This window comes from Phaseolus vulgaris, chromosome 4, assembly GCF_000499845.2.
Source record: "Phaseolus vulgaris cultivar G19833 chromosome 4, P. vulgaris v2.0, whole genome shotgun sequence".
In the NCBI taxonomy this organism is placed as follows: Eukaryota; Viridiplantae; Streptophyta; class Magnoliopsida; order Fabales; family Fabaceae; genus Phaseolus; species Phaseolus vulgaris.
Window position 1 is genome coordinate 32,378,702 of NC_023756.2, and position 72,089 is coordinate 32,450,790.

Genomic DNA, 72,089 nt, shown 5'->3' on the forward strand with positions numbered 1-72,089 from the left:
GAGGTGACACTTTACTTATGTTTTGGATTTTAGCTATTATATGGTGAGACCTAGGGAAGATTCCCACTGGACAAAAACTTAACCAAGTGGTTAAGTAAGTGTGAATGTTCACTTCCGAAGGAAAAGAGAAAAGTCACAAGATAGGGTGATTATGATGTGGTTTGCGAAAATGGAAGAACATGAAATGTAACACATTAAGATGATAATTATCGAATGGAAAAATGGAGGAAAAACAAGAACATTAACACAAAGAAAAATGAAGTAATGAAAAATGGAAGAAGAGATGAAGGAAAGAAAGCTTATGGTGATGGAAGAGATTGAATACGCCACTTGGAGTGTGGTTTCTCCAAGATAAGTGTGGAGGGTCGTCACTTGAAGAGCTCTCAACTCTCATAAGATAAGACCTAATTCTAAGATGATATAAAGCACAAGAACCAGTAGATGACTAAGGACAAATCAAGCATTTCTCAAAAAGAACAGTCATCTCAACATACAAAGTCAGGCCTCACCACACCTTGAGCGAGCATCAACAGAAGAAGAAACAGATATAAACCAGAATATCAAAAGTTCTTCCTGTTAGAATATATGGCCTTAAACGAGAGGGGGTTGAATTGTTTAAGAGGGGTTTTTTTGAAAACATTTTCATGTTTAATGAAATTCTTTGTGTAAATCCAGAACATGAATCAAGTTAGCCAAGAATTTAAGCAATTATACAGTAAAGCAACAGAAAAAAATCAGTTGTTTATATCAGCAAAGCTTAAAACAGAATTTAAATGAGTTTAGGGTAAGAGAGAAATACACAAACAGTTTATACTGGTTCACTCTTAAACCAAGAGCTACATCCAGTCCCCAGAATATCACTAGGTAGTCCACTAAGCAATCAAACCAGATTACAAAACACAAACCACCAAAGTAGTCACCTTGAACCCTTCAAGAAACACACTAAATTTGGCAAACCACACTAAGAGATCTTGAACACCTCAAGAGCACACAATACTCCTTGGCAACACAACACCATAAATACAGTAGGTTTAGAAAGGATTACACCTGATCACAGTACAATCTGAATTGAATACAATTGCAATCCTATTCCACTCTCCCTTGAAAACCCAAAGCTTGATGTGAATCTTGAAATCTTAGAATCAAAACTATCAAACTAAATTTCTCAAAAATGTTTCTTACTTTTTTGAAAACATAAACAAACCATTTATATTTTCCAAAAGATTGGTCAAAGCAATTAATGAAGGAGCGTATTCAGTTAGAAAACATTTAAAGCAGATTCACCATTCAAAACAGAATTCTGTTTAGGTTTTTCAAAGAAATAATCGGTTGAAACCACGAAACAACCGATTGTTTTGGCTTGATAGTTAAGTCAACCAAACCAAACCAAACCAGTTTTCAACCTTTTCAAAACTCCTAAGAGTAAAACAACCGGTTGATTCGACAAAACAACAGGTTGTTTTTCACTTAGTTGGAAAAACACTTGATTTCGAAAAGGTTTTAAATCACATCAGTTTTAAATTCAATACAGGAGTGGAACACACTTTATTCTACCCAGATCCCACCTAAGCACAGCAAAAACACCAGCCTCTCATCAAACACCTTGAATTTGGATTCTTCAAAGCACATAATCACACTTGATCAACACTTCCTTCTTGTCTTTGCATAAGAGAAACATGTTGTAAATAATTTAGGCTCATTTTAGGGGTCCAAATAGCAAAATAAGTTAGAGTAGGTTCATACAACATAATAGGGGGTATTTATCAAATTGGGCCATGACAAGTCCATTAGGGTTAGAATGTAGCCCTAGCTTCTAGAAGCTAGGACTAGGGGCGGCATTGACCATAAGTCAAACCCTAGGCCGCCCCCTCTCTTAATACAAGACAACCCATGCCCTTCTTGCCCACCAAGCCACCCATTCCTATAAATAAGGTGTCTTGCCTCATGTATTTGATGTTGATTTTGAGTAGTAAAGAAACTCTGCACAATTTGTGTGAGGCTTGTGTCCTCTTAGCATTAGGTTTTATCTTAAGTGAGTTGAGAGCTCTCAAATGGTGACCCTCTACACTCATCTTGGAGAAACCACAATCCAAGTGGCGTGTCCAACTCTCTTCCATTCATCCATAAGCTTCCTTTTCCTTCACTCTTTTCCATTATTCCATCACGCCCTTTTCCTCTCCATATTATGTTATTGTTTATGTATTTTTTCTTTGGTTATCTTCATTAATCTTTACTTCCATTTTCATTTAATTTCGACCCTTCATCATCAATCACCATATACTTGTGTTTTTCCTTTTGCCTTTAGAAGTGAACCTTCACACTAACTTAACCACTTGGTTAAGTTCGTGTCCAGTGGGAATCTTCCCTAGGTCTCACCATATAATTTCTAAAATCTCAATCATAAGTAAAGTGTCACCTCTAAAATGGAACAATCTAAAATCAACTCACATTATAAGAGGACACAAGCCTCACATAAGCCTCACACAATTTGTGCAGAGTTTCTTTTCTATTCAAATTCAACATGCCCCTTATTTATAGGAATGGGTGCCTTGGAAAACAAGAAGAGCAAGGGCATTGTTGTAAAAGTGTGAGGGGTAACCTTTAGGGTTTGACTAAGTCAAAACCGCACCCTAGGCTTGTTCTTTTAGAGGTCAAATTTCCTTCCTAAAGGGCTAGGCACAAGCTAAAATGATAACAACAACCCCTATTATGCTAAAGGCACATATTGTAGCCTATCTTGCTATTTTTATCCCTAAAGTGAGCCCAAATTATTTACAACATGTTTTATTTTTAAGAAGACCAGAAGAAAAAACATTTGGTGTTCTAGTCTATGTCCACTTCTTCTTCTGGTGAGGTCTTCTAGATCTTTGGTGGGGACTTGACTTGATTGTTGAGATGTCTGCTCAAAGTGTGAATGGTCTCTGGAAGGTCTTGGTCATTTCCTTGTTTACTTGGATCAACTTGTAAGAACAATCTTCAAATATTAATCGAAATTAGTTAACAAACTAAATCGCCTACAATAATTTAATAATTTAATTCAAATTATATAGAATTAAACTTTGACCTCATCGTAATTGATGAGAACATAAATATGGACAAAACAATCTTATTTATCACTTAACATCTTTGCCAAAAACACATGTTCACATTTATTCAAAATCGATATGTATGGTCTTCCTAATTTATAAATAACCATATATATAACATGTGATGCATCATAACTCACCAAACAAAGTATGACAGGAGCAGAAGACAAAACTTCAGTCGCTAATTACAAAATTAAAAAAATAAATAAAAAAGCTGACCTTGCCTTGTTAATTACGAAACAACTCTTGACTGTTTCAATCTTAATTTCTTATATTGTTGGAACCGATAAAAATGCAATGAGTGGCATAATTTTTTTTTCTTATTTGAAAACGATAAATAGTTTTTATTATTTAGTGATTGCTATAAATTGCTTATTATCATGGTCATAAATCAATTTATCTTTTCCAGAGAAAATCAAATTTTCATGTCTAATAAACTATTTAAATAAGAGTATGCTTACTCTTTTAAATTTAACAAAGAAGTCATAAACTTGTATTTATGTTAGAAAAACAAGTAAGAACTTTAATGTGTTTAATTTTTCTTCAAATTTGATGTAAATATATGTTAAATTATCTTTTATATGTTGGAGAAAAGAAAGAAAGACGAAAGACTTTAGAAAAAGACTTCAGAAATTGCATAATATCAATAAATGTAGAAGTTGTTCGGAAATTACATTACCACCTTATAGATATGAGACTTTGCAAGATAAAAACAACAAAAACTAGAAGATCCAAACTGTTAAACAATAAATGTGGATATTGTATAAAATGGCATGGTTCCTTATACGACTTTGTAGGAACAAAACAAAAAAATATATATATATCTTTAAAATCACGCCATTGGAATTAAACTTCATATTTCATACATATTGTATAAACAAAATATTATGCACCAATCAATATTTAATATTTCATACATAATATTTCATACATGTATACGTGGGGGAGTGGTTGATTTTTTTTAAATAAATTTTAAAATGACATTTGAAATGATTTTAAAAAATTAAGAATACAAAAACTATTTATTTTAATTAGTGATACCCATAAAATTTAAATTTATTTCTATTTCATGTTGATATTGGTTGTAATAATTTTAGATTTCTTTTTATCTTATTTTGTTAGCATGTTTTTTTTTTAATCAGGAACTCCATGCAACAGAAGCTTTTGGTTCTTGACCACCAGAGAGCATCTACTAGACTCACAAAATCATCTGTATGATGCAGAAAACAACCTGCAGACTACTAGAAACAGCAGCACAAAACCAACACATGCCTTAGGTCAATCGGAACCACTAGCAATCAGAAAATCACAAAAACAGTGGCTTCAAACTTGAATGAAGTGAAATAAGCACAACCCCACATCCAATTTCAGCATACCAAACAATAGAGTGTTGCCCATGACAGCATCTTCACATCGAACTGGAATTTTGCATCTCTTTTATTGCCACAGTACAACACCTTGTAAGTGTTGCTCCTTGATTGCATGACCTCTATTGCAGCCCCATGATACCCTGCCTAAGTCTACTAGAGACTCCGCTTATTGTTACCAGACTGGCGCATACTTCCCACCAGAGCAATACCAACCTCCCAACAGAATTGGCTTAAGGGTCATACAACTTTGGGTTAAAGTTGCAGATCATAATTCAGCACAAATTCATCATCTTGCACCATACACAACCTGTCCAAAGGCCCGCTCCTTTTATAGATCAACTCACCCGATTACGAGCTGCTGCAGTGACTTGCTTCATCTACACAAACCATCTTCTTTGTTCTTCATCCGCCCTACTCCATCAGGTTCATCACAGGACTGAGCCATCACAGTCCAGGTATCACAGATTACTAGAATTGTCACTGGATGAGTCTTGCTACTCTATCTACCAAGGATACTGCACCATTCTGTGAGTTTTCTACATGAAATTGGGAGTACTACATCTTCTAACTCGGTGAAGCGAAACTTCTATTGCATCACCCTCACACCAACTTTTTCCCTTCACCCTCCATAGCATTAGATCACTCCACGCCCACCCGCATCACCTCCCACCTTCCTCGCCATGGCAAAACGCCTTCCTAACCCACTCACTTGAAGCTTTTAATGCAGATCATTGGGTTCAGAATCCAATCCACAAGGGAATAATTGAAAGAGATTGATTTGTGCTTCATCCATAGCCAGGATTTAATTTGAGCCTTTTCGAACATCTCTTCCGCATCAACTATACCTTGCTTAAACACCACCACATTCCTTTGATCCCAGATACACCTAACAATTGTTGTCCAAACCCCTTTCCAGACCATATTTTGTTTATTACTAATCTGGGATAGGTGGAAGCTCTCAAAGTGGGATTTTATGTCCTTATGTTGGACAAACAGGATACCAAACCATCTGTAGCACATGATCCAGACACTCATGGCATGTTTACACTCCAGGAAGAGATGCTGGCAGGATTCTTCCTTGATCTGACATAAGGCACATAAAGAAGTGTTCATAGTCACCCCTCTCCTACCCAAGCACTCTCTAGTTGGTAAACTATCCGTCAAGACTCTCCATGTTGTAGACACCACACTTGGGAATGCTTTGGCCTTCCAAAGGTATTTAAACACATTAAGTTGTGGACCGCTTCCTTGTTCGGCCAAGCATTTATAGGTAGAGCTCACAGAGAAGCACCTTATTTCATCATTCCCCACACTTGGACATCCTTCTCTTCTTTACACAACTTGGTCGTGGCCAGGTAGATTATTAGTTCTTCTTCCAGCTTAGATTCCCATTTGAATCTTGCATGCCTTCATCTTAAGCACCATCGCCATACCGAATCACCCCAAATTCCAACCTCTTCTACTTTTTGCCTCTGATTCAAAGACAGTGAATACAATCTGGGGTATATAGATTTAAGGTTAGAATTCCCAATCCATACATCTTCCCAGAACTTTACTTTGTCTCCACAACCTATATTCCACCCAACTTCTTTAAGAAACCATCTGTCTCCTCCACCCTCCCCACAGACTTTGAGCAAGTCTCTCCACCACCACAATTGAAGTTTCACTGGTGAATGCGAGGCTTCTGAACTCAAGGCGTACTTTGATACTAGCATATCCTTCCATCTCCCTTGCTCTTCCACCATAAGACGCCATCTCCATTTAGCCAATAATGCAGAATTAAACATTCGGATATATCTCAACCCCAGACCACCCTCCTCTCTTGGTTTGCACAACACTTTCCAGCTAACCCACGAGATTGACTCTTTTTCCTTCCCCCAACCCCAAAGGAACCTCCTTTGTATTCTGGTGATGCTTTTGTAGACCGCAACCGGTGCTCTGAACAAGGACAGGTAGTAAAGCGGGGTAGAGGTAAGGACCGATTTAATTAAGCAAATTCTCCCTGCCATAGATAAAAATCTCCCTTTCCATACATTTAGCCTTACTTTTAGTTTGTTTAGCACAGGCTCCCAGAATTTTTTCTTCCTTGGGTTTCCTCCCACTTCAAGTCCCAGATAATTAAACGGCAAACCCATCTGCGTACAATTCAAAGTTTTTGTGTAACAAGCGAGATTATAACTCTGAACAGTGATACCTGTTAATTTTGACTTGTGAAAGTAAATCTTCAACCCTAAAGCCAACTCAAACCCCTTAAGGATGGACTTCAGGGTCATCACATTGGTGTAGGAGTCCTCAGAGAAGAACACAGTGTCGTCTGCAAATTGGAGAACGCACAATTCAACTTCCTTTCTACCAATCTTAAGCCCGGAGAGCAAGTTAGCCTTACAAGCTTGCCGTACTAAACGTCCCAAACCTTTTGCTACCACTACAAAGAGAAAAGGGGCTAGAGGATCACCCTGCCTCAGTCCTCTGGAAGGTTTAAATTCCTCCGTAGGACTCCCATTAACAAGAATTGAGACTGTGGCACTTTCCATACAACCTCTGATCCAACTAATGCACTTACTGTGAAACCCCATTCTATGGAGCATATCATAGAGGAAAGCCCAACTGACCGAATCATAAGCCTTCTCAAAATCCACCTTCAAACACAACCCGCTCCTCCCACCCCTCCTAAGATCCTCGACCACTTCATTGGCCATAAGCACGCTATCAAGAATCCCTTTGTCCTTTATAAACACCGATTGACTCTCATCAATAATAGAGGACAATACCTGCTTGATTCTTCCAGCTAGAACCTTAAAGATAATTTTGTACATAGCCTCCACTAATGATATAGGTCGATACTGCTCAAGCATTACAGGGTCCCTAACTTTAGGGACTAAGCCTATGAAAGAGGCATTACAGCCCTTGGGTATATAACCTATGACATGAAAATTAGCCATAACTGCCACAATCTCTACTTTTAATACCTCCCAACTATTCTTAATGAAGTTGAAATTGAAGACATCAGGTCCATGACTTTTTGAACCTTCATACTGCCACACCGCATCCCTTATTTCTTTCTCAGTGAACTCTGCTACCAAACTCAGATTGTCTTCCTAGGATAAAGATTTAAACTCTACCGCATCAAGTCTTACACCAAAGTCTCTGCTAGCTTTAAATCTATTTTCAAACAACTTTTTTGACTCAGCACGAACTGTGCACGGTTCCTCACACCATTGAGCCCTCACCTCCCCACCTCTACATCTTTGAGAACCGTGCACGGTTCTCAAAGATGAGTGATGGAATTTAGAACACGAATCACCATTCTTAAACCAGCTAGCTCTGGCTTTTTGGCATAAAAGGGATTCCAACTTTTTATCAGTTTCCTTCAGTCTACTCACCAGACCAATCCTTTGCAATCTCTCAGTTTCTGATAAGGCGCCACTGCAATTCCTACAAAATTGACTTCTTTGAGGTCTCCATATTACCAAACACGTCCCTATTCCAAACCTTCAAATCACCCTTTAACCGCTTCAGCTTCTCCTTAATCACTGTAAGAGCATTCCCCTGTGTTGAATACGAACTCCACTTGTCCTTCACCATACCATTGAAGCCCCTATCCATAATCCACGCATCAATGCTTCTGAAAGGTTTTGGACCCCAATCCTTGACCGTGGATTTCACCACCAGAGCACAATGGTTTGATACGTCCCTCCTCTGCACATACTGCTTGCACATAGGCCAGATTTGCATCCATTCCTCGGTAACTAGTACTCTGTCTAACCTACTCTTTGCCTTCCCATTTGAGCTAAACCACATAAAGTGCTTACCAACCAGAGGTATTTCAATCAAGAGATTGGTATCGATAAAGTTATTAAAACCTCTCATCTCACCTAACTGATTATCCCTCATGCTAACTCCTTTCCTTTCACAACTCTTTCTAATAGCATTGAAGTCGCCACAGAAGCACCAAACCATATCTTGAGATGCCTTTTTCATATCTTGAGATTGGTATCGATGAAGTTATTAAAACCTCTCATCTCACCTAACTGATTATCCCTCATGCTAACTCCTTTCCTTTCACAACTCTTTCTAATAGCATTGAAGTCGCCACAGAAGCACCAAACCATATCTTGAGATGCCTTTTTCATATCTGTCAGCTCCCCCAACAGAGAAATCTTGTCTCTTAGAGAACAGGCACCGTAGACATTTACCACCACGTACCTGCAATTTGATTTATTATGTTGTCCAAAAATAGCAATGAACCCCTTCCCCATGATATGTGTGTCATAACAGAATGCTTCTTTATGCCACAAAGAAAACAAACTTCCACTACCATTGTCTCCTCCGTAATGTAACCACTCCACATTGTTGTTACCCCATAATGCAAAACATCTTGCATCTGAAATGGTACTCAATTTTGTTTCTTGGATACAAACAAAATCTGCTCCCTCGCTAGAAATAATGTGATTCAAGTACCTAGCTTTAGTACTTCCCCCCAACCCTCTAACATTCAGGTTTACTATTAACATAGATGACCATCCTTTTTACCCTCCTCGTATTTCTTCATGAACTCTGAATCCCTCTCTTCCAAACTGTGATATTCTTTTACCACCTCCTCCTCGTCCCCTTGACATCTTAACCCGGCTTGCAATCCCATAATTTTGATGGTTCTACTGAAATACTAGGCTCACAGAAACGTAAGTTGCAATTGATAACGTCCCCATCTGATATAGGTTCTGAGCACATACCATCTCTTACGTGAGAGGACACCCCTGCATGCGAAAGCTTTGAGATAAGTCTCACGGACCGCCTCGTGTAGGAAGCGAAATCTCCCAATTCGAAGAGGCCTTTCGACTTCCGTCGTCGTGGTGGGGTGCTTGCTCTACTTCCCGCGATTGCTTCCTCTTCTCCTACTGCTTGAGGCATCGTCACATCCGGTGTAACTCCCTCTTGAGATTTGCCTTCCTCCCTACCTTGCTTACGAACAATCGCCGACGTCACCGGTATCGGACCTTTCACCGACGACGTCACCGGTACCGTACCTTGCACCAGTGTTGTGTTACCTACATCATTCACCTCGTCCTCCTCAATCGCTCCCTCCTCCTTGCCTCCGCTTATACGTCTGCACAATGCAGTTACGTCTAATTCCTCTCTTCGTTGCTCCGCTTGCGTAATCCTTAGCCCAGGATTACCCGCTTCAATTTGGGTTGGGAATGGTACCCGACCCGCATGGGAATGGGCCTCCAACTCCCTATCTTTGATCAGGCTCATGAGGGTTCTCGCAAAGTACTAGAGCATTCGATATCCATTACAGCTTTAGCCAGCTCAGCATGTGCAACAACACTATTATGTGAAAAAGTGCAAACTTGGCCTGGGTTAAAATATAGGTCAACACCTAGTGCCACCTTCTTTTGACCTACTCTTTCTCCTTTCATGAAAGGACTGAGAACTCTCCTTTGATATGTTTTGATTTTTGAAGTTGATTCCACAAATGGATTTTTTGTCTTATGTGAGCTTTGCACGCCATCCTCCACCGTCTCTCCACCCTCCTCCTCCCCTATTGGTCGAAAGGTCTCCCGGACCCCGATTTTTCCCCCTCCTTGCAGCTTTTTGTAGATAAAAGTGTCTCCTCTATGTACGTTTCCGTGGAGGACACGCTATCCGATGAATCAAAGTCGCAGTGATAAGCCATGTGTATGCCTCCATAGGTTACAGAGGCCTCTTCCTCAATGAGAATACTATACGTATGATTGTTAATCCGCATGCTCTTCACCGTCCTGATGTTACAACTCAAACTCGAGTGAACTTGCAACCTAGCATATTCCAAGTTCTCCCATAACAGTGTGGATGTGTCTACAGATACTAGCGTGATCGATTCTCCTACCACTTTTGCAAATCATTCCTTGTTCCAGTAAGATAATGGTAACCCATAGCATCACACTCATACTATTTTATGGTCTACCACACTAAAGACTGACCAAGGCTTGATACTTGTGAAGAAATTATCGAACCATTCTCTATTCGGCTTGATGATATCCCCAATATTCTCACCCTCTCGTGGGGTCATAAGAGCTAATTTGTCTCCCAAAAATCTCATTTTGATCTTGTGTAGACCTCCTTTTACAGATTCCTCCCCAGCTGATCGAAATCCATACCATCCTTGAACTGCCCAATAACACTTTTTTCCATCCAAGGCAGAACATGCATTTGTGTTTTTAATACTACCCCCCTTCCATTTGTCTTGTTGCTCTTCACCTTTGACAGCTTCTACAAAAGACTTTTTCCCTTCTCCACCCATATCTCCTTACGCTTCCCTTTGTCTCTCTGCCTTTCCATGTAAGGAAACCTCGAGGCCCTCCTTTCCTCCTTAACAATTTCCAGCTGATTCCTTCGGTACTTTGGGATGTTCACATGGAGTTTCATGTTTCCGATATAAATATTATCCAGCTCCTTCTCTAGGCGCTCGCGTTTCTCACCTCAAATAATCTCACAAACTCGAATCTTCTCCCCCATCTGTTAAGCCTACGTGATATGACAACTTCTTTCACCCTAGTCTGTCTTTGGAAGACCTTGACCACATCCACTTCACCATAACCGTGAGGAAAGTTCGAGAAGAAAAAGGTGGTGTAGTCATTTAGCCATAGTCACCCCTTCTACTACCCTTCTACTGGAGCGTTCTCTGTTTCCCACCATTGTGAACTTTCCCTTTGACTCTTATTTTGTTAGCATGTTATTCTCATTAAGTTCTTGTTAATAGTTATACATTAGTAAATAAGTTGTATCTCAGAACATACACACATTAACATATGCTCCTAGGAATATTATGTTCATCTAATTACTGAAGTAGAGCATCCGTTGGTAATGATCGAAGAATATATTCATCGATAATTAGTGTTACAAGATCTGTCGGTAAAATTTACAAATAATAATTTTATTAACAGATTTGTTATGGTCTTTTTTTTTCTAAATATGTACTTGTTAATGGATTTTTTCCTTTATCTGTTTGTCAGATGTTGGCCCAGATGCAATATTTTTTTTTACTATTTTATATATATATTTTAAAATCTCAAGTTTTCTAATAGTTTTAATTCTATGTTTTGTTGGTAATAGATACTAATTTTGTGTTTAAAGTAAATGTTGAAGGTGTTTTCAGAGAAACCATGGTAGGAAAATAAAAAAAATTGCAAACTATATTTAAATGTTGTTAGTTTGATTTCTTGTGCTTGTCTTTAGCTTTGTGGCTGGAAACTGCTTTTGTTTGTTTGATTCATCGGGTCATCTTCGACAATCGGATCTATGATTTTCCATTTGAACATTATATCACTGTCTTTAGTGGAGCAGCCACTCTTGACCTACTAAACCGTTCTACACAGCTACCCACAAATATAATTAGTAGCATTTAGAGTGCTAATAGGAAAAAAACAAAAATCACAAGTTGTCTTGTATATGGAATAAAGGATTAAAAACCAATAAATAACTCTAATGGGTTGTCGTGTATTACTAGAATGTGATACAAAATAACGTATTTTGGATTAACTGTTCCATATTAGTTCAGTATTATTAGAATTAAAAAAAAAATCTCTTTGAAGTATTCATAGAAAATATCTTATCACAGTTATGTATTAGAGTATATTTGTAATTAGATAGAAGGTTTTGCATTTATCTAGTTACGTGAAACCATTTTTTAAATTAGCAAGTATCAACAGTGTTAATTTAAAAATAATAGCGCAACTATATAAGGATTAAATTACAATATTTATTAAATTGTAAATTTTAAAAGTACTAAGAGAAAAATTAAACTATCAGTTTTAAATATATTTCAGAAAAATGTGGTACAGAATAATATTATATATTATCATTTAAAACCAATATATTGACTATGTTTTAATATTTATATATTTAGTAACTAAATCAAATTTCATATATTTAATCGTTAAATTGATTTGAATAAAATTAGTTCTTAAATTAATTTGTACATAATTTGTTGTTAAATTATATTTATATAATTTGTCGTTATTAATTTTTATATATTTATTCACTGATTTATATTTAGTCATTAAATTGATTTTTAAATATAACTAAATTCATTTTGAAATCAAAATTTAGATCCGTATCTCACTTTATGAAGATTTAATTATTTATCATTATTAAATTATAAATTAATATATAATTCAACTAGTGATTAATTTTATTATTTTAAAGATTAATAAATTAGTTTATAAAATTATACGTTTGTATTTTCTTTCTTTATTTATACTTTTTTTTAATAATATTTTTCTTTTATGTGGTGACAAATGATTGTTGATACTTGAGGTGTCAGTTTAACTAAGATGTTAAATTTCATAGTGATACGTAACATGAGAATTTTAATAAAAAAAATTAGTTTATAAAACTAAGTTTTTTTATAGTATTACATTTTAAACTAAATTCTTGTATTTACATTTTTAATAAAAAAAATTAAGTAACAATAATTTTAATGTGTTAATTGTACCCCAACTAAACACAACACAACAACACCGCCGCCCCCTCCCCTTATATTTCTATCTCTCCCAAGTTTTTTTCTCTTTCTTTTTTCTTTAATTTTTTCATATATCATTTATTTCAAAATCTAATCATACCATGCAGTAGCTGGAGAGACAGGGTACATTTCTACCCAATCAGATTTTCAAACAGAGTAAGTTCATTTTTATGCCAGATCCTTTATTTTTTGTTTTTTCTTAGGATTTAGTCATCGATCTTCATGGGGTTAGTTGAGAAAATTGATCATCTCAACTTATTCTACCATATAATGAATTTCAATTATGTTTGGATAACTTGATATAAGTCTCTAGATCCTGGTATAATATTACTACTTGATTTTGGAAACTGCCTTGAAGATAATTTTTTTAGGTAAGGAAAGCTTCCTTTAATTTTTAATTATACCCTCGGCTAGAAGATCTGGATGTGGAGGGGACGCCATCCCAAAATTCAAGTTATCTTGCAGGAATGTTGTTTATTTATATATCATTTAAACTTGTAGAAATATTAGATTTTGATTGTTTAGTACTTAGTTGTTGTTTTTTTTTATGTTAAATAAGGTTTTGAATGTTGTGGATTGTGTTATGAATGATACTGTATGATGAAAATTGTATGGAATTGAAGTCATACATTTGGGACAATGGGATAATGTATGGAGTGATGTTTGTTGTGTATTAAATATTGATGCCTATGTAGTAATAGAGATCTCCTAAATTCACTGGTGATCTAAGTCACATTGACTAATATATCAGGTGGTAAAAAGCTGATGGGAGAGTTCATGCACATCGTGACATATGAGATGCATGACTTCAGTTGTATTGAACTTACCTTATATTTTTTCTTGGATTCGCTGGTAATCTAAGTCTTGGGTATTAGATCAGGTGTTAGTCTCTGGTAGGACTTACTTAATACAAGTCTTTCGGAAGGCGTCAGTTGTTATTTTTTTTGTTGAATAATATCCTGGATGTGTAGATCCATGTGTGATCTATGTGATTGTTTTATGTTGGGATTTAAAGAAGATTGAATAATTGAGAAATTGATCCATGTAATTTGGTTTTCTCTTTTGATTGAATTGTGTATATTATAAAATTTATTTTCACTAGCTTACCCTTGATTTTCTTGTTGTGTTGTAAACTGCGATGACTGCACTATGTACATGAGCAGATGATCATACAGATGCAGGAGAGCCTGGAAGGCCTTAAGGTTTTGTTTTACTATGAATTGTATATATTTGTATTTCTATAAGTCCTAATCATGTATTAGAAATGTTTTGAAAAAATCTAACTTTGTATAGAAACATATAAAACTTGTATTGTAATAATTAGATGTATTTTTGGGGTTTTACATTTAATGGAATCAGAGCGGTTCATCCTTAGGATGACCTGAGGGTAGTGAGTTTATTGTGTTTCTCCTGCATATAGCATTTTGTTGAAGTATAACTTTAAGACTTAGTTAAATTTTCTAATAGGATTTTTAACAAAGTTATTTTTGAAATCTTATTTCAAATTGATTGTTGTGAATAAAGATGAAAATATTAAGAATGAAAAGAATCCTGTTAAAGTGGTGCCTAACATCAAATTACATACAAATTATAAATAATCATTCAAAACATGTCTTTTAAGTGTACTTCAAATTTGTAGAATTAAGATAGAAAATCTTTCCAATTTAGTAAAGAGTGTGCACCCTCAAACATTGAATTTTAGAGTAAAATGATTATCTATATTAAGTGTTGATTTTAGGTTTTGGAGTTGTGTTTTAGGTTAATAATTTTACACCAACATTTGTTTTTCTGTATTATTTTTTTCTATACACAGTAGGTAGTTGTTGTTATTATTAATGGACTCAAATTCTAAGTGAGTGTGAGACATCTATCTTTAGAGGACCTAAATATAATATTTGGGATGAATTGACTTTATGTTAATCACATTTAATTTAAATGTGATGAATAGGAATGCGACATCTTCAAAATTAGAATAATATGGAGTGAGTGGTTGCACAATGAGTATGGAAGGGGTCACAAATTAGGGTTAAGTTGTTTGATAATTTGGCTTCAAATAGAGATAAATAATACAACTTAGAAAAGTAGTATTTCGGCATAGTGGATATTTATACATAGCTTTCCAAAGCAAATGTCAAGGTTGTCTTCAAAGATAAAAGTGGATTTTTTTTGGTATGGTACTTAAGTAGGGTTGGCATTAATGACACCTTAACAAATGGCTGCACCAGAGTAATAAAGTTGTAAATAAATTATACTGGAGATTGAATGGAAAAAATAGATTATTGGGTCGAGTATGCTACCATAAGGTGGGTGTAGCTAGACAAACATGTTGAGGGATAATAGTATGATGGACCAAGTTGCATGAAGTATTAATGCTTTCCAAATAAACATGAGATTCATATGTTCAAAACTTTAAGTTAAAAATTAATATGTGTATAAGGCAACCTATAAATACAAATATAATTGATAACATTTTTGAAGAAAAATGGAGTAAGTGAGAGCTTTGATTGCGGATATGTAACTTTTAGTGCATGTCATTACAACTCAAAAAAATATAATGGATCCCAACCACATGAAAGGCAATATTTTAGTGGAATGTCTTAAGGTTGGCATGGAGATCAAAATTTATGTGAAGCAAATTGACTACTACGGGAGGTTTATATAAGGGTTTTCTGAGATAGTAATGTTGTCAATACAATTGAGCTGCAAAGAGTGAGCTTTTGGCTTGGATAGATTGATAGGAGAAGATTTTTTGGAATTATGGTGAAGGTTGATTAGTTACTAGTATTATCAATTCTCTGCATACAAAAACTTCTTGAGTATAAGGTATCACATTAGTTGCAATACATTTTTTATAACTAATGTGTTTAACGAAAGGTGAGAGGAAGGAAATTGGAGAAATTGAATTTGAAGATTATTCTAAGATTATTAAGTACTGATGAAACTAAAGAATTATCTATGGGAAACTAATGGTATTTTAAGATTTAGGAAAAAAATAGGTGTTCTAGAGGATGAGGAATGGAAACATATATAAGGTATAAGAATCATGAAAGCAATTTCAATTACATCTAAGTGTGACCCAAAGGTATTAATATTTCATGAAATTTATTTTATGACATCGTACAAAAGGAAGATATAGTCAAATTTGTAGTTGCTCGTTTATTTGTAAAAAAAAATCAAAGGTTTCACAAATAACAAATGGAAAGTATGTTAACATAGTTTCACATTTTCATAGTGGAAATGAAATAAGATTTTCATGAGTTTTATCACTTACTTGTCACGAGAAGTGAAGAAACATGACTCAGTGTGAGTAATAAAGGATGGATTAATAAGGACTACACACATTCCGTCTATGGATACAAATGATATACTTAATGTTATGCAGATAATTAGGTGAGCTAAGAGGTCTCAATTTAACAAAAGTGGTGAAAAGGTGACATTGGGTCTTTAACTAATGTTAAGAAAGTTTTTGCTTGGTTGAGTTATTCTTATCTTTGCATAAGGGTGAGGATGAATCATTTAGTTATGCTTTCCATATGCACATTCTACCTTTCCATTTTGATTCCATTATACATATCTCAAGGTTCTATAGATTTCATTGTTTGGTATTTGATCTTGTCTATATTAGTATAAGCTTGGATTAGAGCACATGAGTGTTATTAAAGATATTCGTATGAATAGGCTGTTATGAGGCATCTAACTTACAAAAAAATTCGTGGATCATTGCGTTAGGCACATTAACATCTCTTAGGAAATTTGACAATAATCTTTAAACATAAATATTGTGAAATACTCAAACAACATGTGATTGACCTAGATCGTCTGCTTAAGATGGAGGAAACAACTTTGGGGCCTAAATGCAATATACACCATGTTACATGACTTCATATAATAAGCAATTGCGAGCTAAGTTTTAAGAACTGTGATGATTGAAGAAATCTTTGAGCAAACAGAAATCTGATATAGATAAATGAAGAAAACCTTTAGCTTTTTGTGTTAAGTAAAAAAAGATATGTCGTTTCAGGTGAAACTAGGTAGAGTTTTAGATTCTTAAGTAAAGCAAGCCCTTTGTAAAAATATGGACGTGGTTGAAGTGTTGTGAGACTTTATATGCGGTGATTCCACTTGGGAAATTGAAAAGGTTATATGAGCATCACACCTTAATCTCTTTCTTGGTAAGCTTATTTTTTAGGACAATTTTATTTTTAGTTAGGGATAATGTAATCCCCCATAAACACAACACAACAATCCCGTCCCCCCCTTTATATTTCTTTCTCTCCCAACTTTTCTTCTCTCTCTTCTCTCTCTCTCTCTCTTCAATTTCTCTCTCATAACTCATCTATTTCAAAATTTGATCACACCATGCAATAGTTGGGGAGATAGGGTACATTTCTACCCGATCATATTTTCAAACAGAGTAAGTTCATTTTTTTTATAAAGATCCTTTATTTTATTTTTTTCTTTAGCATTTAGTCATCAATCTTCATGGGTCAGTTGAGAAAAGTGATCATCTCAACTTATTCTACCATATAAATTGTGTTGTTTGTTTATATATTGTTTAAACTTGAAGAAATATTATTGTGTTGTTGTCTGGAATGGTAGTGCCTCTCGACAATTGTTTTAGAATTTTTTAAAGAGTGGAAAGGTTATGATGGATCTAGAGTTGGAGGTTTGGTTGTTTTTGGATGGCCTTGAGGCAGCTAAGACAAGAAATTGTTGGAGGAAGAGTACTTATGTAGGTGTAAGCAGAACAGATCCTTTTTTGGTGGGACCAGCTGATTAATTGCAGTAAAATGGAGGAGTAGAGGCATTGGTGGTTTCTTAGTGCAGTTGCTGCAGATGTGAAACAGAACCGGGGAGTAGCATTTTTGTATGCCTTACGTGTGATTCTGGGTTTTCTTTGGATATCAGAGTGGAGGCAGAACGTAGCAGTTGCTGGTATGGTTTTTTCAACATACCTTGTTAGTGCATAGATTTTGTTTGTGTGGTTGTTTATGAAGGGCAGCTTTTCCAAGGAGGTTTATTCTTTTGGGGCCTACAACTAATTCCCATCTAGCTGCACCAATGGTCTTCTTTGGATGACAAGGTCAATGGATTTCTTGGTGGTTCCCAAGTTTGTACAGATTCCTACTACAAGAAGTTGAAGAAATGGTATGATCGACCTGCTTGTTCATGCTTCACTTCAATATCCTTGCTAAGGTGATGATGTCGCAGGAAGCAAATGCTACTGGTTTTGGTTTTTGAGAGCTACATCACTTTCTACTCCATTCCCCGCTGGTGTTGAAAGGAAGATTTTGGGTCACAAAGAATGCAAAATCTGTTGTGGGTGCAGTGGCTTCTTGTCTTTTAGAGACAATTGATCTTTAGTGTTCTTTGTCTTTTTTGATTCTCTGGGCTTGGCCCATAGTAGAATCTAGATGAGTTTGGTCTTTTCTATGTGGTTTAAGGGAGTTGTAATGTAAAGGTTGATTTTTCGGAGGGGTCTTAGGATAGTTTTATTATGTCCTAAGTCAAAAGTTGTTTTTTTTTATATGGGTTGGGATACCCTTGAAGTATCCCGCTAATTCATTTTTATTCTTTGCTGATTAAAAAAAATTAGATTTTGATGGTTTAGTATTTAAGTGTTGTTTTTTTTATGTTAAATAGGCTTTTGAATGTTCTGGATTCCGTTTTTGAATGATAACAAATAGGAACCATTGATTATTTTTAATCAAAATGCCCAAATTTAAAGATAATAAATTCCCTCGGTCACAATTTTCCTCTCTCACTTTCTATTTAAACTTCCTCACATTCATCTTCTTCATTAACACTCATAAATCTCCTTGCACTCATCTCCTTCATCCATATTTATCTCTTTCACCTACATTTCCTCCTTCATTCACACCCATCTCCTTTACCACACTTATCTCCTTCATTCACACTCATATTCACATTCATCTCCTTTTACACTTATCTCCATCCTCACTCATTCTTTATCAAGTACAATTTTTTTCTATTTTCTATTTTTTTATTTTATTTTTTAAAAGATAAAAGCGTCGAACAATAAACTTCTTTTAAATTATTGCTATTAGTGTCAGCCAGACCAAAATAAATTAAATTAATATTAAAAATATAAGATTTTTTAAAATTAATAGTCAATGTTAAATTTCTTTAATTAAAAAAATATTTAAAAATTAATGATTAATCGGCTTGGCCGACCTATTTAGAGTTGACTTTTAAAAGTCATGGCTAATGAATGAGTGTTTATGATTTAGAGTGTACAAATGTATGACACAAATTTGACTACTTAGCATTAATTTTTAGTGTTACTGTCAACTTTTGATTTTGATTGATGTTAAATATTTATTTTTTATAATGAATTTCTAATGACTTTGTAAGGAGTAGCTTATCACATTTGACTTTTAGAGGTAATTTTCCTTAAGTTTAGCTATGCATTCATATACTTTTAGTTCTCTTTTAGTTCTATTTTAGTTAAAAGCCAACAGAAAAGGAAAACAAAGTCTTATCCCTCTAAGTAATGACAATTAAGAGTATTTTTTTTTGTCTATTTAGTATGCTTTGTGATAACTCATATCTAGAAAACTGAATGGATGGAATAACTATCACCTAGTCTTAGAGTAGTTATCACCTAACCTAGGATTCAGTAGTCTTTTAAGACCTTCTATGGGTTTCAACAAAACAACCATACATATATCATTAGCAAAAATATGCACCAATTCATGGGTTATCCATCTTTCAAATCATTTACCTTTGTATCGAATCACTAGTCCAGAAAGGCAAAATGAATTCAGCTATTTTACATTTATAAGGGCGGCTATATAGCCGCATTTGATCAGCACGCATTCTTAAATCGGAGATTTACAAGTGTGGCTATTTGGCCACATTCGTAAATGTGATTTATAAATGCAACTATGGTAAATAGCCGCATTCTTATTTAATTATTTAAAAATAAATAAAACCCTAAGGCAGCAATAGCAGTGGCAGCAGCAACAATAGAGCAAATACGACATATCAATAACCCAAACAGCAGGCAATGAAGCAATGGTGACCTTCGTCAATACAAGAAAACAAATAGATAAGAGAAACGAAAAAATATATAAACCAATGGTGAAGAAGAAAGAGAACTCGAAACAAACTTACAATGACACAAAGAAGACAATGAAGGCTCGTAGAAAACGAGAGGAAGCACGAGAGCAGAAACAAAAGAGAAAATGAAGCGTCAGAGAACCCTTCGCCAATGCAAGAAAACAAATAAGTGAAAAGAAAAAAATTTATAAACCATTGGTGAAGAAGAAAGAGAGCGAATCAAAACGAACTTACAATGGTACGAGAACACAATGAAACTTGCAGAAGAAGAGAGGAATACCAGAGCAGAAACAAAGAGAAAACACGAAGCGCCAAAAAGAAAGAAAGTATGAAAGCGTAAGTGGCGCGCTTCAAAATTAGGCGCTTTGATTTACGAATGCGACTATTTATAATAGTCGCATTCGTAAATCATGCGCTTTGATTTAAGAATGCGGCTATTTAAATAGTCGCATTCGTAAATCATGCGCTTTAATTTAAGAATGCGGCTATTTAAATAGTCACATTCGTTAATCATGTGTTTTGATTTAAGAATGTGGCTATTACAAATAACCGCATTCATAAATGAAATTCATTTAAAAAATGTCACCGCATTTTGAATGATAGCGACTAACCCTAAAACTGCATTAAATAAATAGTTGTTGTTTATACATTTTGTGCTAGTGAATGTTGTAGTAGCTTCCTTGCTCATGAATACAAGTTCCTCCACTAGCACATTCTCATATCAATTGGCCTTTTCGAAAGCATGGAATTCGGCCTCATCCTTCAGTTAAACAACATATTTTCTACACATAGGTTATTACTTTGCCACCACACTTCAAATTTAAAGTGGGATTCTTGTAGTCCTGGCCACACCCTTCATATATATCCTTTAAGTCTTCCTCCAGTATGTCTTGGTAGGTACATTTACACCATGAATAACATAGTTCAATATACCTCTACTTAGACATATATCTTCCTTACCCAATTTATCCAAGAACATTCTGGTGTGGGGTTAGGGTTGGTAATGAGTATGAGTATGGACATAACTAATTGCTTTAGACTATTAGGCTTGAGAATATGAGACAATATTATATATAATTGTGCACTATGTAATAGTTGACAAAACTATAAATGCGGAGAGTGGCCCAAATAGGAGAACACATAGATATATATCAAATACTGAAAACAGATTTTAGTGACAAAGATAAAGGATTCAAAACATGTTTAGTGTTTAACAAATGTAGGAATATCAAGTTGAATTGAAACAATAATGGAACTTAAGAAAATATATGTTTACTATTTTTTAAGATCTGGTGCTGCAGCTGCATATTTGGTTTGTGTGAGGCAAGGTGGATAGAACCTATATCAGTTGAAGTAATATTTATCTTAATTTTCACCTCTGTAGCAGCGTGTGAATTGAGTCTGCAATATTAAGTTTTGGGGTTTTGTTATTCTATCATCTTTTTCCTTTAACGACCTTAATATACGTATAAAAAACACAATATATAATATAATATATCTATGCATTAAATTATCTTGTCTATATTCATAATAATATTGACTTATATAATATGTAGATAAAAAAAAATGACATATGTAATATTAACGGTTCACTTTTAGTGGCAGCCTCCTTTTGATGTTGTTGTTAGGTTGTACGTAGTAGTTATAATGTGTTAACTCTAAACTTCTAAATTTGACTCATATTTTCATTAAAAAAAATAAGTTATTATTGTTTCAAAAAATTATTCCACATATTTTTAGTGATATTGATATAATATTTATAAGATTTTTCACTAAAGTTGACAAAATAATCTCTTTTCTTTTTTTCTTGTTGTTGGTGAAAAATAAATTAAATTAATCTATAATACACTTAGGAACTATTTTCACGATAACTTTTGGCACATGTCACTTAAAAAAATCAAAATTCAAACACTTAAAGACTTACCCAAAAAACATTCACCAAATGCATTATGGAGATGGCACGTGACTTCTCCGTTTCTTCTTCATTCTCCATCCTCTCTCGTCTCTCACTTCATGTTCCACTCTGGTCTCTCTCCTCTCTCACTTCACGGTCTCTCTCCTCTCTCACTTCACGGTCTCTCTCTTCTAACCCTTCCGCTAGGGTTTCGTCGCCAAAATCTTGATTTTGTTTTTCTCTCTAAAGCTCACTCTCTATGTGTTTCTTCTCTGTTTTATACTTATTACTTTTGTGGGTTTTCGAAATTGTTTTCCTCAGTTGAATATATTTTGTATTACGATTTTAACTACACTTTACTCCTCCGATTTAGACCTCTTTTTCCAAAAATGTTATGTTTAGGTGGATCTCAGTTTTATAGTGTTTTTTAACCTTTTTCCATTTTCATGTTTATTTTTTCACTTTTGATATTTTTTGGGTTGTGACATTATTTTGTTGAGCTCAATATGGTTTACACATTGTTTTCCTTTTTTTTTCCTCGGCTTTCTAAAAATCTTGTGTTTAGGTTTTGGTTTGGTGGATCTTTGTTTTTTTTGGGTTTTTTTAACCATTTCCTTTTCTGACAAGATTTTATTTAGGTTATACTCCTTTAGGGTTTAGGCAGTACATTTGAATTTTGAAATCACGAAGATTTGTATTCATTCATTCTTTCACTATATATATATTTTTGTGGTTAGTTTTTTTTTTCTCTTGATATTGTGGTGCATTTTGGCATTTCATTTTGTTATATTGAATGTTTATGTGAGAATGTCTCACTTGCATAAACATGTAATACCATCAAATAAGTGAATCTTGAAAGAGAAAATTAGATGCTTATAGCAATGGTTGTTCGTTTGTGGTTTGAGGCCGATTTCAACAAACTGAAATTTCCATTTTACATGAAGTTGGTAATCCAAGATAATCCAAATTTAGTATTATTATTTTTTGTACACTATTTTAATATGTTTAATGCTTCATATTTTTGAAAGGAGATACAATTCATGTTTCTGTTAGGAGGACTCTTATTTATAAACTCCAGAACGACATTGTTGAGGAAAAGGTGTACTCTTTTCAATTTTTTAGTGTTGCCACTAATTCCGGTTGTTATATTTACAAAATTAGCTTTTAGTTTAGTACTAAGGTAACGTACTCTTTAGATAATGATTTGATTTCAACTTTAACACCTCACTACACTCCATTGTCTATGGTGTCTGTACCTGGGTTTGATACTAATTACTTAGTTGGTAAGATGAATGTATATGTTTTAAGCTCAATATAATTGTATCCACTTTTACTAAGTCATTCGTTTGTGCACATGTTATTGGACTTCTCACTAGTGCGGGCACTGAAAGAGAGCTTTAAAGAACAGGGAAAACAACAAAGTTGAATGTTATCTTCATTGAAGCTAATGGATAACATATTATTCTCCATGTTCACAAGTAAGTTTTTACATGGTAGGTATATATTTGACATGATTATAACTGCATGGTATATTTTTTTAAAGTGTAGATAAGGTTTGTTTCCAAAACTATTTGGACAACACAAAAATTGTGTACAACATGGAGTTCAAAAAAGAAAGAGAATTTAAACCAAGGTGATTTAAAAACATATTTATTTATTGAATACATTATTTTTATTATTATTATAGTTAATTTTTTTTATGTAATATGACCACATGTTTAAACTATGTTGGATGATTTAGTCTCTCTGTTCTCCTTCTCAAGGATTGAGTCAATTGTTCAATGAGGAAAACATAATATTATTCAAATAACCGCATTCGTAAATCAAGCGCTTTGATTTATTTACGAATGCGGTTATTTGAATAACCGCATTCGTAAATCAAGCGCTTTGATTTACGAATGCGGTTATTTGAATAACCGCATTCGTAAATCAAAATAATTTCAAAAATGCCACCGCGTTTTTTTCAAAAGCGGGTAGCGCAAAAGCCGCATTAAATAAAGCGTATCCTTTTCTTCTTTTTGCACTAGTGCTTTGTGCACTTCATTCCAATAAATACAATTCAAGGACTTAAAACATTGTAAAGAGGTATAATTAAAATAATAAATCAATTTAGTATATTTTGAGGTTATAATTATTTTTTTTTCTAGGAAACCACTTTTGTTGTTTTGGCAACCATAAAACATATTCTAGATGATGATGATTGGAAGCATATACATTATGCTTAAGCATTAAAGCAGTGTATATAGATTCCAAAATATTTTTTTCTGAGAAGTGTAACAAACATGTTATAAAGGTTCACCCAATGTGATCTTCTTTTCAATATTATATATTCATTATAGATAAATTTTGCAAATTGTAATATTAATTTTTCGTTTGTTTAATTTAAATTTTAGGTATAAATTAAAGGTTAGAGTTATTGATGATACAAATTCAACGACTTTTGTTCTTTTTTATGGAGATGCTACAACATTGATAAATAAAGATTTTGCTGAATTCATTGAATGTCATGACAAGGTCAAATTATAAGCATTTTGTTTACTATTGATGTATTCATATAATGTTTATGTATTCAATTATTAAACCATTCAATTGTTTATTTTTTAACCATTTAGAATTGCACTAGTACAAAATACTTCATTAATGACACCCTTTAAAGACGGTTTGGAGAAAACTGTCATAAAAAACGAAGCGGTGGCAATCTTGTAATTTTTTTGAATTTTTTTACACTTTTAACGACAGTTCGCCATAGAACCGTCGTTAAAAGTGGGAGCAGGCGATACAACGACGGTTCACTCCCAGAACTGTCGTTAAACCCACAGCCTTTAAAGACGGTTCTCTAAGAACCGTCGTTAAATCCTACACTAAATACATTCATTCTCCTATTCTGTCTCACACTCCCATTCCTTCTCACATTTTCCCGCTACTTTGCCAACAACCGCGCGACCGCCGTCTGCCGACCACCGACCGTCCAACTGTTGATTGTGTCTCACCGTCTGCGCCCCGCGGACTGCTGACCGTGCCCCGATCGACCGCACCACTATCGCGCGACCGCCCAACTGCGCCTACCGACCGCACCCTACCACCCGATCGCACGCAACCCTAAGACGGCCGACTCGCGCCACCACCCACCAGCCCGACCGACCCCTGCCGTGCGCGATCGACCAATCGCCCCTTGCCGTCTGCACGCGACGTTACCCTACCGCCCGACCGCGCGCAACCCTAAGACGGCCGACCCGCGCCACTGCCAACCGACCCCTGTCGTGTGCGACCGACTAACCGCACCCTACTTCCTGTCGCGCGCAACCCTAAGACGACCGATCGACCCCTGCCTCCACTTCTCGCGCCGACCCACGCCACCACCGACTGCACTTCCGTGACCACCGTCTTGCGACGCACACCTTGCCGCGACTGCTTGCCATGCCCTCCAGCTGCGACCGCCGATCCTTTTGAGGTTAGTATATTCTTATTTATTATCACCTATATTTTGAAAGTATTCGTTTTGAGTTAGATATTGATTCTTTATATTGAACGAACTTGTTCTGAGTCCGAAGGTGTCAGACCTTCGGCAATTTTGATTTAATTTTTAGTCATTATATATTGTTTTGAGATATTGAACGCATTGGTTCTGAGTCCGGAGGTATCCGACCTTCGACAATTTTTGATTTATTTTTTAATGGTTATATATTGTTTTGACATATTGAACGCACTGGTTCTGAGTCCGGAGGTGTCCGACCTTCGACAATTTTAATTTATTTTTTAATGATTACATATTGAAACTATTGGTTTTGAGTCCACAGTGGTTCTTAGTTTAACAGTTCTATGGATCAGAGTTGGATTAATACACCACGAATAAGTGATACTTACGAAAAAGGGGTGGAAGAATTCATACAATTTGCAGAACATAATGTCGTTAGTTGTAAGAATGGAGTAAGGATAAGGTGTCTTTGTATCAATTGTTTAAATGGAAGGATATTGAGTGTTTCCGAAATAAGAGAACATCTTTTGTGTGATGGATTTTTGAAAAGTTATACAACATGGACGTGGCATGGTGAATTGTTAGACTTGCCAAGTGTGCGCAGAGCTTCGAAGATGGTTCATTTCTCAATGGATGATAGATTAGAAGACATGATTCGTGATGTGGGAGCAGAATCTTTTGCTAATGCAGTTTTCGAAAATATGTCTAATGATGCAGAGACTCCTTTGTTTTAGGATTCTCTTGTTGAGCAATCAACACAAGGGACTTGTAATCCATGTGGTCGCAATGATATTCTTAATGTTGCTCTCGGACGACCTGAGCACCCTGGACGTGTTCGTGTAGCTGGATATGGGGTTGGGATTCGCTCATACTTTGGACCTTCATCACATAGCAAGGAACAATCGTCCAATCAATCGAGCCAAGAGTATTTACTACAATTACGTTAGCAGTTAAAGGCTGAGGTAACTCAAGAGCTTAAAGAAAGCTTCATGGAGGAGTTTAATGTGCGAATGGAAATGGAGTTTAAAAAGTGGTGGGAAGGTTTAGGACTCTCTCAGCAACCACCTACTATGGTAGAAGATGAACCAGCTCCGCCTACTATTAAGAAAGTCAACACTAAAGGGAGTTGTTCGGTGGTTGATCTATCAGGGGATGACTTTAGCTCAACTAGCCAATGCGAGTTATATATTGAGTGTAAATCTTTGACCCGATTCGTTGCCTTGGGTAAGTGTTATGAAGGGGTCACAATGTTACACAATGTGTCTCTTCCTTCTAATTTCATGAAGGTCACGGTGGAGAAGGTCCTTTATGGTGATCTTGCAGTTCCTGTGCCGACATTAGAGGTCACAATTGTAGAAGAGACATTACATACTTTCGTTGCCTGGCCTAGACATCTCGTCAAACCTATAGACTCTATGGTATATCTTTGCACTAATACTAATAGAATTATATATTAGATATATTACATTCTAACTAATTTAAGTATTTGTTTGTTTGTTGATGAGTAGCAAGAACCTAAGACAAAATTGCCTCTGTGAAAGAAGAAAATATTCTCCATTGATGATCTTGTGGCGGCATTGGTGGAAGTTGCTACAAAATTAGATACAACTATCTTAGAGGTTCCATGGGATGCAAAGTTTTTGGAAGGCATAGTAATCTACCGTTGTATGTTCACATCTCTGATTTGTTGGACCTTGCAGCCAGAGATCAAGAGATTAACGTAACAGTTATGCAATTATGGATGATGTAAGTTCAAATATTAAAATCTTTATACTTTTGATTTATTAAATATATTAGTACTAACTTATTGAAATTTAGGTATCTTTTTGGATTATGCTTTGATGAGGCGAAACACAATATATATGAGTTTTTAGACCCTAAAATCATTTAATCAATTGGAAACAAGAAGTCGGAAACACAAACATACATCACCACTGCCTTAAAGAATGGTGGAAAACACATTTATTTTGCTCCGTACATTCATGAGTAAATTCTTATTTATTAAATAAGTTTTAATAAATTATTGAAATAAGAGAAACTAATTAACTGATTTGTTATACAGGCGTCATTGACAACTATTGGTCATATCTGTTCAAGATCATACCGCTACATGGTTTTGCTCTTTGCATAAAAAACCTCCTACATATTTTAAAAACATTATAGATAGGTACGACAATTTCATTTAACATTTATTATTACTTATATAATATATAATGTTATATATTCTAACATGAAATCTTATTATTTTAGTGCTTACTCTGGATATAATATGTTATGTGGGAGGAGAACTTCAAACGCACAAAAACTCACTTTGATGTACCTTAAGGTATTTAAAGTATATTTGTTCACTCAATTTAATGTGTTTCACTCATTCATTTAATACATTTATTTTCACATGCAGTCCAACAGGCAACCTAGAAATTATAAGTGCGGTTATTATGTTATGCAGTGGATGTTGACTATTTTGCAAGCTGATATTAAGAAAGGTTGGGATCAGGTAATACCTCAATACAATAAACACTTTAAAATTTGAGATTTATTATTCATGCACTAATTCAAAAAATTTCAAATGTCACAATTGTTCAACGACCAACATCTGCTAGATTCAGAAGCATTGGAGTATGTGAGAACAACATGGTCAAAGTATTTTGTAACCATGTATAACACTCTAGGATAGATAAATCATTAGAATGACAAACTTTTTCATATATTAGCAAAACTTTTTTGTATAATGTTATAATTTGTTGTATGTAATTTTTATATTTAAATTATGATTTGAAATATTTTTATTTTCTGAAATTAAAAATTTTATGCAGGTTTGAGATTTATTAAAAAACAAATTTTTTTTCAAATAACTACATATAACGACGGTTCCACTTGGAACCATCTTTAAAAGACCTACTTACGACGACGGTGGGAACCATCTTTAAAAGTCCCTTAAATTTTTTTTAAAAAAAATTAGAAGTCACCTTTAACGACGGTTTCTACAGCCGTCGTTATAAGTCTTAGTTTTAACGACGGTTCCATTGTGAAAAACCCCACTTTTTAACGACGATTCTAGAACCGTCTTTAAATGTTGATTTTAACCGTTGTTAATCTACCTTTTTATACTAGTGGTGGTCTCTGGGTACCGAAAGATTTTGCTCAAATTATAAGCATTTTGTTTGTTATTGATGTATTCATATAATGTTTATGTATTCAATTATTAAACCATTCAATTGTTTATTTTTTAACCATTTAGAATCTGGGTACCGAAAGATTTTGTTGTGTTGCTTGATAAAGTGATTTTGTTTAAGATTAGTTGTCAAAATGACAAATCTTTCAGATTTGACAAAACTTTTCGAGTTAAGAAAGTTTGTGCAGATGATATTATAATACAAAAGTTCTCTAAAGGTGGTATGTATATTGCTTTGAACTCTGTTAAGTATATTGTGAAAGGAGTATGCAATATAAAAAATGGCAAGATCATGAGTATTCTGGTGCAGTTATGGAGGTATTATTAGAATCTTTTTATAATTTGTTTTGGATGTGTTGCTTAATTATTTAACTTTGTGTACTTACTTTTTTCAGGATTTTTTTAACAAATTTTCAAATGAATCAACTGATTTACAATCCCAGAACGTGGACTTAGGCACTGATAATGTGTTAACCAATGATGTTGCAGTGGTAGGGATTAAAAGAGATTTTTCTACACCTAGCCCTTCAGTAGATGATAATGTCCCTCAGTTTGACTATCAACTATATATTTTGGCATAATGGTAAGCTCTTAATTCAACACTTCTTACTTGACTTTTTTTTGTGTCTTTCTGAATACAATGTTCATCATTTTGGGATGTCGATGTAGCTTCATCCTTATAATATTCATCAATTATTTTAATCTATGGTATGGGTGGAAACAAATGAGGAATTTTTTATACCTAGTGTACATGATATTTTTTCCATGTTTCAATTGTGTGATCCTGCCTGTTGACCAGAACGCAAGAGCCTTGCCTCGTCAAAGGTATCTTCCTCTGGATCGGCTTTGCACCACGCTAGCTTCCGTCCTTCACACCTCGATTCACCTCAAGAACCTGCAAAAGACAGAGTGGCGCCGCTGCGGCTGATCGCGCTCCGACGCTCAAGTCAGTGACGAAACCACCAAAACTCTAAGAGAGAAAAGCTAGAAACTCTAGGAACCGTGCAAAAACTCTCTCAGCGTACTCAAGTATTCTCAAGCGTAAAGAAGTGTTCTAAACGCACGTACCTCAGAAGTTCGTTAGAATCCCTTATATACCTGTGCACTTTCTCTCTCTTGACAGTTACACCTCTGGACACGTGGCTCGCATCCAGCTGTACACGTGTCACCATCTGGAACGTCCTCTGCTTGAGCGTCACTTCTTACTCTTCAGGCTGTTTGACTAAGTTACCCATGCAAGGAGTAACTCGGCGTATAGCTGCCTTGGAGCGCGATCTCTTCTGTGTGGCGAGTACGGGTGATGGAGATCAAGCTCAAGAGAACATGGAGGCCAATCATCAAGCTCAAGAAGAGGTGGAGGCACAAATGGAGAACGCCCATGGAGGTCAAAATCCACCTCAAAGGATTACAAGAAGCATGTTCAAAGCTTTGGGAGCTAGAGGACATTTATTTTCTCTTTTTATAGTTTCTTTAGTTGAAGGTGCTTAGAGGGAAACTTTAGAAACCTCTTTTGTTATAGCATATTTTAGGCTTTAGTTAGGAGCTTTAGGGGGGTGTGTTAGTAGATAGGTGTAGAAGTAGAATAGGAGGTGCCAAAGTGAAGGAAGGAGTCACACCTTCCTCATGGCTTGAAATAGGCGCCGGTTTTAGCTAGCTTTGGGAGGGAAATTTGAATTGTTTTAGCTTGCATTTTCAGCACCTTAGGCTATAAATAGAGGTGCTCTCTTTGTAAAATTCAGATTGGAATTAATCTAAGAAAACTCTACTCAAATTTTGAGTGACCTTTGGAGAGCTTTTGGAGCCTTCTTCTCTAGTCTTATCTTGATGGATCATTGGAGTCCTCAAGTGGCGGCATCACTCTCATCTAGGAGCATTCCACACTTCTAGTGGCGAGATCATCCAACATTCTTCCATCTTCATGAGCACTCTCTTCTCCTTCCTTTCTTCTCTTTCAATTACTCTTGTTGTCTTGTGTTCTTGAGCATTTTTGGTTCGGCTGTTCTTAATTTTCCAGCACCTATGTTTTGTTCTTTGTCTTTTAATTTCATTTTGTTCGGTTGAAATGTGTTCTTATGCAATTCTGTTCGGTACTCCTTAATTCTTCCTCTTTGTTGATTCAATTTGACAATATTTGGTTCATCCAAATGAGTTTGGGATTTGGTACTAGTTATTGGTGAGTTCTTGTCTTAGAACCATGATCCAACTCTAAGAAAAGTGCCTCTATATTTTCCAGCTCAAGGTGATTCCTAAAAATGTCAAGAATCTTGTTCTATGTGGCTATTGGAATCACATCAACGGGTGTCACCATGCACACCTTCTTTGTGGTCTCGCCGACCGCCATCATGATCTGCTTCACTTGCTTCATCGTGTATGTTCTGGTAAGCTGTTCCCTTGCCTCAACCTCTGGCTAGGGAATGATCACCTGACAACTTCGTCCTTCGTACTCGTGCCCCTTGAAAGCCTTGAACAAGCTTTCCTGATCTTTCTCTGATCACTTGGTCGCTTAAGCTCGCATACGGCGACTACAACACAAGCCTGGTGACCGCCGGTTTAGAGATGCTAGAGATCGGAGCACGCCAACTTAACGACTGGCGACTACACGAACTCCCCGATGTGCTTCCCTTCTGCCAGCCAAGTGTTCCGCTTAACACGCCTATTTTATCTCTTGCTGCCACATCATCACTCCCGACTACCTGGTCGGTACATTGTGTATAACTAATTATTTTTCACAAATAGGACATGCATAATGGCTATTGACATTGAAACCATTGAAGTTACCATATATTGAAAAGTCATCTATGGTGAAAAATAACATCATATACAAACTAAAATTATCTTCACAATATGTATCAAACACATTCACTAATGTTTGCCAAAACATATTCAGATTATCAATTAAGGGACTAAGATATATGACTATGTTATTTCCCAGTTGTCGTGGGCTTGAAATCATAATACATAATGTTACATATTTTCTCTTCATGCATAACCAAGGAGGCAAATTGTAAATGACCAAAAAATATTGAACTATGTTCACTACTTAAGTGTCCATAAGGATCATTCCATTTGTAGCAAGTTCAATTCTAAACTTCCTTGACTTTGTTCCAAATTTTAGAATTATTTTATCAATCATCTTCCATTGTGGAGAATTAGCTAAATATTGAAGTAACTAGTTATGTTTCCCACCGTTTGTATCTGATCTCAGGTTTCTTACATCTTTTCTAAATAGTCTTATAAACCTAGGTTTTATTGCCAAGTAACATAATACTTTAATTAGCAGGGGTTCCTCTATTCTTCCTCAACATTACTTCCATTCGACTTCTTTTTTAGTCATGAAAACCCACATATTGAATACACCTTCAATGTTGCAAACAATTTTTTATATTGTACACAATTATTAGGACATACATGTAGCTTCTTGTACTACAATATCTTCTTAACTTCAGAGCTACAAATGAGTAACATGTTTCCTATTGGAAACACCTCCTTCAATAACTCAAAAAATTATTGAAACTTTTATTTTTTCCATAAATTTCTTTCTTTTAAACTGAATAATCTTATAATTCCTAAAAATTTCATAGATGTAGAGCATATTGGACAATATGGTTACTCCAAATAAAAATATACACATTAACTCTATAATGAGTATTATAAGTTCTTTTCCAACTTAACATGTCATTTCCTCGAAACGATCGTCCATATTTTCATCAACACTTTCTACTTACACCGCAGTGAGCATGTCTAATATTTTTCAATGTCATGTTCGTATTGTGTAACTCTTGATAATACCAAAGATAAATAGATGACCAAACATCTCTCTAATTTACTTATGCATGCATAATAATATGTTCCCTTAATATGTTTTCCATATTGGCAATCAATTTGCAAGAACTTGTCATCTTCATTTTCATACTATTGACTAATGTGATGTAATATAATTCTCATTTATGTAATCAAAGGTGAAACTCTACCCGTCCAGAAAAAAAATTTTCATAATTTATTAATATGTATAAATTAAGTCTATTAGCTTAATTTGATAAAACTTAAAGAATATTTTACATTGATCTCCAAAATATATGAAATGAAAGTGATGATAAACAATGCACTACAATTAAGTATGCAGATAGAGAACAGCACTAAATGTTTGAGCCAAAATTCTACCAAATTTATAATTAAACTCAATTTTATGTAAACTATAATTTTTTTTCTTTCGAACTATTAAAAATAACAATTTAATATTTGATACAAATGATTAAATATTAATCATTTGTGCTAAATTTCAAAGAAGATCCAAGGTCTCAATATGTATATGTGAATACAAAACCAAATATAAATACAATTACTAAAACTGTATAATTATGTAATCCTTATAATGTTAAATAATTTGAAACATTTTCTTCTATTTAGTCCCTATATTTTAAAAAATTCCAAATATTTACTATTAAGGTTTATTAAAATTTTAAACAATTTATTAAACTTTTATCTTATAAGTTAACAATACAAATAAATAAAGAATTATTTTCCTATAATTTCTCCACTGCTTAGTTTTTATAAATTTCTTACAATATAGTCTCTAAATTCTTATAAAATTAAATGACTAAAAATTAGTCACTTCTAATTAATAATATCTAGTTAGTCTCCATATTTTTAAACTATTTCAAACTTGTACTAATAAAGTATAAATTAAAATTTTAAATAACTTATAATACTTGTTTACATGGAAAAAATTAATTTAAATATCATAAATTAAATTTACAAAAATAAATAAATAAAAAAATTTCTTTCAATTTTAATATTTTCCAATATTTCAATATTAAAATTGAACAATCAATCGAGTTTCATCCATTCTTTATGTTTAGAATCTTCAAAATTAACTAAAAATTCAATTTGAATAACAAAATGAAGATATAGAATACCAACCTTAATCTACTTCATGAAGTCATTAGTGAAACATATGATATCTCATTTCCTTAATGAATTTTTTTCTTAATGCTACAATTCTTGATGCCATAATATCATCTCACTACACACCCATAAAGTTTAACATACCCGCGAGGGGCAACACACTTCTAAAAGGTGACATCCATTGATAGCAACATATTACACAAATATAAAAAAAAGTATATAACACCACACACACACATCACACCAATTATTCATCTTATCATTATCATCAATTCATATATCAACATGCATATTAAATAACATATATACTAACATATGTAATTAAAAATTTATTAAATATCACTCATCTTCATCATCACAACTAAGTGTCACTCAAGCAAACTTGATTCCAACAACTAAGGAAGATTTCTTCACTTGAGCAGTCTCCTACTACATGAATAAGATATCTCTAAAAAGTATAATTGGTTATGTCCTTTTCTCTCTCGAATTCCCTTTCCCCATTTAAGCGCTCATCGCTAGAGCTTTGCTCTCTCACATTATTGATGCCACTCAATTTCATCTTCCAAAACCATTAAGTACAACATTTCACCTCGATTGGTCGATTAGACTACTACTTAAGGAGTGACACATTGTTGCATGGTTTGGTATGTTCCATAAGTCATGTGCATGCTTATGATCATGCTTAATTGTCCTCTATGTCACTTGACAGACATACAATTTGCATGAGCATGGTTGCTCTACAAGAGAGAGTTGACTCAACCTCTCTCTTGATCAAGTTCTAAGCTCTCACTTGAGCCACATTTCTAGTAATTGAGCAATCACTACTAAAACACTGTATACGGTAGTGATTATTTTCGTATAAACTGGTGTTTATAAACGCCACAATATACGTGTGTGGCGGTTTCCCAAAATGCCATAGAACTGGCCATCACAAAATTTAATGCAACGGTCTTACACTACCCATCGCAACACCTGCCACTTTAACACTTTGTTTAAAGTGGGGGTTTTTTATATGTAAGTAGTGTTAGTCATAGTTGTCGCAATTTAATTCATTGAAAATGATTTCAACGTCATTATATAGGGTATAATGTGACATTTTTAACTGCCAGTATTATAATAAAATTGTTAAAATAATACGCCGATTTCAACTGACATAATTTTAATTCTAAATAAATGGAATTTAGCCACCATTTTTTATAATCTGGTTTGCATAATTAAACTAAACATAATATATTTTCATAATAAAAAATAAAATACTAATAAAATGAAATACTATATAAAGTTATAAGCATTCATTCATTGCATTGAAAATTAAAACACACATAATTATTCAAAAGTTGATACATAATTAAAAATTACAATACAAATAATTGTTCAAAAGTTGATACATAATTTAAAATTAAAACACACATAATTGTTCAAAAGTTGATACATAATTTAAAATTAAAACACACATAATTGTTCAAAAGTTGATACATAATTTAAAATTAAAACACACATAATTGTTCAAATGTTGATACATAATTTAAAATTAAAACACACATTGTTCATCCATAATTAGTTTTGCTTCTAATACTTGATCTTATTAATTGATTAGGTGATGGAGCACCACATCCAATATCTGATGCCTAAAATAAATAATTTAATGTTAGTGATTTTTCTAGTACAACTTTTATAACTTAAAAAATAAAAATAAAAAGATGTTCCTTTGGGATCAGGAACAAAACAAAAGTAGCGGAACAAACCCAACTTCCAAAACCCATCATCCCAAATGTACTAAAATTAACTTTTTAATAAAATTTTATATTTCATTTTACAAACAAAGTGGCTCAACAACAAACCCTTGGGAAGCCATGAAAATGGGAAAACTATAAATGCAGGCTTCATGAGAGGGAGGCAACACTAGGGAAAACATGTCGGGTAAAGAAAAACTCACATGAAATAGTTGAGTGCTTTCCTTACTCTTGAACCCCCTTCTCCATATAGTTCATTCCATTGTAAAATCTTAGTCATGTTTACTAATTCAGAAGAAACATTTGCACAAACCTGTTGATGAGCATATTTGAAGTCTTCCATGTTTAATGATCTGATGTCCCCACTACTACATAATGTTGGAACTAGTTGACCTTCTACTAGAGCAGCAACACATTCTTTTTTTTTTTTCCTTTTCTAATATCTCTTTAACAGGTCGATGTGTTGGATAACAAATAAATTCTTAAGATCACTTCTGGAATATCCATCTGTCATAGTAGCAACTACATCCAAATCAACATCAGGAGACAATTCCTCTTGGGCCAATATGACTTTCAATACTTTTGCTCTATTGGGAGCGTCTGGCAAATTTACCATCAATCTTCTTGGCATTCTCCTTATAACAGCTTCAACTAGGTCAAAAGGTTTGTTAGTAGCTGCCAGCACAAGAACTCTCTCTAATATTAACTAGAAGAGCTAATAAACAAAGGGAGATCACTGAATCAACATACATATGCGTAATCACAGTCAAAATTTGATGGTAGAGATACGAGCTTGATAACCAAAAAAGAGGCAAATGGAATTGAACTTCTTTCCCTTGTATGTGCCTTCTTTCTGTCAAAGGGAACAAGAAAACATTTTAAATGTCAAAGCAGCAGTGGATAATTTACCTTCAAGTCACTAAAAGTAATTAAAGCCAACTCTAGAATGCTTTTCAGACCATCAACAAAATGAAACTAATCAAGATAGTAATCATATAAAGTATGGCTCAAGATTATAGCAGTGAGTCTTGGCAGTTGCGATTGTGATAATGCCTACAAAGAACCCCAAACACATTTTGAAAGAAAACTCCCTTAAGAACCAAACAGCAGCATAAGCTCCCAAACAAACAATAAAACCAGCAACACAAAATAGGTGACAACAAGAAGGCAATCCTAGTGAGAAGAACAATAGTAAAAACTACCAAGAGATGAATCAAACAAGAAACTCACAAATTGAAAGTGGTCACCATGGGAGACTGACAAACTCAATGGGACTGGAGGCAAACACTTGAGAAGGACAATGCATGAAGCTCAGACTGTTGACAAGGACAACCACAATAAAAAATGTGTACACTTGTAAAGACTATAATGATCTTTGACATGTGAAACTTGCAGGGATGGTTCATGGGCACGATAAGTCAAATCAGACCATGATTTGGTGGTTATGATGAGAGTTGATTGTGGATGTAAAGGCTGCAAATAACAGGGATAATGACTAAAAGAAAAGGAGTGTTCAAAAAGTGTTGGATTTGCATTGATCAGAAAGATGGCCAATATAGTCCTTGTAAAGATTAGGTAACCCTGTCCTAAACATAAATTATAAGAAATATAATGTGCAATTAAGTACTCACTTGAACATTATTAGTCTCAGCTAACAATCTTTTTTATTTCTTTGGTAAAAACTAGCATAGCATCATACTTTTGGAAAAAATAAACTTTGAAACTAAAAGAAAAATTGTACATAATAATTGCAGAAAGTTCACTTTAATTTGTACAATTAGAACCAAACCAACCTTAGAAGTCATGCTTCCAAAGAGTTCAAATTTTGCCTTCCAAGTGAAAGATGGAAACTAAGATGCCAATCCATAGCCCATATCCAAATCCTCCACTCCACCAGCCCTTGAATGCAAAAGATGGAGGGAAATAATATTAGTGTAAGTTTAAAAAAATTAAACACACTTGTCAAAATATTAATACAACAAAACTAAAAGACAACTTCGACACTACACAATTGTAACATAAAATTAAATAATAAATATGATAGCCTAAAGAACATTAACAATGTGGAGATCAGATGATCAACTCATTAGCATGAATGGGAAATTTAAGAAAGTAAAGGTTTTTTAACACAAAATTTAAGTCTTTATAAAACTACAAAATATGTTCTACTTAAAGCAAACATACCAACCTGTTTCCCATCTTGTCGAAAGGGAGTCACTTCTCTAAATACGCAGTGGTTCCTAATGAAATCAAGAGTCAATTTGCAAATAGCCAACTATAAACCGTGTCAACCTTCAAAAGAAATATGAAAATGGAAAAATAATTCAAAATTTACTATGTTAAACTTGAGAATTAGTACTGAATAGTAAATTGAAATGCCAGGGATAAAAAAGAATAAGTAAGCATCATCATTATCTCAGAATAACTAACAAACAAGCAAATTGAGAAATGTGATACATAACATCCATTGATACTTCATCCAAAGGTCTAATAGTATTTTCAGAAAATACGCATGAAAAATGGTAATATCATTTTAACTTTTCATATGTAAATGATATAAACTTGTGATTTACATTAGATCTACTTGAGACCAGAGAAAAGTAGAGAGGAAAAATATTCTGAGATTATTATTGACTTGACACAAATACAGAGTGATACATGTACAAATAAATAGATACAAGGAACAAGAAAAAGAGGTAAGGTCATAAATCTACTAGAAATCAATGATATTTCCTATGATACAACAAACTAGTTTTTAAGATCTCCATTAAGAGTCACAGGTACACCAACCACCTGCAGAATCCAACTAATCAATAAATTGGAAATAATGAGTGTATTGGAAAAAGTGAATAAATGAGTGTATTATACATGAATTGCAACTCACAATTCACATGGTTCAAATAATAGCAACAACACAAACAGATCAGAACTGAGCATTAAATCACAAACTGACTATTCTTTTGGCAAGAATAAAGGCAAAGTAAATTTAACACAACCGCAAATTAAATTTAAAGGACATCTCTATTCTCCACAGCAAAGACATACATAATATTTGTTCACAATCACTTAAACGATAAAACATTGCTAGAGTGTTATCACAGTCAAGAAAAACATTTCACAAGCAATTGTGAATTCAAGTACAAGATTAACACTCATATTTTACACAAATCCTTAGAAACAACCAATTTATTGATACTAATCTTCATACTAAATATACGAATTCCATATGTACTTTGCAATTATTACCATGCATATGTACGATGTATATGAACACTCAACATGATTATTAATCCAACAATAACACAAATATTTGAATGATTAGATGTTAAGTCTCCTTACTTAAAGTGTGCCTACTTTGCAACTTTTCTTTTATATACTATCATAAACCCAACTGATTTACTACTACGCTCCAAGTATCATGCCTTACACAAAATAACATCTCTCCTTTATAAAGTGTCTAAGAGCATAAAAAAAAGAGATATGATCCTTGGTGAAGAATAAATACTTACTCAAATCAATGTTCTGATGGACTCAGTTTGATCTTTTCTACCTTCTCATATATGTAATCTGACAATACAGAAGAGTTATAATTATTCTCAAAACTAAAAGAGAGTTCAAAGAACTAGAATTTTAATGACATAATTTATAACGAAAAAAACCAATCTAAAACGAATTTTTAACGAATTTATACACACACACACACATATATATATATATATATATATATATATATATTCATGTCATCTCTCGAATTTAACCAATCTAAAACTTTAAGGAACACGTTTGCTTTGAATAATTAAGAGACTAACATCTACATGCAATTAACTTATGCTTATCTCTCCAATCCAATGATAACATACTACACAAAATATAAATCAGCATAACGGCATAAACTATATAAGGGATCAACATAAAAAAATCAACGGAAAAGAATTGATGTACGGAAAAGCTAAAAAATCTTAGCAATAGGATGTCACATAAATCGATCCACATCTTAGCATCCACTAAAAAAATCCAATCGCTTCTAAAAATAATCATGATTGGAAAAAAGATATGGAGTGTATTTCATTTTATTTTTGTTTATTAATTTTTAAAAACTTAATTGTCAAAAATATATTATTTAGAGAGTAAAAGAATGGAATGCAAAGGAAAAAACTAGCAATAGAAGATTACAAATGGTAAACCAAAAATAAATCAGAGAAATCATTTGTTTTTGTTTTGCATCTAAAAAACATTTTTATAAATCTAAACCTTTTAAACACTTTTAAAATTATTTATAAAAGTATTTTTTGTTTATTTGGTTTTTAAAAAGGAAACACAGGAATTGTAATTGTTATTTCAGGTCTTAAACTAAGTAAAGAAGTTACTATTTAATCAATGAAAAATATAAGGATAGGAGTAATAAATTAGGGTGTGTGAAAGTATTATGTAACGTACATAAAATTTGTATGGAGATAAAAAAACAAGCCAAAAGCAAAAACAACTATATAATGAATGGCTACAATAATATTACCTCTCAATCTTTTGCTGCCTTCAGTTACTTTTTAATACAAACATTTGTCTGATAAATCGTTCATGAACCAGAACTTCTGAATAATATTAAGCCAAATATTATCCAAAAACTTATAATGAATCCAAATGTCATACTGATATAAAATTCACGATTGAAAAAGGAATAATCATCCTCGTAAATTTCATCTTTTGACTCTTTTGATGGTACTTCATAAATACACAATTTATCAAGTGGTGGTCCACAGAGATTGAGATTATCTTCATAGCTCGAAGCACTGAAACTCTGTAATTGTGTGTCTTCGGTAATTTTACCAATTAGATGGTTATGTGATAAATCCAGTACACTGAGTCGATCAATTTGAGTAAGACTTGCTGGAATTGAACCAACTAGTTGGTTTCTTGAAATATCCAAAAATTCAAGTGATGTAAGTTTTCCAATATTTGAAGGAATTTTTCCTGTCAAATTGTTTCTGGATAAATTCAATGAAACCAATTCAAATAAAATCTCAAATTCTTCTGGAATTTCTTCTGAAAAGTAATTGCTTGAGAGGTCAATACTTTTTAAAAGTAGTAATCCATTATTCTTAAAGATTTGTTGTGAACCTTTCCACATCAAGAATGCATTCAAATTATACCATTGATAACCATAGAAATGTATGGTCTCAACTATATACGAATGACCTTTTCTTGAAGATGTCTTCTCAGCCATTAAAGTAAATTTTTTTATGCATTTAGGAATTCTTCCAGACAAATTGTTTAGCGAGAGATCCAATAGTTGAATGTTTCTTAGGCAACAAATTTGCAATGGTAAGCTTCCATGGAAATGATTCTTTCTTAAACTTAGATATTGCAAGTTTCCTAATTTGCTCCCAACCCAAAGAGGGATAGATCCTGATAAATTGTTTTCTGCCATATCTATCATCACCAAATTTGTGCAATTCATTAAGAAGAAAGGGATGTCATCTGTTAAGTTATTGTTTCTCAAAATCAATGCTTGAAGTTCAATAAGGAATTCCATTGAACTAGGAATCTTTCCTGACAACTGATTCTGACTCAAATCCATATAAGCTAATGATTTGAAATGACTCCAACAATCTGGAATTTGTCCATACAACTTATTATTTGAAAGGTCTAACTGGTATAATATTTCAACTGGATTACCCACACACAGAAATGAAAGAGAACCTGAAAACCTATTCTTGGATAAATCAAGCAATATGGATCTTCTCAAAAATGGAGGAATAGGGCCTTCAAATTGATTTGATCCAAGAATTAGGGAAAAATAAGGATTCTTTGTTGGAAAATACGGAGTTATACCATATAGACTATTGCATGAAATATTTATCGAAACCCATTTTTGCAATGCTAATTTAGTCCAAAACCACTTCGGAACCATATCTAATATTTCAGCATTTGAAATGTCCAAATCCGTAAACTCATTTTGTGTTTGCAACCAGTTGGGGAATCTTTGACCAAGAATGCATGATCGCAATCTTACTTCCTTTAACTGAAAAGGTGGGACCCAATTTTGAGTAAATGTCAAGGCTAATAAAGAGTTGTCAGATAAGTCTAATGAATATAAATTTGACATATTAGCAAAATGGTATTCAGTTAGCACACCTTTTAAGGAGTTTGATTGCATATATAATTCTTTCAATTGATGTGGAAATTGAATTTCATTAGAAAGCTCTCCATTTAACTTGTTTCCAGCAAGATTTAAACGTTTTAAAGATGAGAAAATTGAGAGATCAAGTAATGTACCATTGATTTGATTCATCCCTAGATTTAAGGTTTCCAATGAATTTCTAGCACACCCAAATAAGTGATGGACTATCAATGGAAACTCTTCACTCAAGCTATTGTTAGAGATGTCCAACAATCGTAAAGAGCATGCGTTGCCAAATGATTTGGGAATTCCACCTTCTAAAGTGTTGGATCTAATTGAGAGAGACTCCAACTGCGATGGTAATTTATTACTTTCTGATATCTTTCCACTTAATTGATTCTCTGAAAGATCTAATATTTTCAAGGATGAAAATCTTGAAAGATTAGGGAACGTTCCATTGATACTATTTCCTCTCTACTTCAAATTTTGTAGCAAGTTCTTAACACATCCAGACAAGTGTTGAATTATCATTGAAAACTCTCCACTCAACCTATTATAAGACATGTCCAATAAGCGTAAAGTGCATGCATTTCCAAGTAATTTTGGAATTCCACCTTCTAAAAAGTTGAATTTGATTGACAATGACTCCAACCGAGATGGTAATATGCCTTCAGGAATCTTCCCACTTAAATGATTACCGGTAAGATCTAATCTTTTCAAAGATGTGAATATGGAGAAATCTGTTAAAGTACCACTGATTTGGCTATAATGCAGATCCAATTCTTGTAGTGAATATCTAACACAAGCACTAGACAAATTATGAAGAATTGATGGAAGATCTTTGTTGAAACTGTTTAGAGCCATGTTTAAAGATTGTAACGTACATATATTCATGAAGGATTTCAAATCATCACCCTTGAATACATTATTGGAGAGGTAAAGATGCTGGAGTGAATTCATTACCAAACCAAAGTGATTTGATATGGAACCCTCCAAGAGGTTACTATAAAGTTCAAGCTCAACAAGATTGGGAGTGAAGTTTGAGACCCACTGGAATATCATTGGTGACATGAAGGTGTTTTGCGAAAGATCAAGGACTGAGAGGGAAGTAGAAAAATTGAATTCAGATGGTCTCGATGAAAGTAAAAAATGATCAGAAAGGCTACAATTTCGTAAACTTAGTTCCCTTAATTTTGGTAGCTTAGCAATCATTTGCAGCCAAGTATGAGAGCGATAAAGATTTGATATGGATGACAAGTAAAGATGGGTTAAAGAAATAAGATTAGATAACCACTGACCTCCATCATCAATTTTCAGACTGCCACCATTACCGATATAGAGCTCCTGTAAGTTTGAAAGGTTTCCAAGCTGACTTGGTATATTCCCTTCCAAATCATTGCCGCTGAGAGCAAGATGCTGCAACTGGGTGAGATTTCCAAGTTGAATTGGTATATTCCCTTCCAAAGCATTGTCACTGAGATCAAGATGTTGCAACTGGAAGAGATTTCCAAGTTGGCGAGGGATTGAACCCTCCAAAAAATTATCAGCAAGATTTAAGTATTTCAAGTGAGAAAGAGACCCAAACTGGGTTAAAATTTTCCCGTCAAAACCACATGATGAAAGATCAAGGTATCTCAAGTTGCTAAGAGAGCCAAGAAACTCTGGAATATTGCTGTTTGGAAAAGAATTGAAACTGAGGTTCAAATACTCTAATTTTCGCAACTCCATCAACGACTTGTGGATCTCTCCGCTGATAAAACGTTCTGAGATAAATTCAATGTAAAAGTTGAAAGTAATTTCATAATGAAGCTCTCCGTGCAGATCGAGCATTATAATATGGTTGGTGAGGTTGCTGCAGCGAATTCCCTGCCATTGGCAACAGTTGGGAGTGGTCCAAGAAGAGAGCATGCCATAGCGATCAACAATGGAAGCCTTGAATCGGAGAAGTGCTTCCCTCTCTCTTTCTATGCATCTTACTTCCTCTACACCATAAACAACCTGCGTCACCAAACACACCATCAAAATCATGAATTTCAAATCAACTGGATTCGTCATCATCACAAAGGTAAGGTAATGAATCAAACACACTCAATATTGGAAATATTTTGGTACTGTGAGTTTTAACTCTGTCAATAACCATATATATATAACATTCCATGCATCCATAAATCACCAAACAAAGTATGACAGAAGAACAGAAGACAACTTCAATCTCTAATTAAAAAATTTAAAAAAGCCGACTTTGCATTGTTAATTGCGAAACAACTCATGACTGCTTCAATCTTAATTTCATATGATTTGAACCAATAAGAGTATGCTTAATCTTTTAAATTTAACAAATAAGTCATAGACTTATATTTATGTTAGAAAAAAAACGTAAGAACTTTAATATGTTTAATTTTTCTTCAAATTTGCTGTAAAATATATATTAAATTATATGTTGGAGAAAAGAAAGAAAAACGAAAGACTTAGAGAAAATACTTCAGTAATTGCATGCATTCCAATAACAATAAATGTAGAAGTTGTGCAGAAGTTACATGACCACCTTCTAGATATGACTTTGCAAGATAAAATGTGGATATGGTATAAAGTAGCATGGTTCCTTATACGACTTTGTAGGAACAAAATAAAAAAAATACAACTTGAAAATCATATCATTGCAATGAAAGTCTAAACTTCATATTTCATGCATATTGTATAAACAAAAAATTATGCACCAATTAATATTTCATACGTGGAGTGGAGTGGTTGATTTTTGTAGAAATTATTTTTAAAAGTATTTAAAAATTAAGAATATAAATAATATTTATATTAATTAATGATACGTATAAAATTTAAATTCATTTGTATTTCATGTCGATATTGGTGGTAATAATTTTAGATTTCTTTTTATCTTATTTTGTTAGGCATGTTATTCTCATTCAGTTTTTGTTAATAATATACATTAGTATATAAGTTGTATGTCGGAACATACAGGGATGTTATGTTCGGTGATAATTAATGAAGCATAATATCCGTTATTGATTATCGAAGAATATATTCATAGGTAGGTAATTATTGATACTGTTACAAGATTCGCCGATAAAATTTAATGACAATAGTTCAACTGATAGATTTATTGTCACCATTTTCTGTCAAAATATGTATTTGTTGATGGATTTTTGGCTTTACCTTCTAATTTAAATCGTTGGTAATACATTTTTTTTAAGGAAATAATTGGAGGACATATATTTTGGAATAAAATCTATTATTAGTGGAGGTAGGTCTTACTATCATAATTCATTTTTTTTAAATGGGTGAATACAAAGTTAAGAGCTTATGAACTTGCAATAAAAAAAATAGTGTATTTCGTTGGTCAAAAATCGATAGAAATGAACCAAAACTAACGAAAAATGTTGGATTTGCATCGATCAACAATCGAACAAAAATAAAACATAAGCAAAGTACATTTTGTATCATTCAACACGAGCGACACAATTTGCGTGGGCCAAGTCAATGTCAGACAGACACGAAAATTCTCGATCAGAAAAAAAAAAAAAAAAACATTCACATCACATTCGCAACAGAAAAATCATCCAAATAAAAAAAACCATTGAGATAATTTTAACCATCCAAATCATTCAAATATTAAGATAATTTATAGTCAAACTGAATATTTATACATAAAATAGAACTTAGAATTAAAATAAACCATAAAATAAAATTGTAAATTAGAAATTAACTAAAAGTACTAACTTAAAACATACGATAATACAATTATATAAAAAGAGTACAAATGAAAATATAAAATGCATACTTGATAATACGAATAGCAGTGATGTGATCCATAAAAATCTGTAAAAAAATACAAACAATGTGAATGACTAAAATATTTAGTATATAATAAAAATGTGAAATAATTAAACTTACAGTTTGGGAGGCACTTCAAGGAAGGGGTTGATCATCATGCTCTGGAGCATACTGGTGGTGGAATTGACTTGTGTAGTGAAAGCATTGTCTCATTGCAACACTAAGACAAGGTGTTCTATTAATTGCTTCATTTCGTCCTCCATGTGTGCATACTTTTGACCCCACATACTGAGTTTTGCACGAAGCTGTTGATTTTTCAGTCACTGATCAGATTGAGAAATGTTGAAAGCAAAGAAGGGTTGAGTGAGGGAAGAGACTCCTTGGCGGAAGTTACCAGTCAAGTCTGTGGTACCATACACTCGACCTCTACTCTTTCCTCCAGTAACTTCCTTCCAAGTTTGAAGTTTTGTTGTTGGATCAACTTGATGGACATAAGTGCTAGAGTCCTGAGAGCTATTTACTTGAAGGGTCCTCAAGCGCTCATGATAGTTTTCCTACACATGACATTAGGATATGGAAACGTTACGAAATTAAAATAAAAATTTAAAAAAACTTAGAACAATAACTTACATAAGTTTCACGAGCACAATTATCAACCCAATCTCCCTTCTTGTTTGTGTGGGTGGCCATAAATAGTTCATCAAGTTCAAGGGGACAACCATTTTGACGTTCCTAATAATGTTGTAGAATTAGAAATAATATATGTTGCAAATGTAAACTGAATTCCATGTAAGACAGTGACAAATACTTACCACGGTCACTGTAATATCTGAATGTGATTTTCGACCTATGGAGTGCAATGCTCCACCACGAGCTGAAGCCCTACTCACTTTATTCTTAGTTGATTTATCTTTGAACTTTTGGGTATGATGAGGACCTAGGAGAGAGTGTGCCTACTGACCAAGCCCAGCCTCCTAGGAGCATACCTCAAGACACAGGGCTAGGTCAGGATTCCCCAGTCACTGCCTCAGCACCTAGCTTGCCCTAGAGGATTACGAGGAGTAGAGCACAAGACTTGGGTGTTGAGCATCATTTGGTGTCATTATTTTTAATTTCAGTAGAATAGGGTGTCCTTTAGCAAAAAAGGGGAATGTCGTTATCATTTTAGCTTGTTTTTTACCTAGTTTCTAGAAGAAGTGGCCTAAGGTAGTCAAACCCTAAAGGCAGCCCCCCTCACCCATTTACCATCATACCCTTGCTTCTTGTTTTCCAAGGCACCATCTCCTATAAATAGGGTGTCTTCCTCCTTGTATTTTCATGTTGAAACTTATAGAAGAAAAGAAACTATGTACAATTTGTGAGAAGATTTGTGAGCTCTTAACTTAGGTCTTATCTTGTGAGAGTGAGGCTCTTCAAGTGGCGGCCCTCCACACTTATCTTGGGGAATCCACACTCCAAGTGGCGTGTTCTCCTTTTCGCCATCTCCATAAGCTTTCTCTACTCCACCTCTTCGTCCATTTTCCATTATCCCTTTTATCTTTGTGTGCTTATGTTCTTATTTGCTTCCATTGTCAATTCAGAATTTCATATCATTCCATGTTATATTCTTTATGTTCCTTTCCATGTTCATTTAATGTTCACCTTTCATCACCAATCACCTTATAATTGTCATTTTTCTCTTTGCCCTTGTGAAGTGAACATTCACACTTACTTAACCACTTGGTTAAGTTCGTGTCCAGTGGGAATCTTCTTAGGGTTCTCACAATATTATTGCTAAAATCTCAATCCTAAGTAAAGTGTCATTATCTAAAATGAACAACTCTAAAATCAACTCACATCAGAATTTCCCAATAGTTCAGAACCTAAACCCACCCAACTCGTCTAAGTAAGTCGGACAACCTTTGCCCTGACCTTGGTCAACATGTCACAAAGTCATTTTTTGACTTTAGACTTGTAGACCTCTTTAATAGCCATTCATCATGAGGTGCCCAAGTGACTCTACTCTGTTAAAAAGAAGAAAAAAATTTGTTTCAGTTTTCCCATTTTGGTTGATTTGTATGAAATTGTAATTAAAAATAAAATTACCTTAGAGTCAATCTACCATTTTAGTTTTTCCTTCTTTGTCATGGCATCATAATGATAATATGGAACTCTAAATTGAGATCGATTGCAATGTTCAATGGCATCACTAGCATAATGTTTTGGTGTTCAACTACAATACAAACAAATCAAATTACAGATATTTGTAATATGAAGATAAAAATAAATATAAATTTAGGATGACTTACCCTTTACCAAGAAGTCGGATGATGACCCTACCAGTAGGGTCACGCTGGACATCCTTAGGTCGGAGGTCGTGCTCTGAAGTAGTAGCGGTGTCATGGTTAACATGGTTAGCAAGGCCTTGCAAATAGGCAACAGTGGTCATGTGGACAGAAGGAGAATATGTAGTTTGGACAATGGGATAAGGAATGGCCTGCACAAAAGTACCAGGGGTGGGCTGCCCAAATGTAGAAAGGGTGGCCTGGTCAAATGGAGCACGAGTGGGCTGGAGTGGAAAACTCCAAGTTTGGTGAAGTGGTGCAGAGACACTGTGATGGTAAGTCGGAACAGATAATGACGACCCTGGTGGTAGTGGAATACTAGGAGGGTGTGAAGATGATGAAATATGTGTGTGATGAGGTGATATAGTGGAGTGTGGATAAGCATACCGAAATTATCCATGGCTGGAGGAGGAGGGAGTGGAGGAAGACGAGCTAGAAGACGATGTCAAGGAGTGGGGTGAAAGATGTGCACTACCAGCATCAGACGCTGGTAAAATGCCAGAATAAGGGATGATTCTTAGGTCTATAGTTATCTAACCATGCATCGATGTAGAAACTCCAAGTCTCGGTTGGCCACACCTAACAATGGAACCATCCCCTCCTTTAGTCCTAACCATTTTTCTTGAACAAATATTCGTTGATAATATTAGTATAACTATCTAATGATGATATGTTTGTTTATAGTTTATTGAAAGTAATATATGTTAATCATAATTGTTATCAAACTCTAAATTGTCATTGTCTATGTGATTTTCCGAATAATCTTCATTTAAGAGGTCAAGATCTTCATCATCATCATGAATATGTGTTTCAATATCATCATTATCATCATCAAGTACTTCGACATTAGATGTTTCAGCTAAACATTCTAAATGTTCAATTTTTCTAACTAGTAAGACATTAGATGTCTCATCAGCTTGATACGACAATTCATCGTTGATGTTGTCAACTTGCACATGTCCTCGAGATTTTGTTTTAATTGGAGCACACCATCCAAGAAGATTTTTACATATTTTTGGGTAACTAACATAATAAAGTTGTTTGGCCTTCTATCGAAGAATGAATGGATCTTAGGGTTCATATCTTCCACTTAACTTGGAATAAAGGATTGAAAACCAATAAATAACTATAATGGGTTGTCGTGTATTATTAGAATGATACTATAATGGAGAAGGAGCAAATTTCATCACTGTCTTTGGGAAGATTATACCAGGATGCCCAAGATTATCTTTTCTGGAAGGAAGATCCAAAAGGAATGTTCTCGGTAAAATCAGCATACTCCCTTCTAGTTCAGCATCAAACTCATGAAGCTACGGATAATGCTTTTGGCCTCTTATGGCAGTCGAAGGCCACGCCAAAAATACTTGTTACTGCTTGGAGAATCCTTCTTGACAGACTACCTACCAATGATAACCTTATAAGGAGAGGGATACAGGTGATTTCGCCATTATGTGCTCTGTGTGGTTTGTCAGGCGAATCATCTCAACATGTCTTCCTTGAGTGTGCACAGGCACAACGAGTATGGTCCCGTTGCTATCGTTGGATCGGCATTTTAGGGGCCAATAACAAGGACATAAGGAGTCACTTCGTAAACTTCTCTTTAGTCTACCTATCCAGTACACAAAACCAGGTATGGAGAGGATTATGGGCGGCAATTGTAGAAGCATTTGGGAACAGCGTAGTCAGGTAGTCTTTAGAGGAGGGATCCCCGATGCGGACGAAGTTTTTCAAAATGCTCCGCTATGGTCTTGGTTGTGGTTAAAACACAAGACAAATGGATTCACATATGCGTTCTCAGATTGGCTCCTGAATCCCAATCACTGTCTCTCCGCAGTTATCTGACAGGTTTAAGCTGCTATACAGCTTGTGGTGTCTGTGGTATTTGTGTTTCTGGTGCTATATATAGGCGGGTTTGGTCTGCTGTTGAATGTAATAATGAGCTTACTTTGTATGGCTCCAGTTGATCTTAGGAAGGAGCACCAGTAATCGAATGTGTGAGAGGATGGCAGTGTATGTGGTTCGAAACATAGTAGGTCAAGTTGTGGTGGCGCTGACGCTGGAGTCCCTAACACAAGAATTAGAAAGAGGATTAGTCAGGCTGAGGTGGTTCAATCTATGTAAAACTGTGAAGAATCTTAAGTCTGAAGTTGGAGAAGCTCTCAGTGGGCGGCATGAATGTTGTCTCGGTCTGCTGCAGTTGGTTAGGTGTGCTAGACCTAAGAGAATTTGAGAACTTTTATTGCCTTTTTCAGGCAAGGGTGGGTAATGGGGTGGTGCTGTCAGATCACTTTTTCTTAGGTGAAGGGAGCTGGAATGTTGTTATATCCAAACTGAATTCAGCACCTTGTTGTTTACCTCACCTGGAGCTGCTGTTGAATCATAACCGAACCATTGTGGTGGTCCACTGCCACTGAAACCATGCCTAAGTAAAAAGTAGGTAAAGGGCTTTGTGTGCAGTTGGGGGTGGGGAGAACGTTGATGCAGATGCAGGGGTGTTATCCAAGTCAAATCTTAACTACATGCTTAATGAAGGACAAGTGAAGGGTGATGGGTCTGTTGTGGATCAGAGTGTAACCTGCTCTGCAAGGAAAACGAGAGAAGATTGGAGTGAAGACTGGAGGTACAATTATAAAGGTGTTATTGCCATAAAGGAGAAAGGAAGGAAGAAGAGGATGTTGGAGTAAGATAGGTAGCAGAAGGAGCCCAAACTTGTCTAGTAGTTGATGGGTGCTAAGGTGAAGATGTGGCTGCTGTTAAAAGGCTGGGGCAGCTTTTGGTTCGACAAATAAAGGGCCAATACAATAGACTTTATGGCATCGCTGCTGATTTTTGGATGAAGCTGCTGCACCTTTTGTATGTGTTTGTGTCTTTTTGGTTTCTGCTCTTCCTTTAAGTATTTTTTTTTCTTTTTTCTGCTTTTGAGAATAGTGTCTTGTATACGGATTGGAATACCCTGAAGTATCCCGTTAATTTAATTTATTTATTGTTGATAAAAAAAAATATCCAAAATAACTCATTTTGCATTAACCGTTCCATATTCGTTCCATATTAGTTCAGTATTATTAGAATTAAAAAAATATATATCTCTTTGAAGTTATTCATAGAAAATATCTTATCACAGTTATGTATTAGAGTATATTTGTAATTAGATAGAAGGTTTTGCAGTTTGAAGCTTTTGCAGTTATCTAGTTACGTGAAACCAATTTTTGAAATTAGCATGTCTCAACAATGTTAATTTAAAAATAATAGCGCAACTATATGAGGATTAAATTACAATATTTATTAAATTTTAAATTTTAAAAGTACTAAGAGAAAAATTAAACTATCAATTTTAAATATATTTCAGAAAAATGTGGTACAGTATAATATTATTATTATTATTTAAAATCAATATATTGACTATCTTTTAATATTTATATATTAGTAACTAAATCAGTTTGTATATTTTAATTCGTTAAATTAATTTCACTAAAATTGGTTGTTAAATTAATTTGTATATAATTAGTTATTAAATTAATTTTTATATAATTAGCCGTTAAATTAACTTTTATATATTTATTCACTGAATTAATTTATATTTAATCACTAAATTGATTTTTAACTGTAACTAAATTAATTTTTAAATCAAAATTTAGATTTAATCTAACTTTATTAAAATTTTAACTATTTCTTCTTATTATTATTATATTCTAACTTAGTCTCTAATTAAATTAATAATTAATTTTATTATTTTAAAGATTAATAAATTAGTATAAAAGTAATTTTTCTTATACTGTTACATTTTAAAATAAATTCTTGTAATTTGTGTGTAATTTTATGTTACGAAAACATTGAATTTTGGAGTAAAATGATTCTCTGTATTAATTGTTGATTTTAGATTTTGGAGTTATGTTTTAGGTTAATAGTTTTACACCAACATTTGTTTTGGTGTAGTATTTTTTTTATACACATGATAGGTAGTTGTTGTTATTATTAATAGACTCAAATTCTTAGTGAGTGAGACATCTTTCATTGGAGGACTTAAATATAATCTTAGGATGAATTGTCTTTATATCAATCACATTTAATTTGATTGTGATGAATAGGAATGCGACATCTTCTAATTGGAATAATATGGAGTGAGTAGTTGCACAACGAGTATGGAACGAGTCATGAATTAGGGTTAACTTGTTTGATAATTTGGGTTCAAATATAGATAAATAATACAACTTAGACAAGTAGTATTTTGACAGAGTGGAGATTTATACACATTTTTTCAGAGTAAACGTCAAGGTTGTCTTCAAAGATAAAAGTGGATTTTTTTTTTTGTATGGTACTTAAATATCATAAAATGGCTGCACTAGAGAAATAAAGTTGAAAATAAATTATATTGGAGTATGCTATCATGAGAAATATCAATATTATTGGTAAAGAATAAGGATGAAGAACATAAGTTAGGTGTAGCTACACAAGCATGTTGGGAGATAATAGTATGATGGATCAAGTTGCATGAAATATTAATTCTTTCCAAATAAACAAGAGATTCATATATCCAAAACTTTAAGTAAAAAGTGAAGATGTGTATAAGGCAACCCATAGATCCAAATATAACTGATAAGAGTGAGTAATGATGTAATGTAGAGTGATAAACTTCCCATACATATTCATCTTTTCATGAATATGAGATTTCTTATCCTTTTAAACAAATTTATTATAGTTTACATCTATGATATATGTATCTATCTTGTACCTTAAACAAATCTATTGTAGTTCCCAATTAAAAAATACAAGTTTTTTTAAATGAAATCACGATGTATGTATTATCATGTATGACTTATGGTGTTTATACGTATGCGTTAAATGAAATTACGATATATTAATTACAACGTAGGAGTTACAATGTTTATATGTATGCGTTAAATGAAATTACAATGTATGAATTACAATGTTTATACGTATGTGTTAACTAAATTTTCGATGTATGAATTATTTTATTATATTTAGTTCAAACATTATCGTATCCTATTCATCTAGGATTTACAAATACAAAATTCTTACACTGACACGATAATTAATTTCAATGTATGAATTATTGTATTACATTTAGCTCGAACATTATTGTATCCTATTCGTCTAGGATTTACAAATACAAACTTCTTAAACTAACATGATAATTAATTATATGAATTTGTATGTTTTAAATATTTACTAAGTTTAAACAATAAAGTTCACATGTGACATATACAGTGCATTGGAAACTGATATCTAAATGCTTCATGTATTGAATCATCTGTATGGTATAAGTATACTATTAAGTGTTGATAATTTCATCATCAACATGCAAAACAATGGACCGAGATTGGATGTATAAATGTTTGATTATTCAAGAAGATTGAGAAACCCTTCATAGATGGCATTCATAATTTTGTTTCTAAGCCAATGAATCAAGTTTCATACATACCAGATGAAAGGGTAAGGTGTCCGCGTGTGAAATGTTGTTGTGAGAAAATTCTCAAACCTTCTCATGTCAGGAGTCATCTGCTTCAACATGGCTTTCAACCCAACTACAGGGTATGGGTTTATCATAGAGAAGCAAGGACAAATGAGGTTAACTTAAACATTGCATCCACCAGTCATGATAACATTAGGCGTGATGATGACTGTGGGTCATTAGCCGAAATGGTGAACAATGCATACATGCAAGAAACTGATATAATAACTTATTATGTCAATGTTATCGAGGATGTAGAGAACAACCTAACGCTCAAGCACAAAAGTTTAATGATATGTTAGCATCTGCTCATAAACCCATTTATGATGGAACAACTCAATCTATATTGTCAATAGCCATAAGGCTTTTGGGCACTAGGTCTTCTCAAGTACTTGCCTCCAAAGGGTCAGAAAAAAACATACAAAAGAGTGTCGATAAAAATAATGTTTTAATTGCCTATCATACCATGATTACAATGGATTCAACAAGCCAAATGTGATGGCATTTAGAAAATAGAACTAATTATGATGTATTGTGATATCCATCTTATGGGAAAGCTTGGAAACACTTTAATAGTGTATATCCCGAATTCGCAGCTGAACCCCATAATGTAATATTGTGATTATGTTATGGTGGATTCACTCCTTATATCCAAGCTTCAGCATCCCCATATTCTTGTTGGTCGGTATATGTCACTCCTTATAACCTACCCCCTGAAATGTGTATGACGAAGTCGTACATGTTTCTAAGTTGTCTCATACCTGGTCCTACTAACCTAACAAAAAAAATAGATGTATACTTGCAACCACTTATTGATGACCTCAAACAACTGTGGAGTGAGGGTGTTTTCACTTATGACATATCAACAAAAGAAAATTTCATCATGCGAGCTTGTTTCATGTGGACAATTAATGATTTTCCAGCATATGCGATGTTGTCTGGGTGGGGGACTAAAGGAAAATTTGCTTGTCTTTATTGTATGGAGGATACAAAATCATTCACCCTAAAGCATGGAGGTAAAAGTTATTGGTTTGATTGTGATCGACAATTTTTGCCAACCAATCATCCTTTCAGGAGGAGTTAGAGAAGATTCCTTAAAAACGTAGTTGAAATGGATGACCCACCTTATGTCTTAAACGAAAATGAATTATAGGAGATTCTTCGTGACTTCCCAAAAGTGACAGATTTTTCATTTGAATCTTTGTGTAGGTATGGCAAATATCATAATTGGACCAAAAGGGCAATATTTTTGGATCTACCATATTGAAAGGACAATTTGTTAAGGCGCAACATTGATGTTATGCACATAAAATTAATGTCTTCAACATTGTAATGGACGTTAAGAACAAAGCGAAGGACAATCAAAAGGTGAGAATGGATGTTGCTAAATTGTGTGTCCGTGGAGACTTAAAGTTGGTTCAATTACAAAATGGAAAGTTAGCAAGGCTAAAGACAACTACACTTTCTCAAAGAAACATGCTAAGTCAATTTAAAAATGGATCACTGAGTTGAAGATGCTAGATGGTTATGCCTCTAACATTGCAAGGTGTGCAAACCAAGACAAGGGAAGTACGCCTGACATAAAAAGTCATGATTGTCACGTTTTCATGGAGTGTTTACTCCCAATATGTTTTCGGTCTTTGCTAGAATTTGTGTGAAGTGTCCTTGCTGACTTAAGTCGATTCTTTAAAGACTTATGTTCTAATACATTGAGGATGAATGATCTTGTAAGAATGAAAGAAAACATACCAAACATCCTATGTAAGTTAGAACAAATATTTCTACCAGCTTTCTTTGATTCAATGGAACACCTTGTCATTCATCTTCCTAAGGAAGCAATACTTGGTGGTCTTGTTCAATATCGTTAGATGTATCCCTTTGAAAGGTAAACATTATGTTAATTATTTTAATGTTTAAGAAGGTGTGCAACTTATAAAAATTACTTCTTTGCTTTAGGATGATGGGAGATGCAAATAAATTGGTGGGTAATTTTGCACAAGTAGAAGGATCAATATGTGCATTCTACCTACATCGAGAGATAACATATTTTAGCTCTCATTATTTCAAACATGTTAAATTGTTGTCAAATAGAAGTTTGAGAAATGATCCTCGAACATTTACAAATGAGGAAGACCTATACACATTGTTAGTTTTGAATGAATGTGGAGGCCCAAGTGGTTCTAGCAAAGACTATTGGTTCAGTGATAAAGAACATTGTTCTGCCCATGTTCATGTCCTCATCAATTGTGATGAGGTTAACTCATTTCTTCAGTAAGCTTCATTTACATAATTTGAATTAAATTATTGTAGGCTGTGTAATTTGCTAACTAATTCCAAATAATATTCAAAGATTGTTCTTACAAGTGTACTCAATCAATGACGAAGACGCTTCGATAGTCGTACATGCTAATTTTCCCGAATGGTTCAAGAGCTACATAAGTGTAACCTAAACCCATACACGTTTCTTATTTAATCGAAATTTCATAAATAAATGTAATGTTTTCTTATATCACTACAACACAGGTTCATAATGAAAGGAATGTAATCAACCCAAACTTGAAGGGACTTTCTTGGGGACCTAATTCAAAGACAACATCATGGAACATGTACTTCATTAATGGATATAAGTTTCATACAAATGCATGGGATAATGGTAAGAAAACAACAAATAGTGTGTTGTATGTTAAAGGTGTCACTGACGGAGGAGAAGACGACTTTTACGATTCAATTCATTATATATATGAATTGGAGTATGTTGCTCTCAATAAGAAGATCTCGCTATTCTACTATGAATGGTTTGATTCTACAATTAATGTTGGGACTAGATTTCACTCACAATATAATCTAGTTGTAATCAAATTAAGTGGGAGATATGGATCATGTGATCCATTAATTCTTTCACAGAAGGTCAGACAAGTTTATTATGCTAGTTACCCAAACATATGTAAAAACCTTTGTGGATGGTACGTTCCAATTAAAACACAACCCCGAGGATATGTCCAAGTTGACAACATCAATGATGAATTGTCGTATCAAGCTTATGAGACAACTAATATGTTACGAGTTACAAGAATTGAACATTTACAATGTTTAGTTGACACATCTAATGTCGAAGTAGTTGATGATGATGATGATGATATTGAAGCACATAATCATGACGATGATGAAGATGTTGACCTCTTAAATGAAGATTATTCGGAAAATCACATAGACAATGACGATTCAGAATTTGATAACAATGATGACTAACGTATATTACTTTCAATAAACTATAAACAAACATATCATCATTAGATAATTATACTAATATTATGAACGAATAATTTTTTAGGAAAAATGGTTAGAACTAGAGCGAGTTCTATTGTTAGGTGAAGCCAGCCGAGACGTGAAGTTTCTACATCGATGCATGGTCAGCTAGCTATAGACCTAGGAAGCATCCCTTATTTTGGTATTTTACCAACATCTGATGTTGGTACTCCACATATTTCATCCCATTCCTCGATACCGTCTTCTAGCCCGTCTTTCTCCATCCCCTCCTCCTCAAGCTATGAAAGTTAACTTTTAAAGAAGTTTGGAACATATAACTTAGTTTATTATGGTTTGGAATAATGTGTTGAATCAAGTGTGTTCAAGCTTTGAAGAATCCAAATCCTTTGAAGAATGATGGAAGACTGGAAGTGCTTGTTGTTGCTGAGCTGTCTTTAGATAGGATCTTGGGTAGATTATATGGGTAAATCCACTCTTGATTGAATCCAAAGCTTAAGCATTCTCAAACATTCTAAAAGAAAAGTGTTTTTCAAACTAAGTGAAAAACAACCTGTTGTTTTGTCAAAACAACCGATTGTTTTATACTTAGGTGTTTTTAGAAAGGTTGAAAACTGTTTTTGATGGTTGACTTGCTGTCAAACCAAAACAACTGATTGATTCGAGCATTCAACCGATTGTTTGTTTTGGGACCATAACAGAAAACTGTTTTGTGCTTTGACTGAGCATTAAATGATTTTATAACTGATTACACTCCAGTTTTAAATGCTTTGACCAGTCTTTGAATGCAATAAATAGTTTGTTCAGATTATGTAACGAACAAGAACTTAGTTTTAATCAAAGAAAAATAGATTTGAGTTTTTCACTGATTTGGCTTTTGAAGAGTTGAAGTTTGCTTTGAGATTGCTTGGATCAAAGAGAGTGTGTGATATAGGATTTTCAGATCTTTTCTGTAACAAGTGTAATCCTTTGTACCTTTGAAGAAACTTTGTGTGTGAAGCTGAGAAGTGTTGTGTGTTCTTGAGGTTGTCAAGATCAGCATTCTTAGTGGTGTTGTGCTGAGCCAAAGGAAGTGTGTGTCTTGAGGGGATCAAGGTCACTTCTTTGGTGGTGTTGTAAGTAATCTAGGGTTGATTGCTTAGTGGATTCCCAATGGTTTCTGGGAAGACTGGATGTAGCTGTTGGTTAAGAGTGAACCAGTATAAACCTGTGTGTTCAATCTCTTTATCCTTTAAACTCTTTAAATTCAGTTTTATATTTGTGAACTGGTATAAACAACCGATTGTTTCTGCGAAACAACCGATTGTTTTTCAGTTGTTGTGCTTATTTGCTTTGTGTTTTGGCAAACTGATTTCTTAATCAAGTTTTTCTCGAAGTAATTTGATTCTAGACTTAAAAGTTTGTGAAAACCCTCTTTAAACCATTCACCCCCCCCCTCTAGTTTAAAGCCATACATTCTTACAATTGGCATCAAGAGCTTGGTTCTTGAAATGTATTCAATTGTCATCCTAAAACTGTTTTTAAATGGCTGATAGACTACCTTTTGGGGGAAGGTACTTCAATCAACAGATCACCTTTGTTTTGTGGTTTGAACTACGAATTTTGGAAAGTCAGAATGAAAATCTTTGTAGAATCACTTGACAAAGGTACTTGGGATGCAATTGAAAATGGCCCCTTTGTTACAAAATTTGAAAAAGATGGATCTTCCATTGAAAAACCTTGGTCTCAATGGACTGATTCTGAAAGCAAGAAAGCCAAATTTGATTGCATTGCTAAAAAAATAATAACTTCTACCTTAAATTCAGATGAATTTTTCAAGGTCTCTCAATGCAAATCAGCAAAGGAAATGTGGGACACCTTGGAGGTAACTCATGAAGGTACCAATGAGGTGAAAAGAGCTAGAAAGCATACTCTAATCCAAGAGTATGAAATGTTCAGAATGCTCAAGAGTGAGACAATTGCTGAAGTTCAGAAAAGGTTCACGCACATCATCAATCATCTCATGAGCCTTGACAGAACCTTTGAAAAAGAAGAGCTAAACATCAAGATTGATAAGATTCCACTAGCACACTTTGAATGATTCTTGACATTCTTAGGAATCATCTTGAGTTGGTTATGAGATAGGCACTTTATCATAAAATTGGATCAAGGTTCTATGAACAAGAACTCACCAAAACTAGTACCAAAACACAAACTCATATGGAAGTTCCAATTATTGTCAAATTGAATCGATTAAAATGGAAGGAAAAGCAATTGCACCGAACAAAATGGCATAGAACTGAATTGAACCAAACATAAAGACTATAAATGAAGAAGAAACATTGTAGAACAGCAAGGAAGCTACATAATCGAAGCTAAACACATAAGAAAAGGAAATGTCGAACAGAAAATTCAAGAGAATCAATCTAAGACATGAACAATTGAAAGAGAAGGAAGGAAGGAGAAGAGAAAGCTCATGAAGATGGAGGAATGGTTGGATGATCACGCCACTAGGAGGATGGAGACTCCAAGATAAGTGTGCAAGCCGCCACTTGAGGTAACCATTGAACTCTCAAGATAAGACTAGTGAAGAAGGCACAAAGCTCTCCAATGCTCTCTCAAAAATTGAGTATAGTTTCTCTAATCAAAATTCAAATCTGAATTTTACAAAGGGAGCACCTCTATTTATAGCCTAAGGAGCTGAAATGCAAGCTACACAAATTCAAAATTCCCTCCTAAAAAGTTTCTAGAACTGGCGCCAATTACAAAGCATGAGGAAGGTGTGACCTCTTCCTTCACTTTGGCACCTCCTATTCTACTCCTACACCTATCTACTAACGCACCCCCCTCCTAAAGCTCCTAACTAAAGCCTAAAAGATGCTATAACAAAAGAGGTTTCTAATGTTTCCGTCTAAGCACCTTCAACCAAAGAAATTACAAAAAGAGAAAATAATTGTCCCCTAGCTCCTAAAGCTTTGAACATGCTTCTTGTAAGCCTTTGAGGTGGGCTTTGACCTCCATGGGCATCCTCCATTTGTGCCTCTACCTCTTCTTGATCTTGTTGATTGGCCTCCATGTCCACTTGAGCTTGATCTCCATCATACTCCCCGAGTTGGAGAGAATTCGACCACGAATTCTGGAGACCTACAGAAAAAGGAGTTTGATCGCTGACATTAAAAGTATGACTTCCTAAGAATGTATCAGGCATATCTAACTCATAAGCATTGTCATTAATCCTCTTGAGGATTTGGAAAGGTCCATCCCCTCGAGGCATTAGTTTGGACTTCCTTTGAGTAGGAAAGCGATCCTTCCTCAAGTGAAGCCAAACCCAATCGCCCTCATCAAACAACAATGTTTTTCTCCTTTTATTGGCAAGTTCAGCATACTTGCCAACCTTCTTCTCAATTCTCTTCTTGATGTCTTTATGCAAAGTTTTCACAAAAGACGCCTTTTCATCCCCATCTTTGCACAAGACATCTCCAAGAAGGGGAATAGGAAGAAGATCAATAGGTGTTAGGGGGTTAAACCCATAGACAACCTCAAAAGGAGAATGTGAGGTGGTAGAATTTACTACACGATTATATGCAAACTCAACATGGGGTAGTAAATTCTCCCACACTCTAGGATTCCCCGAAATAAAGCATCGCAATAGTTGTCCCAAAGTTCTATTCACCACCTCGGTTTGACCATCAGTTTGTGGGTGGCAAGTGGTAGAAAATAAAAGCTTAGTCCCAAGCTTGCCCCACAAGGTCTTCCAAAAGTGACTCAAGAACTTGGGATCTCTATCGGACACTATAGATCTAGGAATCCCATGCAAGCGAACCACTTCTTGGAACAAGAGGTTTGCAATGTGGCATGCATCATCCACTTTGTGGCAAGGAATAAAGTGAGCCATCTTTGAAAAACGATCCACTACCACAAAAATGGAGTCCTTTCCCTTTGATGTCTTGGGTAAGCCTAAGATGAAATCCATAGATATATCTACCCAAGGCATTGAAGGGATAGGAAGAGGAGTATATAGACCATGGGGATGCATCTTAGACTTAGCTTTGCGGCAAGCTATGCATTTATCACACAAACTATGAACATGTTTATGCATATGAGGCCAAAAGAAATGTTCATGCAACACATCCAAAGTTTTAGCAACCCCAAAATGTCCCATTAAACCCCCCCCCCCCTCATGAGCTTCTCTAACAAGAGATAATCTAATAGAGCATTGAGGAACACAAAGACGTTTTCCTTTAAAAAGAAAGCCATCTTGTATAAAAAAGTCTTTGTGTCCTCCCTTAAGACACTCTTGATAGATGAAAGAAAAATCAAGGTCATCATGATAAAGTTCCTTAATGTGATCAAAACCAAGATATTGAGAGCTTAAAAGATTTAGCAAAGTGTATCTTCTAGAAAGAGCATCCGCCACAATATTTACTTTGCCTTGCTTGTGTTTGATCACATAAGGAAATTGCTCAATGAATTCCACCCACTTAGCATGCCTCTTGTTAAGTTTGTTTTGGCTTTTCAAATATTTAAGAGATTCATGATCACTATGTATCACAAACTCTTTGGGAAAAAGATAGTGTTGCCAAGTAAACAAAGCCCTAACAAGTGCATATAATTCCTTATCATAGGTGGAATAATTGAGATGACTTCCCTTCAATTTCTCACTAAAATAGGCTATGGGGTGGCCCTCTTGAAGGAGAACAGCCCCAATACCTATGCTTGAAGCATCACACTCAATCTCAAATGTCTTAGTGAAATTAGGAAGGGCCAAGATTGGAGCATTAGTCAATTTTTCTTTCAAAGTGTCAAAAGCATTTTGTTGTGCTTCTCCCCATTGAAAGACCACATCCTTTTTCACTATGTCATTGAGTGGTGCGGCAATGGTACCAAAGTTTGGGACAAATCTTCTATAGAAAGAAGCAAGTCCATGAAAACTTCGAACCTCATTCAAAGATTTCGGTGTAGGCCAATTTTGAATGGCCATCACCTTTGTTTTGTCCACATGGACCCCTTTGCAACTCACAACAAACCCTAGGAATTCTATATGATCAAGAGCAAACATACATTTAGCAAGATTAGCATACAAATGTTCCTTCCTAAGGGTTTCTAAAACTTGCCTAACATGCAACCTATGGTCATTCAAAGATAAGCTATAAATGAGAATGTCATCAAAGTAAACAACAACAAACTTACCAATGAATGGTCTAAGAACATGATGCATGAGGCGCATGAAGGTACTTGGTGCATTAGTTAGACCAAAAGGCATAACTAACCACTCATATAAACCAAAGTTGGTCTTAAAAGCCGTCTTCCATTCACCACTCGGTTTGATACGGATTTGATTGTAGCCGCTTTTAAGATCAATCTTTGAAAAGATTTTTGAACCATGTAATTCATCCAACAAATCATCTAGTCTAGGTATGGGATGCCTATACTTAATTGTTATGTTATTGATGGCCCTACAATCCGAACACATTCGCCATGTGCCATCCTTTTTTGGCACTAAGATGATAGGCATAGCACAAGGACTCATGCTATCTTGCACCCACCCTTTCTCAATCAAAGCCTCAACTTGTTGGCAAATTTCCTTGGTTTCACTTGGATTGGTCCTATATGCTGGACGGTTTGGTAAAGAAGAGCCCGGTATCAAATCAATTTGGTGTTCAATCCCTCTCAAAGGTGGAAGTCCATTTGGAGGATCTTGAAACACATCTTGGAACTCTTCTACCAAATTTTCCAAGCAATGAGGACTATCAACAAGTGATTCTACTCTAAGAGTTCTAGGGATGGCTAAGAAAAGAGGATGATGAGCCACCATTTCCCTTTCAATTTCACGCCTAGACACAAGGAGTGTAGGCTTAGAACTCTTATCTTTTTTATCTTTTTCACTCTCCCTCTTTTTCTTCATGATAACTTGGTCCTCATGGACTTCTCTTGGAGAGAGAGATTTTAAAGTAACCTTGTGACCATGGAATTCAAAAGATAGTTTGTTGGTAAAGCCATCATGTAAAACTTTTCTATCAAATTGCCAAGGCCTTCCCAAAAAGAACATGAGTGGCTTCCATGGGCACAACATCACATAATACCTGATCTTTGTATTTTCCAATGGAGAAATGGATGAGGACTTGTTTGTTGACAATTATTTCTCCTACCTCACTAAGCCATTGTAATTTGTAGGGCTTTGTATGAGAGATAGTAGGCAATCCAAGCTTATCTACTACTCTTGTACTAGCCACATTTGCACAACTACCCCCATCCACTATTAAAGAGCAAATGTTGTTTTGAATAAGACATCTTGTATGGAAAATATTTTCCCTTTGACTTTCATCAAAAGGTTGTGAAACTTGTCCAAGAAGTCTTCTCACAACTAACAAGTCCCCTTCAAGTGGACATTCGCTCTCTTCCTCACTAGGTGCATGAGAATGCAATGAATGCTTAGGAGAATCCGAATCATGCTCACTAACTACAATGCCCTCATGCATGTACATACTTCGTTTTGAAGGACAATTTGCAGCTATATGACCATAACCCATACATTTAAAGCATTTAGTATTAGACGTTCTAGTGGGAGATTTAGGCCTAGAAGTAGATGGCTTAGTTTCCTTGGGTTTGAAAGAAGAATCTTTGGAAGGATGTTTAGAAAAAGAATTTTTGTTTCTCCAAGACTTGGAGTAGTATCCATCATTGGAGGCATTTTTGAAAGAGTTTTTCTTAGCAAGTTGGGCTTCCACCTTCATTGCAAGATGAACTAAAGAGCCCAATGATGAATACTCTTGTAACTCAACAATGTCTTGAATATCCTTCCTAAGACCACTCACAAACCTAGCAATCATAGCTTCCTCACTTTCTTCTAATTCAATTTTAAGCACAAGCGTCTCTAGCTCCTTATAATATTCATCCACATTTAGCGTGCCTTGTTGAAACCGTTGGAGTCTCAACATGAGGTCTTTCCTAAAATGTGGGGGCACAAACCTAGCGCGCATATGATCCTTTAAAGAGTTCCAAGAGTCCACGGGAGGACCCTTGTGATAGATAATGTCCTTTACAATTCCATGCCACCATTTCATGGCATAATCACTAAACTCTAGGGTGGCTAGCTTAAGCTTATGATCATCTTGGATCTCAAATATTTGTTCACACTTAGCCTCCCAATCTAAATATACATTAGGATCACTAGAGCCATTAAAACAAGGAAGCTTGACCGAAGGAAGCCTAGACTTTGCATCTTGATAGAAGCCATTGCCGTAGTGATGTCTTTCCCCTTGAGGATGATGTCTTTGTCCATGGAATTGGGGTGGAGTTCTTTTTCTCCTATGTTCATCTTCACGAACAAAATCATTTGAAGAGGCTCTTGTTGAAGGTCTATGATGCTCCTCATGGATTGAAGGAGATGGTCTAGCTTGTTGCACCTCCATCTTTTGCAATTTCTCTTCCAAGCGTCTAATGGTTCTTTGTGCTTCATGTAATTCACCAAGGATGGAAGCTTTGGAAGGAGAATTCTGCTTGTAGGATGCATCACTTGAAAATCCAGCCATTTGGAATTAAAAACAGCAAACACACAAAACAGCAAACAAGTTAAGAAATAAAATGAGCAAAAACAGTGAGTGTTTCAATCAAAAATGCCAAAGTGAATTGAGGAAGAAAAAAAGGTCACTCTCAAAGAATTAATGTTCTTGCACCAATCTGATCTTGAGGTCTTGGAATCCTCAAATGAAAGATGTCAAAGCAAGCACACCAATCTCAAAGGCAACCACCACAAAACCAATGAAACAATAAAGACAAACAAGAAAAGATATAAGCAAAGAAAGGTAATTGCAAAAGGAATACTTTATGTAAGACAAACTCAAAGAAAAAGGAATGAAAGACAATCAAGAAAATAAAGAACTCAATGAGAAAGTAGGCACACAAAAGAATACTTAAGGAAAAGCACTAGAGTAGATGAAGAAAACAAAAATTTAGCTACTGGAAAAAAAAAATTATGCAAACTGTGCTTGATATTCACTGATTTAACTGGAACGATATAGAGCGAACTGGATTATGAAATTTAAACCACAGAAACTTCAAGATGTTAACTCAATAATGGCACTGGAATCACATAAAAACAGTAAGCCAATTAATTGAGATAAATTTTTCAAAATCGCTGCCAGATTACCGTATTCTTTTCGGCAGAATTGTACACTTTTTTTATTTTATTTATCATTTTTTGTGTACTTTGAATTTTTGAGTAATTCTTTTTTCTACTATTTTCTAACACTTTGAATATCACAAATCCATAATTTCAAAATTTTCCAGTGAGTAAATCAATTGCAATAAGGAAAAACAGTAAGCACTTTTTTCAGAAACAAAGGAATCCTAATAGGAATGAAAAACAGAATGATGAACTAGCAAAGACATAATGGAAAATGATGTATAGGAACTTGTATAGGTCTAGAATACAAGCATGAACTCAAACTAAAACATAAAATGCACAAAGGATCAATATCAACTCAGAAAATTATATGACACTAAAGCAAGAAACAATCAAAAACAATAAAAGTACTACAAGAAGTGATGACAATTATGGAAAAACAAGACTAAGACAAAACTTGTATGGATTCAAAAAGGAAAATACTCAAACATATGATAGGCAAAAGAATTAAAACAGCAAGCAAACTCAAAATAAGCCTAAAACAGAAACCTAAATTGCAAGAAATTAAAAGAGCTCTTGAAATAAAGTGCTACACAACTCAACAATTAAACAAGAACACACCTAAACTCATGATACCACATGATAAGATTCCACTAGCACACTTTGAATGATTCTTGACATTCTTAGGAATCATCTTGAGTTGGTTATGAGATAGGCACTTTATCATAGAATTGGATCAAGGTTCTATGAACAAGAACTCACCAAAACTAGTACCAAAACACAAACTCATATGGAAGTTCCAATTATTGTCAAATTGAACCGATTAAAATGGAAGGAAAAGCAATTGCACCGAACAAAATGGCATAGAACTGAATTGAACCGAACATAAAGACTATAAATGAAGAAGAAACATTGTAGAACAGCAAGGAAGCAACATAACCGAAGCTAAACACATAAGAAAAGGAAATGTCGAACAGAAAATTCAAGAGAATCAATCTAAGACATGAACAATTGAAAGAGAAGGAAAGAAGGAGAAGAGAAAGCTCATGAAGATGGAGGAATGGTTGGATGATCACGCCACTAGGAGGATGGAGACTCCAAGATAAGTGTGCAAGCCGCAACTTGAGGTAACCATTAAACTCTCAAGATAAGACTAGTGAAGAAGGCACAAAGCTCTCCAATGCTCTCTCAAAAATTGAGTATAGTTTCTCTAATCAAAATTCAAATCTGAATTTTACAAAGGGAGCACCTCTATTTATAGCCTAAGGAGCTGAAATGCAAGCTACACAAATTCAAAATTCCCTCCTAAAAAGTTTCTAGAACCGGCGCCAATTACAAAGCATGAGGAAGGTGTGACCTCTTCCTTCACTTTGGCACCTCCTATTCTACTCCTACACCTATCTACTAACGCACCCCCCTCCTAAAGCTCCTAACTAAAGCCTAAAAGATGTTATAACAAAAGAGGTTTCTAATGTTTCCGTCTAAGCACCTTCAACCAAAGAAATTACTAAAAGAGAAAATAATTGTCCCCTAGCTCCTAAAGCTTTGAACATGCTTCTTGTAAGCCTTTGAGGTGGGCTTTGACCTCCATGGGCGTCCTCCATTTGTGCCTCTACCTCTTCTTGATCTTGTTGATTGGCCTCCATGTCCACTTGAGCTTGATCTCCATCAAAGATCCTCAAATGTCTTGATAGGTCTTGGCAACCTAAGGTAACTGCTATACCTGAATCTAAAGATCTAAGATCATTGAGTATGGCTTCTTTGTTTGGCAAGCTTAGGGAACATGAGTTAGAAATGAATTGACTCAATGTTCAAGAAAGCGAAGACAAGCATGTAAGGAGTATTGCCTTAAAAGCTGTCAAGCATAAAAGCAAGCAAGAATCCAGTGATGAAAGTGATGAAGAGAACCTTAGTTTGTTATGTAGAAATTTTAGCAAATTCTTGAAAAGGAACCGCAACAAAGACACTAACAAAGAAAGGTATGGAAACAAAAAATCCAATGATTTTAATTCCAATAACTATACTTGTTTTGGTTGTGGTGAGTAAGGGCACATAAAGGCAGATTTCCCAAACAAAGAAAGCAAGGAGAAGAAGTCAAGCTACAAAGAAAAGAAGGGAAAGTCAAAAAAGGCCTACATGCTTGGGATGAGAATGAAGTCTCCTCATCAAGTTCATCATCAAGTGAAGAAGAAAAGGCAAACATATGCTTGATTGTTGAAGGAGATGATGAGTCTTGTAGCTCAAGTGATGTAAGTTCATGTGCTTCTTTAAATGAAGAAAATTATAGTGAATTGCTTGAAGCTTTTCAAGAAACACATGATGAAGCTAATCGATTGGTTCTTTCAAACAACCGATTGAAATATCTTAACAGCTGGCTTGAAAAGAGAGTTAAGGCACTTGAAGAAGAGCTGGAAAAACAAAAAGGGATTTTGAAAATCTTGAAACTCATTGTAAAAAATCTTCTTGCAAGTGTGACACTCTCATTTGCGAAAATTATGAAAATCTTGAAAGGAAAATGCATTATCTTGTAAATATTGTGGATAAGCTTTCAAAAGGAAAATCCAACTTTGAGAATGTCTTGGCAGCTTAAAACTGTGTTTTTGGAAGAGTTGGATTAGGTTTTAATCCACAAAACAAGCAAGATAAGTTTTCAAAAAGTTTTTCAAGAAAGCCGGTAAAACAAACGATTGTTAAGTCGAAACAACCGGTTGTTACATGCTTTTATTGCATGAAGAAAGGCCATTCTGTTAGATTCTACAAAATAAGAAAATTTTCTGTTCCCAGAGGCTTTATGAAATGGATTCCTAAAGGTTGTGAGGTTTCAAATGATAAAAGTAAACCATGTGGACCCACATTTGTAAGGGGACCAAACCTTGTTGCTTGAATTCATGTTTATGCAGGGAATCTAGAGGAATATGTGGAACTGAGTCATCTGATCGGGTTCTTGGAAGAAAAAGACTAACATTGAAGCTGAATCAATGTTATGTATCAGTCCAAGGCTCTCAATAATCAAAAGAGGCTTATTGATCAAAAGGCATATGACTCATTGAAGGAACATCATAAAGGATAAAACCTTCCTTATCTCTATCTTTAATTCCTTTTTTAAATTCATATTCATGCTTAAATATCTCTTTTAAAATATTCAAGTACATCTGGTTTGAATCCTTTCTGCTCATGATTAAAAATTCAAAATTTGTTTTGCTGCTACAGAAAAACAACCGATTGTTTCCTCGAAACAACCGATTGTTTCCTCGAAACAACCGATTGTTTCCTCGAAACAACCGATTGTTTTGTATCTGACAGCACTGTGAAAGAATGGATTTAATTTCTTTTTAATTTCTGTTTGTTGCATATATCAATTACGAAAGGATTTGGGTCAATAAAGTTGTGTTGAAAGCCTGATTATGTTCTAAAGGAAGTTACAACATGTCATAAAGGAATATATTCCTAAATATTGAAAATTTAAGAGCCTTTATGACTAGTCAAAGATCACATGTGATGACCATGTGACTTTATGCTTTTTCTGACGTTTCCTGTGCAGGTCTTGGTCAAGTATTTTCTCTCTGAAAAACTGAAACCCACTCACATCATTGAATGCAGTTTGGTTCTATGTTTTCTTTAAATTTTGTTGCAGTTATTCACTCTCCCAAGAACAACCAATTGAGTCATCTTTTGCAACAACTCTTGCTCTCCTTGTGTGAGTCTTCTTTGCCCCTTTTTCTGCTGTCATGGAATCAACACCTCTTACATCAAAGAGGGTCAAAACCATAGCAGTGAGGTCTGGAGGGAGATTAGAGGGTTGGTTTTCTGGAGACAATGAGCTCATTGAATGGTATAGGTTTGAAACTAGCACAAAGGTGATCAACAACCCCAAAGTTGTTTCCTTTGATTGGCTGAAAAGCCAAAAGCTAGATAATGTGAGGAAGCTGCTCAAAGATCAGTCTCTAAGAAGGTTCTTGGAGATGAAGGGAAACATCTACCCTGACTTGATTCGGGTGTTCTACACCAATCTCAAGTTTGAGGGAAACAACCTTGTTTCTCATGTGAAGGGAGTTGACATGGAGATCACTTATGATGTGTGGATTGCTGTTGCTGGTTTGAAATATGTTGGCCTAAGAATCAACAAGGGAAATCTTGGAGTAGTGGAGGATTTCAAAAAAGTCCAATACTACAAGAGTTGCTTGAAGAATCAAAATGCCCAAGTGAGAACTTGTTCGGTTGGAGGCTTAAAGCTAGATGAAAGGTTGCTTGCTCTTATTGTAACTTGGATTCTTACTCCAAGGGGGAGCAATCATTTTTTCCTAACAAAAAAGGACCTAGTGTACATCTACTGCATCATGAAGAAGATCATAATCAATTAGATCCACATCATTAAAGAACACATGCAAAAAGCCATGAGGTTAAGTGATTATCACTATCCCTATACTGTTTTGATCTCTAAATTTCTGCTTCATTTTGAAGTGAATCTGGAAGATGAGACATCTGAGCTTGTCAATTCAACACAAGACATGAACAATGGCTCTCTTAGCAAGATGGGATTCACCAAAATAAGTGGCAAGTGGGTGAGCAAAGATGGTGATCATGGTGCTTCATCAAGTGCTGCAGCTGCTGATTTTGATTAGGAAGATCAAGCTGCTGACATGGATTTTCACCATGAAGAGCAACACGAAACCAATCTAGGTGTTGGAACCAGTGCAGGGAATCAAGAAGATGAAATGTCATTCATGTCTTCTTTTGAAAGATACATGATAAATAGGCTTGATGGATTTGTCGAGAATCAAAGAAATCTTCATGATTTGTGTGTAAGCAACTTCCAGAATATAGACAACAGGTTCAACAGCATGGATACACGGTTCATGACCTTGGATGAACAGATAGAAGTTGTTCAGAATCAGATTTTTGAATTTCAGTATGGCAAGGAAGATTAAAGGAAAAATAACCGGTTGAATTCATGAAACAACCGATTGTTTATTATCTTGTATCAGTTTAATTGCTTCTGTTTTAAATTTTTGTATGATATGGAACAATTATCTTTCTATCTCTTCTTTTTGTTTATTTGTGAACACAAATAGGGGGAGATTTATGTTGTGTTGTCTTTTGTTATCTTTTAATTTCTGCAAAACTCTATGTGGTTTATGGATGTTTAAGTAAGCCTTATTTCTGCTGGTTTTAGAACTGCTGATATACTATTTCTGTTTTTACTCTAACCCTATATAAGAGATATTGTGCTTTGCTTAAACTTTGTCTTGCAGGAACTGCTTCAGATTCAATCAAATCCAACACAAGCAATCAGGGATTTGTCTTCATCAAATAGGGGGAGATTGTTGAATCAAGTGTGTTCAAGCTTTGAAGAATCCAAACCCTTTGAAGAATGATGGAAGACTGGAAGTGCTTGTTGTTGCTAAGCTGTCTTTAGATAGGATCTGGGGTAGATTATATGTGTAAATCCACTCTTGATTGAATCCAAAGCTTAAGCATTCTCAAACCTTTTAAAAGAAAAATGTTTTTCAAGCTAAGTGAAAAACAACCTGTTGTTTTGTCAAAACAACCGATTGTTTTATACTTAGGTGTTTTTAGAAAGGTTGAAAACTGTTTTTGATGGTTGACTTGCTGTCAAACCAAAACAACCGATTGATTCGAGCATTCAACTGATTGTTTGTTTTGGGACCATAACAGAAAACTGTTTTGTGCTTTGACTGGGCATTAAATGATTTTATAACTGATTACATCCAGTTTTAAATGCTTTGACCAGTCTTTGAATGCAATAAATAGTTTGTTCAGATTATGTAACAAACAAGAACTTAGTTTTAATCAAAGAAAAACATATTTAAGTTTTTCACTGATTTTGCTTTTGAAGAGTTGAAGTTTGCTTTGAGATTGTTTGGATCAAAGAGAGAGTGTGATATAGGATTTTCATCTTGTATTGATTTCAGATATTTTCTGTAACAAGTGTAATCCTTTGTACCTTTGAAGAAACTCTGTGTGTGAAGCTGAGAAGTGTTGTGTGTTCTTGAGGTTGTCAAGATCAGCATTCTTAGTGTTGTTGTGTTGAGTCAAAGGAAGTGTGTGTCTTGAGGGGATCAAGGTCACTTCTTTGGTGGTGTTGTAAGTAATCTAGGGTTGATTGCTTAGTGGATTCCCAGTGGTTTCTGGGAAGACTGGATGTAGCTCTTGGTTAAGAGTGAATCAGTATAAACCTGTGTGTTCAATCTCTCTATCCTTTAAACTCTTTAAATTCAATTTTATATTTGTGAACTGGTATAAACAACCGATTGTTTTTGCGAAACAACCGATTGTTTTTCTGGTGTTGTGCTTATTTGCTTTGTGTTTTGGCAAACTGATTTCTTAATCAAGTTTTTCTCGAAGTAATTTCATTCTAGACTTAAAAGTTTGTGAAAACCCTCTTTAAACCATTCACCCCCTTTAGTTTAAAGTCATACATTCTAACATAGTGATCTTAATTTTGGATTTATCGTTTAATATAAATTTTTCTTTTATTTTTATTGATTTTATGGCTACTTATTCATACATAGGTTGCTGTGAGTGTGGATGTTTAAGAGCTTCGGGATCCAAATCTATTTCTTATCGAGCATATTATTTCATTTAAGCAATCTTTGTCACGGAATCGACTGTGAAACATTAGTTCCTTAAACATCTTACATTAATTTGAATCTACTTTGTCATCGATTTTGTATAAAATTATAAGATGGAAAAGGAGTGGATGAGATAAGTTAGTATGAAATCCAACATCATTAACGCAATCAATTCCTTTATCTATGGACTTTATGAAGAATGCATTTGAAAGTAAGAAAAGAAAAAAATATTTAATTTTAATAAAAATTTGTCTAATTAAGTTTCAATAGTTAATTAAACTAAGAGGTATATTGCATTGTGTGGGATCTAAGTAGGGATGCCAACTAAATCCACACTAAATGGAACATTGTAGATTGAATATTAATTAATTATTTGAGGGTAGTATCACTTGACCAACTTAATAATTATAAAATTTAATTATTTATTAATAGATAGAATCAGCTAAGACGATGTTAACTAAAATATATTTTTAATATTTAGTTTGGGTTGGTTTGGCATACGCTAATGATAGTATTTTAAAAAATCTCATACAACATCTTCATCTTTATTAAAATAAAATATAAAAAAAAATGTAGTGGATGAAGGAGATGATTGTGGGTGGAGAGGTGAGTGTGGATGAGTGTGGATGAAGGAGACGAGAAGAATAATGTGGACAAAGAAAATGAGTATGAACAAAGGAGATGATTGTGGGAGAAGGAGGTCGGTGTGGATGATTGTGAACGAAAGAGATGAGAAAAGTGTGGACGAAAGAGATGAATGTAAGAAGATTTATATAAATAGTAAAAAAGGAAAATTGTGAGTGAGGAAATTTGTTAATATTAAATATGAGCAGTTAGATTAAAAATAATTATTATTCTTATTCGTGAACACACATTCATAGCATATAAATTAGCGTCAGTTTAACCGATATTAACATAAATAAATATTAAAGTTAAATCATACATGTAATAGTAAAAAAATAAAAAATAAATCATATTTAATATTATTAATAATATATATTTTTAAAATATATTTATTATTAAAATATATTTAATGTTATTAGTAATATTACTAAAGCTGATTAAAGGGACTTTAATTTTTTTTAATATATTTAGTATTATTAGATATTCTTTAATATTTATTTAATATTAAAATATATTTAATATTGATAATATTTATAAAAAAATAGAACACTAAAATTTATATTCATTTTATACATTATA

The 72,089-nt window shown here is 34.4% G+C and overlaps 1 long non-coding RNA gene and 1 pseudogene across 2 annotated transcripts; both read right to left on the reverse strand.

Moving 5' to 3' along the window:
* Positions 1 to 35,132: 35,132 nt before the first annotated feature.
* LOC137836476 (uncharacterized) lies at positions 35,133 to 38,793 on the reverse strand. 2 transcript variants are annotated; one of them, XR_011085298.1, is made up of 5 exons: positions 38,734 to 38,793; positions 37,413 to 37,516; positions 37,018 to 37,123; positions 35,975 to 36,077; positions 35,133 to 35,875 (listed from the first exon to the last, which is right to left on the reverse strand). It is a non-coding gene; the product is annotated as an uncharacterized lncRNA (long non-coding RNA). The 2 variants fall into 2 exon arrangements; XR_011085299.1 differs by lacking the exons at positions 37,018 to 37,123; positions 37,413 to 37,516; positions 38,734 to 38,793 and adding an exon at positions 36,455 to 36,607 and having other exon boundaries at positions 35,136 to 35,875.
* Positions 38,794 to 39,733: 940 nt separating this feature from the next.
* On the reverse strand, positions 39,734 to 43,457 carry LOC137836477 (receptor-like protein EIX2; annotated as a pseudogene).
* Positions 43,458 to 72,089: the final 28,632 nt, after the last annotated feature.